We start from the raw sequence: 72,089 nt of genomic DNA, 5'->3' as shown, positions 1-72,089 counted from the left end.
CTGAAGGTCCCCGGTTAATCAAATAGGCTGCAGTGTTAACTGCATCAGCCCAAAAACATTCAGGCAATCCTGAATTCAGCCTCATGCTTCTGGCACGTTCGTTGAGAGTTCTGTTCATGCTTTCAGCTACGCCATTCTGCTGCGGTGTCCCGGGAATAGTCTTCTGAAATCTAATCCCATTTGCAGCACAGAATTCTTTGAACCCTCCGTCGATGTACTCTCCTCCATTGTCTGACCTCAGACATTTTAACTTCAAGCCTGCTTCATTTTCAACCATAGCTCTCCACTTCTTGAAAGTATCAAATGTGTCAGATTTATTTTTCAAAAAATAAACCCATACTTTCCTGCTTGAGTCATCAATAAAGGAAACATAGTACCGCGATCTTCCAAGAGAAGCGACTGGGGATGGCCCCCACAAATCTGTGTGCACCAACTCCAACTTTGTAGATTTTGGAGTTCTACCATTTTTTCGGAAACTAACTTTTTTCTGTTTTCCAAAAATGCAACCTTCACACATATCGAAATCAGTTGATTCCAACTTTGGTAACTTCCCTTTGGATAATAGTACTTTCATTCCTTTCTCACTCATGTGACCAAGCATTTGATGCCATAGGTTGGCATTTGCATCAGCAATTGCAATAGTATCTCTAATACTTGAAATCATGTATAGAGTACCTGTTTTTATGCCTCGAGCTACTACCATAGTTCCTTTTGTTATCTTCCACGTGCCACCGGTAAATAGTACCGAATGCCCATCAGCATCAAGTTGTCCTACAGAAATCAGGTTCCTCATGGGCTTGGGAACATGTCGCACCTTCTGTAGCAACCATGCACTTTCATTGGGCAGATTCATTGGTACATCTCCCATGCCTTCGATTTCCAACGCTTCACCATCTGCTAAGTACACCTTTCCGAAATCACCAGTGACATAATTCTGCATGATTTCTCGGTGTGCTGTAGTGTGGAATAAGGCTCCTGAATCTAACACCCAAGATTCAATTTGGTTGTCGACTGAAAGAAGTAAGGCATCTTGGAGATCTTCTGTTGTGGCATTAACAGAGTCATGCTCATTCTTCTTCTTAGCTTCCTTGCAATTATTTTTGAAGTGGCCAATCTTGCCATAATTCCAGCACTGTACTTGTTTTCCGGACCTAGATTTACTTCTGCCTCTTCGGGACTTTGACCTGCCCCGATTTGAACTTCTACTAGTTCCTCTACCTCTCGTCTCGAGGTTTAAGGCAGAACTGGAAGTTGATGCTTCTCCTGTATCTCTTCTGCGAACTTCCTTGCTAAGAATATGGTCCCGGATATCTTGATATTTCATCTTTGTTTTGCCATAAGAATTGCTAACAGCTGTTCTCATGGCCTCCCAGATTTTTGGCAATTGAGCTAGAGCTATCAATGCACGTACTTCATCATTAAATTCAATCCCCACTGAAGCTAATTGATTGATGATGGTGTTGAACTCATTCAGATGCTGAAAACTCGTACATGTTTGATAGAGCTTTCATCAAATTCGCTGTGGTCTTTTCCTTTCCCACATTGTGTGCAACTGATCTTGACAGTGTTAGTCGAATGACTCCCAACACTTGTCTATCAAGGAAACTCTAATTTTCATTGCTCATGTCATCTGGCTTTCTTCCTAAGAGTGGAAGATGTAGTTTCTTCCCATAGAGATAATTCTCTATCTGCATTCTCCAGTAGGCAAAGTCTGTATCGTCAAATTTCTCGATACCAACACCTTTAGCTTCTTCTCCAGCCATAACTTTACAAATGAGTTCAAATTTAAACAAACAAAGATCACCGTTACGTCCGAAACACTCGAATTAGCTAGAAACGAGTCCAGAATGATCCAAATAGTTTGTCAGCACTATTTGATCGTCGCGATGGAACTCCAACTGGCGTGATCTAGCCCAAAATGATCTACAACACGTGGATGGTTCAGATCCAATGTACTGATGACGAATCTCAAAATTTCAACCATACGGATGAGTCCGGAATGATCCAAATAGTTGGAAAGCACTATTTGATCGTTGAAATCGGACTCCGAATGGCTTAGATCTAGCCCAAAACATATCTGAAAAATGGAATCTGAAAAACGGACGGTTCTGATCTGTCTGGCGCGTGGGGTGCACGCACTGTACAGTGCGAGTGGCGGCGAGTTGGCGCGTGTATTACACACGCTACAGTACTATGTGCGCATGGGGGAGAGTGAGGCGCGTGTATTACACGCATCAAACCTCTGTAGGGCGCGTGGGGGCGCGTAGGAGCATGTCCGTCATGCGTCTTCAACCTCTGGAGCGCGTGAGAGCGCGTGGGCGCGTGTGGATCACGCGTCTTCAACCTCTGGAGCGCGTGGGGCGTGTGGGTTACAGCAGATGCAAGCGCTGATCTTCTAGGGGCGCATGTAGACTTGTCTGACCTCCGTTTTCGATTCCGTTTGCTGCAACGGATTCGTCTCGATGTGAGGAACACCGTGGAGTTGTCCAAAATTGATTTTGAGCAACTTGAATTTTTGGACAGTTCGAACCAGAGCTCTGATACCAGTTGTTGGAAGCTTTTCTGACACAGAGATGATTCTAAATAAAGGAGGGACGAAATTTAACGTGGTTCGGCAATTGTCTACGTCTACAGCTGCTGTAATTTCACTATGAAATTATTTTTACAAAAAACTCTCTCTGCTCACGCACTCTCTTTCTCTCTTGTAAACTCTCCCACACTTTGTCTGCACACACGCAGCACTCTCTGTTTTCTCTCTGTTGCACTATGTCCGGAGAGAGCAGTCTACAATATTTTTCGGTACAATTAGTGCCTAATATGACAAAGAGATAAACGGTGCATGACTCACCGTTTTCTCTCTTCATTTTTTTTTTTTTTTTTCTTTTGTCTCCATCCGCAACACTTGGACCATGCTAATGCACCTGATCGAAGATTTTTACATCGGGCATGGCTTAAAGAGGATAAGATTTGCAGATATATCACAGATCCTGCTGGGAATTCAACTTGATTTTTTGCTCTAGCTAGCAGCTACCAAATCTGACCCTCAATTCAAAAGTAGTTCATTAGTCACCAATACTGCATCAAAGGCAGTTTCAGATTTGAAACCCCACCACTGACATGATAAGATTTGAAAGTTTCAGCAATTAATATTATATTTCCATGTTAACAGTATATTTTTCAGACTGAATTATAAATATAATTTTTTTTTAGATTAATTTTATATTAAGGAACCTTAACTCTTTGCATAGCTATCCAAAGAAGGAAAAAAATGAATAGATTAACCAACCAGTATTGAATATATGCAGGCAGAGCTGGTAGTGATGGTAGGCAGGCCATCACTGAATTAAATTCAAGAATTTAATAATACGTGTTCAAATTAGTGTACGACTGTGTGCGGTTTTATTCTTGTTCATGTGATTGACATTTTGTTGCATCTGTGCTGTGCAGGGAGACAGTGGTGGGGGGAGCTTTCATTTCTATAATCGAAGTTATTCCAGCATCGATGATGGGACCCAGCTTTGATAACAATAAGCTGCACGTACGAGACCCATCATGTAGAATATATATAATAGTGATCTTAGCCATACAGTCACACATTAGGTTGTAAGATATACGAGTTTTTCAGCTGAACTTTTAAGGGTAAGGGAGAACTTGCATGGTGAGAAATTGTAGTTTAGGATTATAGGCATCGATTACAGCGTTTTCCTTTGTATGGAGAATAGAATTTTGATCTTTCAACCATATGCACAATGTTAGAAAAGAATTTACTGATTTTATAAATTGTGAGCAACCCGTTGCTTCTTTATGCAAGCCTAATTTTATGATATATGATTTTGATATGTCAAGTTTGGTTGGTTGACTAAAAAGGTTATCTGATTCAATCCACTGCATAAGCCGTAGAGCCGCTACCGCTTACTGTTTCTCTTATCTAAGTGCGAGATTTCATCAACATGGATCACTTGTTGTGTGACTCATTAAAATTTCGAATGAGAACCTCACCATTTGCATCCATCTTGCTTGCTCTCGTTTGCTCGAATTCTTCTCACGTTCCAATAAAGGCTTGATGTTAGAACTTAAGAATGTGATCTAGTAATTGGATGTTAAACCAAATTAATTAGAGGATTCACTAACAAAAACTTTGCTAAAACACCTGATCCAAATAAAATGATATAATCTTTATACTCATAACCATGTGAGTTAGAGCTATAGCTGCACAACAAAGCAACTAATTCCCATTGGGCTAAGAGGTAGCATGCAACCCATAAAAGGACGCGAAATCTGACTCTAAAAGCAAGCAGAAGACAAAACATTTTAGAAACAAAAAACGGTAACATGAAAGGATATATATCAAATTCAATAGTTTTAAGAAACCTTAACACGTGAAGACTCGCGAGTACGTTTGACCATTGGACTTCTCCCCATGCAATGACTCATTCGTAATACTTCTATTAGAAGGTATTTCTTTTGGACAATGTTAAGAAAGGTGACCCTGTATTGTATTAATAGTGTAAATTGTATTTTTATTTTATTTTTTTTAAACCCCTCTAAATATTTTGGAAAAAAAAATTACAAATACATTACAAATACTTCCTTAATCATTAAGTAAAAAACAAACAGAAAGAGAATCAATAGCTTATCTCGGTAGCTTCACTACAACAAATTTGTCCATTTCCCACAAGTTCTTTTTCAAGACATAAGTCAGGTGGAAAAAACAAGGTCCGTGAAAAGAAAAAAAAAAATTAACCTTTCGCCAAGAAATCACGTTCGAAGACCAAAAGGTTATAAGTAAAACTAACCTTTTGCAACGACTACATGTCACCTGCTGTACAAGACACTAAAGTAAGTGTTAGAGAGTATAAATGGAGAGTCCGGGATGAGAATATTTCTTTTTGGTGGGATAACTGGTTAAATGAAGTTCCTCTTGCTAATTCTTATCTAGTGATTGATGTGCCAAAGATGATGTTGGCTGATGTTAGAGTTGAAAATGGTTGGCATATTGAAGCATTGGAAAGACTTGTGGGAACACAAAAAACGGAGGAGATTTGTAATTTCTTGGGTGCTCATAAAGATGGACAGGATTTACTTGTTTGGATTCATAATAAAGATGGCAGCTTTACTACTAAAAGTGCATGGCAGTTTGTTCAGGTTAATGCACCAGCTGTACCTTGGGCTAAGTGGGTATGGCACGGCTAAGTGGGTATGGCACGAAGCTCTACTAAAAAAAATTTCTATTTTAATGTGTAAGGCTTTCCGTAACAGTTTAAGTGTTGATGATAGATTGAGGAGAGTGGGTATACCTATTACTTCCAAGTGTAATTGTTGTGACCAAGGAGACTATGAAGATTTAAATCACGTTCTTGCTGCAGGTGATGTGGCTTCCGGGATTTGGAAGAGGTTTTCTTTTATCTTGGGAATTCCTTATGATCCAAATAAACATTGGTTTGAATTGGTGTTAATGTGGTTTAGACGGGCCGTCTACCAAATCCCAAGTGGGTAATATTTTGGGCCTTATTCCTTCTATTATTATTTGGAAGTTGTGGCAATGCAGGTGTAAGGCAAGGATGGAAGGTAAATCCATATCGATAGAAGAGCTTTGGAGGTCTATTTGTGTGTGGCTAAGGAGAGTGCAAAATTCCTTAACAAAAGCTACAAAGATTGGTTTTGCTGATGAGGAGAGGTTGAGAAACTTGAACATACCGGTTTTACCAATTAAAAATGTGCAAGTTAAATTGGTTTGTTGGGAAAAGCCTAAAAATGGAAGATTTAACTTGAATATTGACGGTTGTAACCTCGGTAATCCAAGAAGTTTAGGTGCGGGGGGTATAATTCTGGATTTGCGTGGCAATATGGTGGTTTCCTTTTCGTGCTATCTTGGGGTGGGCTCTAATAATCATGCTGAACTGAAAGCATTGTTAATAGAGTTGAAATATTGTCGAGCGTTGGGTCTACATTAGGTGGACATTGAGTCTGATTCCTTGATTTGTATATCTTGGGTTCAAATGAAGTATTGTGGAGTTTGGTATTTGGAAGATTTCTGGGAGGAGGCTATGGGACTGTATGAAAGTGGGGATTTTGTTATTAAGCATGTTTATCAAGAAGGAAATGAACCGGCTGATTTTTTTAGCTAAAATGGGAGCTCAAAGTTCAACCTTGGTTTGGCGATCTTTGTTATATGTTCCAAAATTTCTAAAAGGTTTGATCCGCATAAATAAATTGTCCTTACCTTATGTGAGAGGTAATTAAGTTGTTTAGAGGTCATTAAATTGTTTTTATTGCTTAAAGGTTTGTTCTTGTTTGTGGGGAGGATTTCTTTTTAGGCATGTAATTTTGGTATTCCTCCGCTGTAAGTGAGGGTATTTCTTAATAAATCTGAAAAATGGTCACTCTTAGACATGTGGCCCTAACTCTTCTTAAAAAAAAAAAACAAAAAAAGTGTTAGAGAGTATAAACTTTTTGAGGCGCCTCAAATAAGTATTCCATATAATACGCTGAAAAAGAGTTATTTTGAATCTCCACCCTTGGACTAGAGTTAGAATGTAGGACTAGAGTTATCTCCTCTCTTCTCTCTCCCCCCTCCCTCCAGGCACCGTCACCCCCCCCCCCCCTCCCCCCGCGGGCGGGGGCCCCAAAAAAAAGCCAAAAACTTCCCCAACACCACTCCCTGCAGCCTCTTTGGCCACCACGAGGATGCCATCACAGGCCAACCACCCCCATCCTCTCCCTTGGCCCCTCACTCCCTCAATGTTGCCATCTCTCTCTCTCTCTCTCTCTCTCTCTCTCTCTCTCTCTCTCTCTCTCTCTCTCTCTCTCAACTGCTCCATGACGTGACGCCACCACCACCTTCTCTCATCCCTATCGATTTCACTCTCCCTCTCTCAGATCTCTCTCCCTTAAATTCTCTTCTCCATCTATCTCTCTAGACTAGGACTCCGCCACCGCCATACTCCACGGCATGACACCATGGTCGCAGATGGCTCCACTGTGTCCCTTTCTCACTTTCTCCTACATTGATTAACCCACATAAGCCCCAACGCCTCCCTCAACACTCTATTTGTCTTCCTCTCTCAGTAGTTGTCTGTGAGCCACTACAACCCGACAATGCCACCGTGGCCTCCTCTCCCTCAATGTGAGCCTTCCACCATGAGACCCAACTGAGGCCCCCGACCCCAACAACCCAATTCTTTCGTGCCTAGACTGAAACCTTAATTTATGGTATATTTTTTTTTTTATCCCTTACATTTAGAATTGTCATGTTTGTGAAGCTGCATTTGTGATTTTTGTATTTGAGAAATTATTGTGAATGTACTGTGTTGTAAACCCTCGATTTTGAATGATGTGTTTGTGGTGTGGTTATGTGTAGTATGAAGTGATAGGGACTAAGTGTGATGTTTGTAGTGTGGTTGTGATTGTGATAAGATCCACTATAATAAGCTTGATTTACAGTCTCTCAAAATATCTTATCCTCACTATATAATTGATTTCATAAATTTATCTTCCCACCTCAACTCCATAGCTAAAGTCATGTCTAGAGGTTGAAGAAGCCTTTCCAAGAAGCCTTGCCTCTAAAGCCTAGACAAAATTCATTTGAAAAAGTCCCCCCAAGTCGTTTGTCCCTCCTCTTTTATTTCTTTCCTTGCCCTCCTTTAAGTCACATCACCATTCTTTATGTCTTTTATCTTCTTTTCCTCCTGCCAGCCTGACATCACACTTTACCTCCCCTACTTTTCCCATCTTCATACCTTCTCCCCTCCTTTGTCCTCTAGTGAAGGCCCTTTGATAGGCGAGGCCTTGAGAATCACTTTGGTTCTTCTGACAAAGATCCCCCGAACAGATGCCCGCGATTCTTAAGGGTAATTTTGCTCAAAAGCTGATTTTGAGAATCTTAAAAAGTAAAATATGTATTCAAACTAATCTGTCTCAATCCATAAAGAATTAAATTCTGGAAGTTGGTCCTTATTCATCCTTCCATTACGTTAAGCAGTAAAGGTTTCCGAGCTAGGATTAGGCGGAATATGGAGTCGACTGCTCGAAGTGTGAGCGCACAGCTCATCTTGGCAAGATAAGCAGGAGATAGACATGACCGCATAACGTGCAAGCACAAAGCTCGGCTATACGGGAGATAAGCTTGACTACGTAACGTGCGAGTGCGGAGGTTGGCTATGCAAGAGATAGGCTCGACCGCATAACGTGCGAGTGGAGCTCAGCTATATGGGAGATTGGCTTGATAGTGTAAAGTGTGCATGAAGGATGGTTGGGTAGTGATGAGTGCGAAAAAGTGCACTCTAAATACCCATTATTTGATTAAAATGCTAAAATGGGAATAAAAATCATAGAAATTAATGTGTATTCTTGAATTGAGTTTCTATTTACGTTGCGATACTCCTAAATAGTTTTTTATGTTTAATTTTAGAGTTTATAAAAGAACAAGTCAAAGCCCAATCAAATTCAAAGGAAGAGCTTTATGAGATTTGAGAGCAATTTGGTTCAAGAAAAAAAAATTACAAAAGGAAACTACAAATCCAAAATTTGCTAGGAAACGGTTTGGACATAATTTAGTATTTTGACCGTAACTTTTTACTCACATATAGGATTAATGTGATTCTTGATACATTATAAAGATATCTTAAAGGTAAATAAATTTGTCTCTAATAAGAATTTTCAAATTCAAACTCCTGAAGCACATACGTGGCTGCCAATATAAGTAGGGGTGAGTTCGGTCCGGTCTGGAGAGGTTTTGTGGACCGGACCAGACCTATTCGGTCCAGGGTTTTCCCACCCTGGACCAGACCGAACTCCCTTAGGACTGGTTCAGTCCGGTCCGGTCCAGTCGGTCCACGGTTGACTTTTTTTATTTTTTTATTTTTTACCTAATGACATTTTGTTTAATACTTATGTAATTATATTGTGATATATTTAATATATATACATATAGTATACTATTATATATATATATATATTAGTAATATGCTAATACTATTAGTCTATTAGTAATAATACTATAACTAATAACTATATATATGTAACTATAAGTAATATTAATAACTAATACTATTAGTCTATTAGTACTAATAACTATACTAGTACTAATACTATAACTAATAACTATATGTAATGATAGTAATACTATATGTAATACTATATTAAATAATATTAATACTCTTATTACTAATACTCTATGTAGTTATAGTGATTTAATACTAACATATTACATATTAAGCTAATTATACTAATACTACTATAAATTTACAAATATATGATATATTATAATTTATACTATAACTTTTATAATATGTTAATACATTAATATATATACTAGTACTATATTTTTTTTTAATCAGTTATACTAGTACTATATATTATAGTTAATAGTTATACATTAAAGACTATAGTAATACATTGATACTAAATATATATAGTTATAGACTTATAATGATTTAGTTATTATGAGTTTATGATTAGTATAACTATATAATTGTATTAGTATTAGACTATTAGTAATTCAATTTGGCCATATTATATTAGTAATATTAGTTATGTTGAATCAGTTAGTTAGTATAACTATATTTTACATTATTAGTATTAATATAAATATTAATATTAGTTATAACTACATAGCCTATATTAGAATTGAGTCTTAGACTATATAATAGACTAATAGTATAAGTACAACTATATAAGTATATTGTATAGCTATATATTAGTTTTAATTATAGTGATTAGTATAACTATATAATAGTAGACTATTAGTATAACTATATATTAGTATTAGTTATACTGTTATGGTAATTTAGTATATTATATTTATACTATAACTCTTATAATATATTAATATATACTAGTATTATATATTATAGTTATATATTAAATAATATAATAATACATTCATACTAAATATATATAGTTATATTTCTAGTGATTTAGTTATTAACTTATTATGATTAGTATAACTATATAAATTATAATAGTATTAGACCATTAATATAGATATATATTAGTGATTGAGCTGAAATATTGCATATTTTAGCTATTTAAAACCAATATTTTTTAAATTCATCATGACATTATTATTGGTTTTAGATGGAAAAATAGTTAATAAGCATAAATACGAGTTATGATTTAAATTGATTAAAAGCATGAGTTTATGCTTAATTTTATAACTATGATGTAATGGGACAATATTTCCTCACATATATAGTTCATTTGTGATAATTTATTTTTCTTTTAATTTTGAGTGTTATTTCTTTCTTTCTTATTTTCAGTTTAAATAAAATTCAAAGAGAGAATTGTTAGGGTTAGTTAGTTTTTTTGTTTTGTTTTTGTCTACAGGTTCTGAGGAGACTTTCTCTTTATGGCAACTTGGCAAATGTGACTTGGCCCTTTCCGTGCAAAGAAAAAAGAAACTCACACTCGGTTGAGCACCAAAATGCAGCATCACGTGGGACAGCTACACACAAAGCAAACATGCCAAAACCACACACAAGCATTTCATCATTCGGACAAGGGACCCAGACACAAGGACAGCACATGCACAGCAGAAAGAGGATTCGGATCACACAAGCTTCGAACAGAACCTGCATGCAAACACCTCACACATGCACTCACATGACAGCACTCATGCTCCATTCGGACAGTTTCATTCCAGCACACAGCCACTCATTCTCACAAGCAGCAGACTCACTTTCACACACCCACTCACACGATGCAAGCAGAAAACACATGGACAGAAATTCACATGACAGCAGAATCACTCGGACAGATGGACAGAACATACAGCAGACAATTCATGCACATGCAAGCTAGACAAACAAACACATCATTGCAACACAGCCACTCACACGGAAAGGATATTAGCTGAAAGACATTGAAGAGCCGAAGGAGGAGTGATGTGTGGGGCAGCTAGCTGAATTCATTAAAGGAAAGAGCAGCCAGCCGAGAAGATGGAAAATGAGCTGAAAGTGAAAGAAGAAACATGGGCCCCTCATTAAAGAAATTGGAAGCAGCACACAAGCACGATGGACGGAAGAGAGTGGTGATATTGGAGCTGGTGAGTTGTGCTGGAAAGAGAGGCAGCAATCGGTTGAGAGGTGATTGAAGAGATCATCCGTGATGGAGGAGAACAATTGATGTGGGGCTGTTGTGTTTAGCCTTTATTAGTTAATTATCCTAAGATGAAGAGAGAGTGGAGTCGCTGAAAGTGAATGCATGAATATAGAAGTGACGTGTGGGGTTGGTTTGGTAGAGAAAGAAAGTGCCGAATGGTTTAAAGGAAAGAAAGGATCAAAGGCAGCAAGTGGAGTAGTTGGCTAGGATTAATTACTCAATGCATGATTGAAGAGTGGAACCGGTGGGTGCAAGATTAAACAACCAATTGATTGATTCTTCAAGAGGCAAGTGGAGAGGGACGACACATTGATTTTTCTGCTATAGAAAGAGGCAAGTTCTGAAGTAGAAAAAGGATAGAGATGACAAAGAGAGAGGGACCGGTTAGTGGAATAAAATTGGTGGAAGAGTGGAACCGGTGGGTGCAAGATTAAACAACCAATTAAATGATTTTCAAGAGGCAAGGGGAGTCATTCGGCCATTGAATCTTTTGCTATAAATTGAGACCGGTTGAGGAGTTTAAGGGGGGGGGAGAATCGAGTAGCTTAAGTTTGGAGTTTGAAGTTGTTTTTATTTTTTCTTTCATTTTGTAGAGTAGTTTAGTTTAAGTTTTTTTATGTTCTTTCAATTGTTTTCTTTTTTTGCTTAAGCTTAGAGTGTTTGGTTTTGAATTTTATTTTCTTAGAGTGTTTAAGCTTAGAGTGTTTGAATTTTATTTTATTGTCTTTCGTTTTATGTTATTGTGTGGTTTCATTGTATTTGATTTTAATTTTATCCGGAACAATATTTCTAGAGTATTTGTATTAAATATGTTTGAATTTTATTTTATTCTCTTTCGTTTTATGTTATTGTGTGGTTTAATTGCAACAGTTTTATTTTTATATCATTTTCGTTTCAGACAGTATCTTTATTTTCATTCGGCTATTTCTTCGTTTTATTTTTCATGATTACTCTTCATTCTATTTTCTGCAAATTACGTTTCAGTTCTTATTTAAGTATTTGTTCTCATTTGGATATTTTCTGCAATTTACGTTTCAGCTTTTATTTTTGTCATGACTCAACTTCGTTTTACTTTTATCGCTAGAAGCATCATATGTAATTAATTTTTAGCTTGGGATTCAATGAGTAGCTCATAACTATTTGGGGTTGGATTTTCTTCAAGATTATGGAACTTTAAAATGATTAACTTGATAGATTATATTTCATTTTACATTTGGGAAGGATTAAAATTCTATGTGCTTGAACTTGATCAGTCGTAGACGTGAAGGCACGATTGATGCTTGAACTTGTAACAAGATTTTGATAGCTTTCTTGCATTTTTACACTTGATATAAAATCTGTCGAGCACCTTCGAGGTAAAGCCAATTTCAAATTAGAAATGAGCGAAAATTGCATCCCGAGTATTTGTTCTATTGTTTTTCCAATTTCAACTTTTACGCATTTTCCTTGGGTTGTGGAATGAGATTTAATTTATTTTAGATTCTAGATCGTTGCAATATTTTGTGATTGATTGATGATTTCACTATATTACTAGTCGGATTTAAATTAAAAATAGATTACGGCTCTTGCTCTTGTTTTGTTGTTGACGTAAGGCACAGCAAAAGCTTGAACGGAACGTGATTTGTTTAGGATTCAAAAACAATAGATTGAAGCTCTTGCTCTTGTTTTGTTGTTGACGTAAGGCACATCAAAAGCTTGAAAATTATCAAGGCTTCTTTCGATTGTTTGTTAATGTGTGTTCGGCTAGTAAAATAGAAAATCCCTTAGGAAAATATTGCAACAAAAACTTGAGCTTAATCTTTTTATCTTCCGTTTATCAATGCCTTGACTGGATTGTTAATCGAGAAAATTATCTAGAATCCGAAATAAAGAGAGTCTCAAACCCAACCCAAGTTTTCGTTAATTTGTTTGTTTTTCCAATTTCAATTTCGATTATCTTGTTGCGTTGTTTTGAATTTTATTTTCATCACTTATAATCAACATCTTGTTACCAAAAATCAAAAATCACATTTTATTTTCATCTTTCAAAATAGTGACAACTGTTACCCAAATACTTCATATATGCTCTGATAACCCATTGTCCCTGTGGAATACGATCCTGGACTTATCCTTGATACAACTTGACGCTTCTGCACTTGGAAGTACACATTTCCGAACGTGTCAAGTTTTTGGCGCCGTTGCCGGGGACAACTGGCGTTTATCAGAGCATTCATCTACTGCTGAGAGGACGTTCGTGGAGCTGTGAATCTCTTCACAGCCTGGGTGATTTCTAAATTTTTTTTTTTCTTTCTTTCGCTTTGTTTATTTTTCATGGTCTTTGATTTTCTGCTCCTGTTTGTATGACTGGTTGGGTTAGAATCCATACATCTCGATTGTTTAGGACAGAATCATTGACATCTGTTAGCTCTGCATAATCTTCTAATCATCATCAGACACTGATAGCATCATGGCTGAAAATGAGAAACATGATAGAGAAATGAGGAATCCAAATAGGACACTTCGAGAATATCTTCAGCCTGTTAGAACTAGCACACCCTCATGCATAATTCAACCTTTGAATAAAACGGTGCGTTAGTAGACACTGTAGATAGTTGAAAATATAGTTGGGTCCGTCCGTGATCTGACAAGTGCGGCTGTGAAATTTGAAAGTGAAAAAATAGTTAGATCCGTCCGTGACCCGACAGGAGTGGCTGGAGATTTGAAAAAAAAAAAAAAAGATCACATGATGTTGTTGGAAAACGGGATTTGAGGCTCCGAGCTGTCATATCACCGAAATCACATTATCCTTGACGTGGATGACAGCTCGTCTGGTTCATTGTACTACCTCTATAAAATCAGTCGTGAACTCCATCAAATCCGCATCAAGTTTTCATTCTCGTCTCCAGAAACTCATCTGCATTTTTTTCAACATTCTCGTGTTTAAAACCTTCTATTTTTCTATCAATGGCTCATTCCTCAAACATTCCTCAAGATCAATCCATGAGGCCTTCTGCATCCCAACCGCCTGTTCTTTCTGCAGCCACCATTAGTGCCGTGCTGCAACTAGAAAACAATAGTATGGCTAATAGGTCGGACCAAGATGCTATCTACGACCTGGTGAGTCTTGGGACTCGCTATTCATCCTCCATTGTGGCTTTTTCCCAAAGGGTACAAGCCAAAAACAATGAGGTTGAAAGGCTGAAAGAACAAATCGTTGTACTTCAACGAATTGCTCAGGAGGCTCACATAAGGGAAGGAATAGAACGGCAGAAGAATAGACAGATGAAGTCTCTTTTAGATTCTTCATTCCGCTTGCCAGCTCCCATGGCTAAGGATGACCTGATGATATATGAAGAGCATGAGCGACTCAAACTTGAGGCTAAAAACCTCAAGTTTATGTAAAAATAAAAAATAAAAAAAAAATAAAAAAAATAAAAAAATAAAAAAATTCTTTCTTGCTTGTTTTGTATTTTGTTTATTTTGTTTTGTTTATTTTGTTTATTTTGTATTTTCTTGCGTATCAGAATTAATTTCTGATTCATCATTGTATATACCATATGTGTTGTTTTGTTTTTCCTTCTTTTGTTTTCTGTTATGTTTTTTTTTTTTTTTTTTTTTTTTTTTTTTTTTTTTTTTTTTTTTTTTTTTTTTTTAACTTCGACAGAAATCTACTCCCTTTTGTGCACTCGAATATCTCAAGTGAATTTGTTTCCTCTTTGTTTAATCATGATTGTATAACATACATCATCGGATATTCATTGCTGAACATTGAGGACAATGTCACATTTAGTTGGGGGGAGGGTTTTCTGTTAATTGTGTTAAATTCCTTTAAAAAAAAAAAAAAAATAAAGAAAATAAAGAAAAAAAATGAAAATAGAAAAAAAAAATTAAAATAAAATTTGTGAGGTGCACGATTAACACACACTTCTGGTATTTTTGTTAGATTTGAGTATCTTGGTGGAGTAGTTGAGCGGAATTATTTTGTGAAGATTTATTTTCAACCTTAAGCATAGAACATGACTTATGATGCATCATATTTTATTGAGGAGTGATTTGAAACACCGGGATGCGATATTTACAAAAATAAGAATTAATATGATTTATATAGAATGAATGGCAAGTTTTGAAAGAACAATCTGCACATGCTTACACTTGTAGTGTTCCTCATTAATGTTCATTGATTTAAAACAGGAGAAGTAAACTGCAGGACTACCGAGCCTTATAAAAAAAAAAAAAAAAAAAAAAAAAAAAAAAAAGGGAAAAGAAGAAAAGAAAAGAAAAGGAAAAAAAAATCGTGTAAGTTTTCTTAAATAAAGGGTTAGAAACAGTTACCCAAAACTTTGGGGGTTGAATGTTCAACCTTTAAACAGAGTTGGCGTGAAAACTGCTAGTCCCTTAGGCTTTGAGGTAGTTAGAATCAATAATGATTAATCTTAAGGTTGAAAAATCCTATGATAAATCATGTTTATTAGTGAGGAACACACAGAAGTTTAGCCACACACATATCCGAGTTTTGAAACATTTGCCCTAATTCTATGTGAACAATTGTTGAGACTTTCCTTGTGGATACAACTCCTGGTGTTGAATAATCACGAATCGATTTTTTGTGTGAGAATTCAGAATCATGTTTGATTGTTTTTGTTTGAATTTCGAGCTTTATGCAATATTCATCTCAATTGATTTTCACTATTTTGCTCAAGGATTAGCAAAAAGCTAGTTGGGGGGTGTGATTGAGCTGAAATATTGCATATTTTAGCTATTTAAAACCAATATTTTTTAAATTCATCATGACATTATTATTGGTTTTAGATGGAAAAATAGTTAATAAGCATAAATACGAGTTATGATTTAAATTGATTAAAAGCATGAGTTTATGCTTAATTTTATAACTATGATGTAATGGGACAATATTTCCTCACATATATAGTTCATTTGTGATAATTTATTTTTCTTTTAATTTTGAGTGTTATTTCTTTCTTTCTTATTTTCAGTTTAAATAAAATTCAAAGAGAGAATTGTTAGGGTTAGTTAGTTTTTTTGTTTTGTTTTTGTCTACAGGTTCTGAGGAGACTTTCTCTTTATGGCAACTTGGCAAATGTGACTTGGCCCTTTCCGTGCAAAGAAAAAAGAAACTCACACTCGGTTGAGCACCAAAATGCAGCATCACGTGGGACAGCTACACACAAAGCAAACATGCCAAAACCACACACAAGCATTTCATCATTCGGACAAGGGACCCAGACACAAGGACAGCACATGCACAGCAGAAAGAGGATTCGGATCACACAAGCTTCGAACAGAACCTGCATGCAAACACCTCACACATGCACTCACATGACAGCACTCATGCTCCATTCGGACAGTTTCATTCCAGCACACAGCCACTCATTCTCACAAGCAGCAGACTCACTTTCACACACCCACTCACACGATGCAAGCAGAAAACACATGGACAGAAATTCACATGACAGCAGAATCACTCGGACAGATGGACAGAACATACAGCAGACAATTCATGCACATGCAAGCTAGACAAACAAACACATCATTGCAACACAGCCACTCACACGGAAAGGATATTAGCTGAAAGACATTGAAGAGCCGAAGGAGGAGTGATGTGTGGGGCAGCTAGCTGAATTCATTAAAGGAAAGAGCAGCCAGCCGAGAAGATGGAAAATGAGCTGAAAGTGAAAGAAGAAACATGGGCCCCTCATTAAAGAAATTGGAAGCAGCACACAAGCACGATGGACGGAAGAGAGTGGTGATATTGGAGCTGGTGAGTTGTGCTGGAAAGAGAGGCAGCAATCGGTTGAGAGGTGATTGAAGAGATCATCCGTGATGGAGGAGAACAATTGATGTGGGGCTGTTGTGTTTAGCCTTTATTAGTTAATTATCCTAAGATGAAGAGAGAGTGGAGTCGCTGAAAGTGAATGCATGAATATAGAAGTGACGTGTGGGGTTGGTTTGGTAGAGAAAGAAAGTGCCGAATGGTTTAAAGGAAAGAAAGGATCAAAGGCAGCAAGTGGAGTAGTTGGCTAGGATTAATTACTCAATGCATGATTGAAGAGTGGAACCGGTGGGTGCAAGATTAAACAACCAATTGATTGATTCTTCAAGAGGCAAGTGGAGAGGGACGACACATTGATTTTTCTGCTATAGAAAGAGGCAAGTTCTGAAGTAGAAAAAGGATAGAGATGACAAAGAGAGAGGGACCGGTTAGTGGAATAAAATTGGTGGAAGAGTGGAACCGGTGGGTGCAAGATTAAACAACCAATTAAATGATTTTCAAGAGGCAAGGGGAGTCATTCGGCCATTGAATCTTTTGCTATAAATTGAGACCGGTTGAGGAGTTTAAGGGGGGGGGAGAATCGAGTAGCTTAAGTTTGGAGTTTGAAGTTGTTTTTATTTTTTCTTTCATTTTGTAGAGTAGTTTAGTTTAAGTTTTTTTATGTTCTTTCAATTGTTTTCTTTTTTTGCTTAAGCTTAGAGTGTTTGGTTTTGAATTTTATTTTCTTAGAGTGTTTAAGCTTAGAGTGTTTGAATTTTATTTTATTGTCTTTCGTTTTATGTTATTGTGTGGTTTCATTGTATTTGATTTTAATTTTATCCGGAACAATATTTCTAGAGTATTTGTATTAAATATGTTTGAATTTTATTTTATTCTCTTTCGTTTTATGTTATTGTGTGGTTTAATTGCAACAGTTTTATTTTTATATCATTTTCGTTTCAGACAGTATCTTTATTTTCATTCGGCTATTTCTTCGTTTTATTTTTCATGATTACTCTTCATTCTATTTTCTGCAAATTACGTTTCAGTTCTTATTTAAGTATTTGTTCTCATTTGGATATTTTCTGCAATTTACGTTTCAGCTTTTATTTTTGTCATGACTCAACTTCGTTTTACTTTTATCGCTAGAAGCATCATATGTAATTAATTTTTAGCTTGGGATTCAATGAGTAGCTCATAACTATTTGGGGTTGGATTTTCTTCAAGATTATGGAACTTTAAAATGATTAACTTGATAGATTATATTTCATTTTACATTTGGGAAGGATTAAAATTCTATGTGCTTGAACTTGATCAGTCGTAGACGTGAAGGCACGATTGATGCTTGAACTTGTAACAAGATTTTGATAGCTTTCTTGCATTTTTACACTTGATATAAAATCTGTCGAGCACCTTCGAGGTAAAGCCAATTTCAAATTAGAAATGAGCGAAAATTGCATCCCGAGTATTTGTTCTATTGTTTTTCCAATTTCAACTTTTACGCATTTTCCTTGGGTTGTGGAATGAGATTTAATTTATTTTAGATTCTAGATCGTTGCAATATTTTGTGATTGATTGATGATTTCACTATATTACTAGTCGGATTTAAATTAAAAATAGATTACGGCTCTTGCTCTTGTTTTGTTGTTGACGTAAGGCACAGCAAAAGCTTGAACGGAACGTGATTTGTTTAGGATTCAAAAACAATAGATTGAAGCTCTTGCTCTTGTTTTGTTGTTGACGTAAGGCACATCAAAAGCTTGAAAATTATCAAGGCTTCTTTCGATTGTTTGTTAATGTGTGTTCGGCTAGTAAAATAGAAAATCCCTTAGGAAAATATTGCAACAAAAACTTGAGCTTAATCTTTTTATCTTCCGTTTATCAATGCCTTGACTGGATTGTTAATCGAGAAAATTATCTAGAATCCGAAATAAAGAGAGTCTCAAACCCAACCCAAGTTTTCGTTAATTTGTTTGTTTTTCCAATTTCAATTTCGATTATCTTGTTGCGTTGTTTTGAATTTTATTTTCATCACTTATAATCAACATCTTGTTACCAAAAATCAAAAATCACATTTTATTTTCATCTTTCAAAATAGTGACAACTGTTACCCAAATACTTCATATATGCTCTGATAACCCATTGTCCCTGTGGAATACGATCCTGGACTTATCCTTGATACAACTTGACGCTTCTGCACTTGGAAGTACACATTTCCGAACGTGTCAATTAGTAATATTAGTTATGGTGATATTAGTAATATTAGTATTAATAGTAGACTATTAGTATAGGTCACTATAGCTATTGTTGAAGTATTAGTTATAGTGATTTAGTATAACTATATTAGTATAAGTATAACTATAGTCTACTATTAATATTTTTTTATACCATATATAATTATATAATTAATTATATACAACTATTATATAAATAATTTTTTTTTTAATTTTCTATTCGGTCCGGTCCGGGGTGAAAGAACCCTTTCGATCCCTTAGAAATTAGACCGGACCGGACCGGACCCAATTTGATCCGGTCCAAACAGGACCGGTCCGGTCGGTTTATCCAATTCAGACCGTCCGATTCTCAGCCCTAAATATAAATCTTAAAATTTAGGCGATTTTTTTATGCGAAAATTATGAAGACATTAGGGTTTATTTCCTACCATATATAAGCATATCATTAGCACGAAATAGAAAAAGAGAAGAGGCACAAGAGGCAAATCTAAAGAGATGAGAAAATCACTTCCATGGCCACCGTTTGCTTTATCTTTTTTTGGAGATTTTTGTTGCCTATTATATTTATGGGTAACTAAATTCTCAAGTAGGACTAGAGATGAATTTACACATTAGATGGTATTTTTAATTTATGTATTTGATTTTTAATTACTAAAACTCTTTTATTTTATCATTCTTAATTCATCGTTGATGTTTACTTCTTCAAATAATCATAGAATTTATTCTATTTATGGATTCAGTCATACTTTTTCTATTGAATAGATTAGTTCTTTGATTATGTTTGGATCAATTATTTATCTATATTTATTTAGTTCTTGGTTGCAATATCGCTCCTTGAGTATATTGTCATCGTTGAATTTTCTCAATAAAGATAGTAATTTACATATTTTAAAAGTAGTGAATTATTTTTCAAATGGTTATATTTGATTTAATTTTGTTTTATAAATCTATACATTCTGATTGGAAATTTCGGGAATTGAATTCCTAATTGAATTATCCAATGAATTAAGAATAATTAAAATACCAAATTTGTGCGAGGGATTCTCAACGTTCTACTGCTCATTAAATTTGAGTACTTTTTTCGTTAATCACTTTATTTCACTTTAATTTGTATTTAAAATTAATTTTTGTTCTTCATTACTTATTTAATATTTTTCTTTAGTTTCTTTGTTCCTTCTACTATTTTTTTAATTTGTCTCCCTATAAAATCGACACCCCAAAGCTATATTACAACTACCGCGTCATTATTTGACGTAATCAAATTTTGGCGCTGTTGCTGTGGAGACGGTTGAAAAATTGCTAGATAGTTTTCTTTTCAGCAGTTTGTAAAAGCGGTAACTTCGTTCCCTCTTTTAACTTTCTGCATTTTTATTTTATTTTATTTTTCTTTTGATAGTTTTGTTTTTTTTTTAGTGTTGCATTTTTCTCTACCTTGCATGCACAGATATAGAGACACATTGGGCCGGTTTGCTTGTAGATATGTGTTAGAGTCAAAGTCAGAGTCTAATCTTTCTAATCATTTGTTTGATAATTTTTTTAATTCTGAGGAAGTGAGTGAATATAGAGATCAACCCACTAGGACCCTTCAGGATTACCTCCACCCTACATGCACAGCCACACCTTCATGTATTATGTTTCCAGTTAATACTCGCCAATTGGATTTTAAAACAGGGATAATACAGTTAATCCCTACCTTTCATAGTTTAGAAAATGAAAATCCATATGTGCACATTAGGGAGTTTGAGGAAATAGTTGCAACTTTTCATAGTGAAAATGCAACTGATGACATTGTAAGACTTAAGTTCTTTCCTTTCTCTTTGAAGGATAGAGCTAAGAGTTGGCTATACTCACTGAGACCATGATCTATTGAGTCATAGAATGAGATGACTCAGGTCTTTTTTAATAAATACTTTCCTAACATAAGACCAATGTTTTAAAAAGACAAATCTTCACCTTTGCACAAATGGACAGTGAGATTTTGTATCAGTCTTGGGAAAGATTTAAGGAGCTATTGAGTATGTGTTCTCACCATGGGTATGAGAATTGGTGCTTAGTGAGCTATTTTTACGAGAGACTTACACCTAGAGAGCGCCAATTTGTGGAGATGATGTGTAATGATAAGTTCTTACAGAAAGATCCTGATGAGGCTATAGAATACCTCAATGGGCTTGCTGAAAAAGCTCACTCTTGGACTAGACCTAATGCTACTGAGAGCATGAATAGGTCACGACTTACAGGAAACCTAAATGGTGGTGGAATTTACCATATCAGGGAAGAGGATTATCTAAAGACTAAGGTTAAGATGCTCACTAGAGAGTTAGAGGTTTTAGAGACTAAAGACTTAAAGCTAACACATGTGGCTAATCATGCAGAGTCTTTTGGACCATATTTTGTGTGTGGCGATATAGATCACCTCGCTCAAGAGTGTCCCACATTTGTTGAGATGAGAGGGATGTATGAAGAACAATGTAATGCCTTAAGTATATACATGAAGCCTGTTCCACCTTTATCTGATACTTGCAATCCTGGGTGGTGTAATCACCCCAATTTTAGTTGGAAGTCTAAAAACCAGCAGTCTGCACAACTCCTAGATCATATCCTACACCTTTATCTTCTAAGAACTCCTTAGAAGATACTTTACATGCTTTTATTAAGACATAGGGTAAAACTAATCAAAAGTTTGAATCTTTAATTACGCAGGTTGTTGAAGAAAATAAGGAGATAAAGAGCCATGTATCCAAGATGATGAGCTACTTGAGTCTGAATGAGCGTGTCAAGTTCCCTTCTCAATCTTAATTCACACCCTAAGGTCAACATATGGCACAAGGAAATTTGAAAGAGGTCAATGCCATTGTGACAAAAAGTGATAAGTCCTTACACATCCCAATAACTGATAAGGCAGAGGATGTTGAAAAGAAACAAAGCAATGATAGTACCGAGTTGCCCAAGGAAGCTGAGGTAATCAAGAACTCAGTTAAAATCTGGTATGCGAACTTTGAATTCTAGTAATGAAATCTTGGAGAACCTCAGGCATGTAAAGATTAACCTTCATCTTTTGCATGTTATTTAACAAATTCCTACTCATGCAAAAGTTCTCAAATATTTGTATACAGTTAAGAGGAAGCACCATGTTAAGAAGACAGCATTTCTGATAGAGCAAGTTAGTGCTCTAATTGAGTAGCAAATTCCTTCTAAGTACAGGGATCCTGATTGTCCAACCATTACATGTAATATTGGGAATCATGAGTTTGGACAAACCTTGCTAGATTTAGGAGCTAGTGTTAATTTGATGCCTTATTCCATATATTTACAACTTGGTTTGAGTGAAATTAAGCCAATTTCTATTGTGCTTCAATTGGCTGACCGTTTAGTTAAAAAACCGAAAGGGATAGTTGAGAATGTTTTGATCCAAATTGACAAATTTTATTATCCTGTTAATTTCTTAATCCTTGACGCTAGCTTTGTTGTTGACTCTAATTCTAAAATCCCCTTAATTTTGGGTATACCTTTTCTTGCTACTTCTAACGCTCTTATTAATTACATGAATGGTCTAATGAAGCTCTCTTTTGGAAATATGACTCGAGTTGAATATTTTTCATATTGAAAAACAACCAATAGAGGATGACGAGTACCACCAAACTTACATGATTGACACACTCATAGATAAGGGAATTCACACAACTTATGATTTTGATTCCCTTGAATATTCCCTTGTTAATCTGAGATTGATACTATTAGTGATTCATCTAATATTGTTAATATTTGTGCTTATATATATATTTATATATATATATATATATATATATATATAAAACTCAAGATTATGGAACACGGGAATGGTAACCGAAATTTTAGGAGTTGCCTAAGAAAGGTGAAAGACAGATTCCTGTAAGTATGAGAGCACTAAGAGTTAAATTAAAACCTTTGCCTAAGTCAAAAATCTATAAGGTTAAAATGAAAACGTTTCATGGTAAAAATATTCTTAGGAATAGGTTTGTGCCTAATTACCGAGTATACTTATATGATTTTGGATTTCATAAGCACTAAGGAAAACTTCGGTTTATGTGGACTGACCCATTTGTAGTGAAAAATATTCTTGAAAATGGGGCGGTAGAAATAGAGGATTCTAAGGATGGTCGGATCTTTAAAGTAAATGGTCAGCGCCTTAAAGTATTAATTGATAAGCAAGTTCCGGAAGAAGAAGACATTCCACTTGTGGATCTGGTCTATCAACCTTGATCACACCAAGCAGGTATGTTTTTCTTTATTTGTTTTGTTTGTTTTGTTTTATTTTCATTTTCTCTTATTTTATTTCTTTTCCTTTTTATTTGCTGTTGTTTTCTTTGTTTTTGTTTGCAGGATAGTTTCATTTCATTATTTCAGATTACCATCTTTGGTGTTTAGCGAGCTACCATTATCACTCATCAGGTGTATTCTATCATTTTTAATTACTCCCCATTCAATTTTGATTCTTAATATTGAGGATAATGTTTTATTTAAGTTGAGGGGTGGTGGTGCAAATTCAGTATTTAAAATGCTTGTTAGAACTCTGTGGCATATTTTTATGTGTCAATTTTTTTATCACATGGACATTATTTTCACATGTGTACTTATTCTCATTCATAGCCATCTTCGTGAATTTACCAAATCCACCATAATCATTTTTTGCTAAAACATTCACAGAACTACACCTAATACACTTATCCAAGTTTTGTGGTAAGATGGTGGTTTGACACATGTAGTTAGAGAACTCTATTGCTTAAGTATTCATGTCAGTTTGGAGAGAATTGAGAGCATACAAATGCAGTAAATTGTAATAAGTGTTTATTGATCTGTTGAATTTGACAATTCTTTTGAGAATATCATTACATGGTTTGTGGTAAGATGGTAGATATACTTGAGATATGATGAATGTCAACTTAGGATCAACGTTTGAACCTTTCAAGCTAACCCTTTCCATCATAGATCCCTAGTAGCCAACTTTGAGCCAATAAACATATGTAGCTTTTTCTTTTCATATTCCCATATCATCCATACTTCTCCACATTGAAGTATAACCTATACACTAATTTTTCTACCCCTTTACATCTAAGTATATATTAGGTCTGAAATTTTCATTTTCTTTCTTTTATTTTATCATTTTCAATTAAAAAAAATAAAGAAAAAAAAATAAAGGTTGGGTAGAAATGGCAAGAATACCAAAGTGGCATGTGTTTGTCCATCAAATTGTTGAAAAAAACATAGAGAGAAGAGGAAGAAGAAGGAAAAGCATTATTATTTGATGATCTAAAAAGTTAGAAAGTACATCAAATGAGAAGTGTGATCTACTGAGATATTTAATAAGATTCCCTTTGTATGTACTTGAAAGTTTTTGAATCATTTTCATCTTTTTTTTTCATATAACCCCGAACCCAAGCCACGTTACAACCTTTTGTATTGACCGTTCTGATCTTAAGTAAGTTTTTAGAAAGATTGGTGGAAGTTTCATTTGTTAGTGTTCCTATCATAAGATTAATGTTTACTTGTTGCTTGTACATAATTGCTTAATTTCTTATAAGAGTGTGTGTACACCCATTGTCAATTCCATAAAGAGAGCCTTTACACGAAACACTATTACACCATTGAATTATGGAGTTAAACATTTTGCTTGAGACATTTTTTATGTTGCACATGTCAAAATTAGTGGTAAGATGATTATGGCTTGGAAAACACACACATATTCTGTGGATGGCTATAGGTGGATTGTTTGTGGTAGAGTTATTGGATTCCTTAAATTGCTTGGACACATGAAGCTGGAAAGTATGATTTGGTGGCCTTTGTGTGTGATTGTTTTGGTCTCTTTCGTTATTTTGACATGAAAACTAGTAGGGACTAGCAATGAGTAAATAGAAATCATTGGATTAAAATGCACTCTAAATACTCTATTATTTTCGCGCACTCTAAATACCCTATTATTGGATTAAAATACTAAAATGTGAATAGAAATCATAAGAATTAATGTGTATTCTTGAATTAAGTTTATATTTACGTTAGAATACTCCTAAATAGATTTTTATATTTAATTTCAGAGTTTATAAAAAAGCAAGTCAAAACCTAGTCAAATTCAAAGGAAGAGTTTCATGGGATTTGAAAGCAATTTGGTTCAAAGAAAAAAAATCACAAAGGAAACTGCAAGAAGTCTAAATCTGAAATTTGCTAGGAGACAGTCTGAACATACTTTAGTATTTTGACCGTAACTTTTTACTCACATATCGGATTAATACGATTCTTGATGCATTAGAAAGTTATCTTAAAGGGCTATAAATTTATCGCTAATAAGGATTTTCAAATTTGAAATTCTGAGACACGTACGATGCTGTCAAGATGAGTCCTAAATTTAGGCAATTTTTTTATGGAAAATTATGAAGACATTAGGTTTTCTTTCCTATCCTATATAAACATATCATTAGCATAAAATAGAAGAAGATGACAGGCATAAGAGGCAAATCTGAAGAGATGAGAAAATCACTTCCATGGCTACCGTTTCATTTATCTTTCTTTGGATTTTTTGTTGTCCATTATATTTATCGGTAACTAAATTCTCAAGTAGGGTTAAGGATAAAATTGCACATTAGATGGTATTTTTAATTTATGTATTTGATTTTCAATTACTAAAACTCTTTTGTTTTATCATTCTCAATTCATCGTTGATGTTTTCTTCTCTGAATAATCATAGAATTTATTATATTTTTGGATTCACTCATTCTTTTTCTACTGAATGGATTAGTTCTTTTGTTATATTTGGATTAATTATTTATCTATATATATTTAGTTCTTGGCTACAATATCTCTCTCTGAGTATATTGTCATCGTTGGATTTTCTCAATAGAAATAGTAATTTACGTATTTTAAAAATGATGAATGATTTTTCAAAAGGTTACATTTGATTTAATTTTGGTTTATAAATCTATACCTTCCGATTGAGAATTTCAGAAATTGAGTTCCTAATTGAGTTATCCAATGAATTAAGAATAATTAAAATACCGAATTTGTGTAAAGGATTCCTAACGCTCTACTATTGTCAAATTTGAATACTTTTTTCGTTAGTCACTTTGCATCACTTTAATTTGCATTTAAAATTAATTTTTATTCTCCATTACTTATTTAATATTTTTCTTTAATTTTTTTGTTCATTCTACTATTCTTTTAATTTGTCTCTCTGTGGAATCGATACCTCAAAACTGTACTACAACTACCGCATTATTCTTTGGGCGTAATCAAGTAGTCAAGCAATTCCTGACTATTTCGAAACAGGGTGCGAGCTTGGAGCATAGCTATGCGGGAGATAGAGCTTGACCGCGTAACGTGTGAGCACAGAGCTTCACTATGTGGGAGATAGGCTCAATCACGTAACATGCAAGCGCAAAGCTCAGCTGTGTGGGAGATAGGGTTGACCGCATAAAGTGACCTGCCTGCCTATTCAGGCGCATGGGAGGGCAGGTAGTCGCTGACCTTTCCCGCATGTTGACTTCTTCACATGTGGTTGGAAGCACGTTTAGGTTGAACTCTCTCCAAGTCTTTAGAAGAGGTCAAGCTGCAAGTGAATGTTGGGCTCGCACAGAATCTTTGGCAAAGGGTGAGTGGTGCGCAAGCCAAGCTCGCCTCATTTACCCTTGTTCTCGGCGAGAGGGGATCGAGTGGCATGTAAGGCCAGGCTCGTCCAAATAATTTGATGGAGGTTGAGCGGTGCATAAGTATAGCTTACCTTATTAACCCTCGCACTTGGAGAGAGAAGGCCGAGCGATATGTATGATCGAGCTCACCTTAATACTCTAATAGAGGTTGAGCAGTGGATAAGCCTAGCTTGCCTCGTTGACCCTCACGCTTTGCGAGAGGAGGCCAAGCGTTATGTATGATGCGACTCGCCCAAATACTTTGACTGAGGTCGAGAGGCGCGTAAGCCTAGCTCGCCTTGTTGACCCTCGTGTCTGGCGAGAGGGGTCGAGCGGTATGTATGACCAGGCTCGCCCAAATGCTTTGACAGATGTCAAGTCGTATGTATGACTGGGCTCCCCTCGTTGACTCTCATGCTCGGAGAAAGGGGTTAAGCGGTATGTATGACCGAACTCGCCCAAATACTCTGACAGAGGTCGAACAGTGAGTATGAGCGAGCTCACCTCGTTGACCCTCATGCTTGGCAAGAAGGGCCGAGCAGTATGTATGACTAGGATCGCCCAAATACTCTAATGGAGGTCAAACAGTAAGCATGATTGGGCTTGCCTTGTACCCTCGCACTTGGCGAGAGAGGGCCACTTTGTCGATGCTATGAAAGTCAAACCAGTGTAAATAATCACTAAAATTTGCAAACCTGAGCTGTTTGGCAGATGTGCATTAAAGATGCTTGTCTGGCTGAAGTGTTATCTGTCATTGGAGATGTCGTCCTCTAAGTAGTCTCAGGTAGTCAAGGGACTAGACCTGTACTCCGTTGGGGGAGGGGGAGGGGTAGGGGTGCCTCAAACTACACCCTCCCCTTTAGGACCCCATGGGAGGTAATCAGTTGATAACTTCGGAGCTAGACTACTCTTTGTTGTGACAAGATGGGGTAATTTGTTCGGGTAGCCTCAGGACTGATCTTACTCTCCTTTGTAGGGGAGGTCAAGCTAAACCGCGATTAGTCCCACATGTTGACCCTCACATGGAGGTAGTCTATTCGTGCAGTATGTCTGACTGGACCCACTCTCATCCATTGATACCACAAGAAAGGTAGGTGAGCATCAGGCCAATGTCATGCCCACTCTTCGTCATGGCAGCACGGGGTAATATTCGGGTAGCCTCAGGGCTGGACTAGCTTTCCTTCGGGAGAGTCAAGATGGCATCTAGCTCATCTGGCCCTTTGGCACCCCACGAGGAGGTAATCTGTTCAAGTAGTCTCAGACTAGACTCGCTCCCTCGGTCGATGTCCACAAGGAAGATAAGGTGTGTCGGGCTGTTAAGGATAGGTCCGCACTTTGCAATTAGAGGGATTAAGCAACCCTTTTGAAATTACACACATCCCTTTGGTGTCTCACAAGGGAGGTAAGGATCAAAGGGCCAAGGGGCCATATGCTCTTCCCCATTATGGGGACGAGGTAATGTTTGAGCAGCCTTAAGGCTTGACTCACTCTCCCCGCGAGGGCAGACGAGTTATCCCTGGGCCAGACCCGCCTGTTGTGCTAGACATGCTCTCCCCCACAAGAGGGTTAAGATCGCCTCTGGTTCATCTCACCCTTTGGTGCCCCAAGGGTAGGTAATTTGTTCAGTCTATCCCTGACAAGACTTGCTCCGTCGAAATGCCCAATTGGGGCTGGCCTACTTCTTGCCCCGAGAGGGATAAAGCAGCCATTTGACATTACACCCATCCATTTGGTACTCCGCAGAGAGGTAAATATTGGAGAGCCGAGGGGTCATCTGCTTCTTTGCCGTGACAGAGGAGGGGTAATGTTAGATCAGGCTCAAGGCTGGACTTGCTCTCCCCCGTGGAGGAGGTCGGGATAGCCCAGGACTAGTCCTGCCTATTGACAAGCACAAGGAGGTAGTCTGTTCGGACAGTTTACGACTGTTCCCGCTCCTGCCATTAACGTCAATGGGAAGGTAAGTTGGTGGTGTCCGAGTAAGACTGTATAGATGGTGTTTCGCACCACAAAAAACAATTATGTTAGTAAAAATAGAATTCAAACAAGCTTGGAGGAAGACAACCCGAAGTAATTTAACTGTTGTAGCCAATTTTTGCTTGACTACAATTGCTCGCTACTGAACACCATTTGTCCTCTTCTTTACTTTGCTTTGCTTTTAGCTTCTTCTTTCTTCTCTTTGTGTGTGTGTGTGTGTGTGCGCGCTCGCACGCGCAATGCATGCTTGTCCTTGGTCCAAGTATGGCGGCTGATGCGGTTGCCCACTTGCACCTGGTAGGGACTGAGCTTGTCCGATGTGACATGGTGGTGGGGTTACGTGCATGTGTCATTTGAAGTGGCTGGGGCAATGCTTGGGGCAGCCACTCAAGCTAGATAGCTGGTTGTGGGCTGTAACGCACATTGCATGGGCCTTGCAACATGACCTAGAGGCAGCTCGCCCCAAGTCAATGCAGTCTATGGACAAAGTGGCTGGGTGAGGTGCACATGCTTTTTGATGATGTGATGGATGAGCTTGTGGTGGTGGAGTGTTCTGGCTGGCGAGTCCTTCTCGATGGTGCTGCTGCCCACAAGTCTTTTCATGATGGTCGTGCTTGCGCTGCCAACAAGCTCTTCACGGTGGTGCTCTCACGCGAGCACTTTACAACAGTCATGCTTGCACTACCAGCAAGTCTTCTCGGTAGTCCTGTGTTGCCCGTGAGCTTCTTCCTATGGTCTTCATGTTGTCTGTGAGCTCTTATCCATGGTGGTCTTCCTGTTGTCCATGATGGTCTTAATGTCCTTGAGCTTCTTCTAGAAGTGCCCTACTTGTGGGTACCTCATGGTAGCCGAAGACTTCTCTCAAGCCAGTTAAAGATGCCAATGCTCCTGATGAGGGCTGTCAACTGGGAAAAGGGCTGATGGCAGTCTGCTGTGGGCTTCCCACATGAGGTGCACATGTTGTAGGCCAACGTGGCTGCTAGACTATTTGCTCCCTCTGTGGTGGCCAGAGATCTCTCTGGCGGAGACAGACAACCCTAATGGCAACGAGGTGGCCACCACTGCCCCTACCGCACCACCTAGGCCAGGGGGCGCTTACCTCATGTTGTGTCTTGCACGTTGCTAGCGCAGGGAGTGTCTCCACTAGAGATGGGTGGCCAAGGGTTACTCCTACTACATTAGATGACGCCAGTAGTCAGCTTAGTTGTCGCTAGTGAGTCCACATCACTCACAGTGAGCTCCTGCATGCCTCCGAGTGTCCTTCTCTTCGTTGTGGGCACGGTTGACGTGTGGGGAGCCTTCGCAAGAGATAAGTGGTTGAGGACCACTCCCGCAGTGTCAGACGATGCTGACGATCAACTAGGTTGCCGCCGATAAGCCCACGTTGCTCATGGCGTGCTCCTGGTGTGTGTCATGTTTTCTTCTTCATGGAAAGGTCGTACTTCGACCACGGAAGTGGTTAGTGACTACACCTACACAGACAAAGTGTGCCAGCAGACCAAGGTGCAGTCGTTGGTGTTCCTTGTCGACCCCATGACTGTTGGTCGAGGGCCACTAAGCACACGTTGCTTGGCAACGTGGTCCCACAGTTCATGGCCATGAGCAGGGGCCACCGCCTGCTGGTTAGAAACCTTTGGTGACCCATGAGGGGCCATCAACAGGTTTACGGAGCTCGCAGTAGGCTACCGCGAGCTCTCGTTGTGGTGTGGCGGCATGCCCGCACTGTGCATGCCATGCCATGCACTATGCACATAAATGCACAATATTTTCCCATAGTGCCTGTGCATGCCCAATACACGCTTGAAATTGTTTTTTTGCATACTTAAAAGTAGTCAGAATAGTGGGTGCTTTTTAAGCTCGTAGATGGTGAGTTTGGGCTCCCAACTTACACATTGTGCATACAAAGTGCAATATGCTCACCTGACTGGGCAAGGGGAAGGCTCACGCAATCTCTTTCTACAATAATATTTTTCATAAAAATATAAGTGAGAAAGCCAAAAATGCTTATCTAGAGAGCTTCATCTAATCTTTTTGGTTAAGTTATTTCCATGGTCTCCATTCCCACGCTTATCTATGCTACTGCTTCATCTTACTCCCAAACTATCTAAGAATGGATTCCTGTGAGCATACGAAGGGCACGTAAAAGTTTTTTTCGGATCTCACAGATGGCACCACTATTGATGACGTGTTTCGTACACTCTTGGACCAAGCCCTCAGCAGCTCAGGCCTTTGACCTAGAGCCAGTCAGGGCGAAGGATTTGTCCCCGATCGGGGCTGAGGTGGCATTGGGCCTAGAAGGATGCTACGTGGGCCCCCAGTATGCTAGGCCTGGATTAGTGTTGCGTGGGCCCCCAACTAATTTGATGCGGTTGTACCAAGTCTTTGCATATGCCCATGGTGGTGAACCGTAGATAAATGCAGGAAAAATAGAAAGAGATAGACACACAGATTTATGTAGTTCGGCACTAAGCCTACGTCCACAGGGGCTCGGAGAAGAGAGAATTCATTATAATAAGCTTGATTTACAATTTCTCATGATCTCTCATTCTCACTATACAATAAATTTCATATATTTATCTTCCTGATCTCGACTCCATAGCTAAACTCGTGTCTGGAGGTTGAAGAAGCCTTCCCAAAAAGCCTTGCCTCTAAAGCCTAGCCAAAAGTCATCTGAAAAAGTCTCCCCAAGTCATTAGTCCCTCCCTCTTTTATTTCTTCCCTTGCCTTCCCTTTCTAGTCTTCACACCTTCTCCCCTCCATTGTCCTCTAGCAAAGGCCCTTTGATGAGCTAGGCCTTGATAACCCATTTGGGTCTTGTAACATTGAATAAGCCTTTATTAGTATGGTCATCCAATAAAGGCTTATTAAATGTCTATTCAGTGTCAAGAGTGCTTACTACTTGGAACAAGAAAGATCAAAGGCTGTACAAGAGGAATCTTCTAGAGGGGCAGAGTAAAATAGCAAATGGAAGTATATATGAAACTTAAATTTACTTGGAAAGTTGGAAGTATTTATGTGAAAGGCAGGTAATGAGTTGCTAGCTACAAGGAGAAATTTATTTGTAAGGAAAGTAGTTGATGAACCAAAGTGCCCAATTTGTCTTCAAGATGATGCATTTGTAATACATGTTCTATGGCATTGTCCTGCTGTAAATGATGTATAGCCATTGCATTTAAAAACTTTGCAAAAATGGAGGACAGCAGAAGAAGATCTACTGAGCTTATGGGAGAAGTTGTCAAATAAGCTAATTAAGCCTGAGATGGAAGAAATTGTAGCTATCATGAGGAACTTGTGGATCAAAATAAATATGTTCATATTCGAAAAGAAATTTCTTAGTCCAAGCTGTGTCATCAAATCAGCAATGGAAGCTTTGAGTGAATTTCAACTAGCTCAGTCTTTACCAGAGGGGCAGGAGGGGATTAAAAATGCAATAGGAGGTGAGAAACAGTGGAGACCACCAAAGCAAAGTTTTGTTAAGACCAATTGGGATGCAGCTTTAGATGGTAAAGTAAGGAAGATGGGTTTAGGAGTGATAATCAGAAATGAAAAGGGAGAGGTTATGGTAACTTGCTATAATCAGAGACCAAATATAGAACAACCAAATATAGTAGTGTTATGCTTTGAGAAAAGCAATGGATTTATGCAAGGATCTCAAATTTGACAAAGTAATATACGAGGGATATGCACAGGTCATTATCAACGGAGTGATTGATATAGATGAAGTTTTATCTTATTTTGGCAGCATCATTGAAGAGATGAAGATGGTCCTTCAAGGCTGGAATGGATGGAATGTTCAATATGCACATAGAAGTACTAATGCAGTAGCCCACAAACTAACAAAGGCTGCTTTACATTCAGAGGAGGAGAAGGTGTGGATTGAAGAGGCACCAGTTTTTGTTTTAGCTAGTTAACAAAAAGACAAAAATTGTATTGAACGCACAAATATATGAATGAATGAGGAAAGTTTCATTTTCAACACAAAAAAAAAAAAAATTGTATTGAACGCACAAATATATGAATGAATGAGGAAAGTTTCATTTTCAACACAAAAAAAAAAAAAAAAAAGAGAGGCTCTTTACACCTTCCCCGCAAGTTTACCCTAAATCCATCTATACAGCCTTGATATCCTAAAACTTCCTGCAATACCAAGCAAAGGGCTCTTAATTTTAGGACTTGGACCATGATACGGGGGCTCTTACAATCAAATCAAAGGTGGGGGGAAATGGACAGCATGGAGCTATATTGTCATTACACCTCTGAATTATACTTTTGAAATTGTATTGTGACTGTTTACATTACACGAGAGGGCAAAAGAAGGAAACAAGAAACAGCAACTTGTATCAATGCACAATCGAACTGTGTAACACAACTCGTTTATAACTTATAAGCTCTTGACGGAATCAAATAAATGAATAAACCAAATAGTCAGAGATCAAGACTACAAAATGAACAGCATCACATAGACTCAATCATAAGATACAAGAAAAGGAATGACCATGGACATGAATGCGTCATAAGAAAATGTCGCTAAACCACTATGCTTGGGATCCTTCTCTTTAAACTTGTCTGTCAAACCCTGAAATCACAATAACATAGACAGACATCAGACAAAAAAACATATGAAATATTGAGGAAGCACAAATATCAGACACCGCCACCATGACGAGAATGACATATAACAAGAGGAAGAAAGTTTCTCTCCTTTCGCCTCAAAAGAAACTTGCAGACTCACCTTCAGAATCATTCCGCACCTGAATATCGAACAAATACATATGATCAGAAATACAATCCCATCAAAATTTCCACACAAAACAATAAAAATGTAAATGATGGTGATGGTGATGACGATGGTGATGCAGGTTATACATTACAATAGTTAGAAGCCTTACTCGACAAAACTGTCAAAATTAAGTTCCACCCTGCCGCCACCTCCATTTTCGTACTTGGAAATCAGAAGTTGGAGAATAGAAGCTGGGATAGCATAGCCAATACCATAGAGAGCATCCCTCAGTTCAAATAAGTCGATTTTGCCACTCCTATCTTTATCGTATCTGTCAAATATGCCCTGCAAGTGGGAGTAGAATACTTCAATTAGACAATCACACAGTAATTAAATCTTTTGAATTTTGTAACATCAGAAAAAATTTCAGCTTTCATAACTATAATCAGCGTTGCAGTATTCAATTTCTAATGGGGATGTTTCTTACAATTGTATTGTAAAAGCAGAGAGGTCAGTGTCAATGAAATTGGACACAGGATCACATCTATGCTTAGAACCCACTACCCAGTACAACCCATCAATATAAAACATCATGTTGTTATTGCAACATACAAGAAGACAAATCAATTACTACACATGCTGAAAATTTTATTAGCACGTAGCATCTATGATCTTCAGATCATAGGATCCAGAAGAACAAGTTCACGATGATAGTTATGTTACTGTAGCAATGCATTACTTGGAGTTTGATGTGGAATCTAGCTCCCATTAAGGAAAAGAAATTGATTTGCTTCTCTGTCAGATCTTTTATATTGTCAACTTTTACTGATATCTAGCTTCCACTGGCTTGTGATCGGGGAATTATTATTAGTTAATAAGCATATAAGATCATTGGATGAGCAGTCATATTACAAGGTGAGAACCAACTAATATGATATAATAATGTGTTGATGCATTACACGAGCTGGATGAGGAATCTAGCCAATCAGTGACTCCGTATCACATGCCATAAACGTGAAGAATTAGTATTTTTTTAATGGGCGAATATGGTAATTACATTAAAATAAAAAACAGTACAAATAATGGGAGGGATAACGTGGAGGAAGCAAATCATTTTCTTCACGTTAATGAATCAATTTCTCCATAAACGTGAAGAAATTGATTTGCTTACCTGCCACATCTTTTAGATTGTTGAAAAGAGGAGGATGGAAAAGAGAGAGAACAAAAAAAAAAAAAAAGGCTAAAAGTGCTATAGAGATCAGCTGAGGTCTTTTCCCCACTAATTCCACGAACCAAGCAGGAAATCATAGATGATTGGTAAAAGTCCTATACTAATCTCTCTTAAACTGCAGCATAAATTGAAATAAATGGGATAAGAATACTTACGCGCCATTGACCAAGACAACTCCACAGTGCAGCAAACTCTTTAGGTCCTGTCACAGCATATGTGCTCCACGTCAAATAAGGACAATCATTAATGAAAAATAGGAAAGAATGCAAAAGAAGCAAGCCGCCATCAAACTCGTCAAAAGGAAAAGGAGAAAGCCATTTTGATAAAGCAAAATACAGATGCAAGACAAACGTTTACAGGTGGAAACAGTAAGATTACATTCAATTTCACAAGAACTTCACATCTGTATTTGGAATTACACAAACTCATTTGGAAATCCAATTAACACCCAAAAAAACCGAAAAAGAAATTGGAACAAACGCAAATATATCGTGCTCATACAAAGCTCAATGACCTTAGAATTTCCTAGACTGAAAATCAAATCCAGCAAAGAAATTCTAGATATTAATCAAAGACCGTCCTTTCATCTTCTAGCGTTTTCTAATCCTGCCTAAGGCCATTCAGACACCAATGAAATTGAAGAAAAACACTCACCAATTCTTAGTGGGTCATTGGGATTCTTGAAGAGAAAAATGAGCAGCCGGATGGTCCTGAGACTAAACCTCTGGTAAGCAGAAGAAAGAGCTTGCTGCAACTCAGCATCATCAATAAAACCACTCCTATCCCTATCCACCATCTGAAAGCTTCTTATAACATCCACGTGCGTTCCTGGTGGGAAACCCCATTGCTCATATGACTCACCGTACCCATGAGGAGCAGAAGGCTGAGTTTTGAATATTCTATTGAAGTAAGCCATCGATACGAACAAATACTCCCAAAATGCCCTTTTTTGGTTGCAGAAAAAGGATGTCAAAGCGAGAGCTAGAAACTTAGTGAAGAAAAAGGAACACCTGAAGTCGGGGGCCGGTCTTGCATACACAAAAAATCTCAAAGGTTCTGGATTTTGAGAAAGCTTCCGATAAAACGTATATGGGAGTTGATTCCGAATCCGGGAACTCTTTATTAATATTTATATTGGTGACGCAAAGGACCGCTCAAGCGCGATGGTCTCACGTGGTGGCTCTGATTATAAATAGTATTTCAACTTTGCAACGTTCAATATTTGACCAGCACAGCAGACGGCATATTTTTCATAAAAAAACACAGCAGACAGCACAGCTCAATAGCTCTCCGCGTCACGTTTTAGATTGGGTGAATAAAACCATACTCTAAAATAATATGCAAATTCTCTTTTTATAAAATAATAATTATGTTAAGTTATAGAAGGATGGCATAAAGGACGAGAAGGGAATCCCAACTACTCCACGCAAGTTAATAGTGCTTAAAAATTAAGAAATAATAAATTGAAAATGGCTCAGAAAAGTGGGTCCTATGTTTCTTGGTCTGTTGTCAACGCGGTGTCGTTATCCGATCCAGGCAATCTTCTAAGAAATGGATTGCTATGAGGTGCGTTATTGAGATTCTAGATGAGGTTGTCGCTGTAGAACGCCAAATCTATACTGTCAGAGGGAGAAGCTGGAAGTCCTTAAAAGCAGGAAGGACACAAAGGCATGTGTTGCCAAGTAATAGCCCCATGCATGCTGGTCAAAATAAGAGTTTGGGGAGCAGAGTGATGATGATGTCGGGTACCATTGTTCTCCTTGAAGGGTTGCATGGGTAGTATTCGGTAGTGGGCTAGTGCATATTTAAGGTCAAAATGAATTTTATTACGTATAACTAAAATTGCATATTAATCTTTATATTAATATTAATTTTTTAATATTTAAAATTTAAGTTAGCATTATTTTTAATAAAATTTATTTTTTGATCAATCATATTAGATTGATATATATATTAATACGCAATTATGTTTACAATTAGATTTTTCTGCTCAAAATTTCAGAAAAAGTAAAATATTTATAGAAACAAAAGAAAAAAATTGATTGAAAAGGGTAACTTTAAGAGATGATGGTGAAAAGTGATGGTAATGGAGCAGAAATGGAGCCAATTTTATTAGTCTTCTAGTGCAAATGAGATCACATTTTTACCCTATTATAAAAATTCATATTGTCAAAGATGTCTATATAACTATATCTTCTTGCGGGTCACACCGGTCTTCCTTCAAAAAAGGTATCCAATAGAAATTTGACACATAGACACCTCATTTACCAACAATGTGACCGCACTGCATAAGATTGAGAATCCAATTTTTCCTCCCTCCTGCTCTCTCTCGATCCTCTCCCTTAGGAACCCATCCAGCCTCTCCCTCGAGCCTTAGCCCCCCCACCCGTCATTCCCTCACGTCGAGCCAGAGATTCACCCCCCTTCCCTCCCATCGAACCAAAGCCCCACCCCTTCCTTCCCTTGCGTCGAGCCCGAGACCCACCCTCTCCTTTCCTCCCATTGAACCAGAGCCCCACCCCCTCCCTCGAGCCCGATGAGGAAGCTAGGTGAAGATGAATTAGAAGCGTTGTCTTCTTTTTTCTCCCCAATTGTTTCTTGTTGTTGGGTTTTTGGGGGTAAGCTTGATTACCAAATACCAATTGTTTCTCGTTGTTGGGTTTGTGGATACTTCTGATTGCAAGCTCTTTTCCTTTCTATTATTTTTTTTTTCATTATTTGGTTTTCTCTTTTATTGATGCCATGAATGTTGAATAGCAATGTTCGTCCTTGTAGTTGTAGATTTTATATTTAGGTTTATGAATTTTGTTTTTAAGAGCCCAAAAAATTATTTTATATTTAGGTTCAATATGTGGATGGAATAGATGGTTCTAGCAATCTTTATCCCGAAAGGATTTCCCTCTTTTGGTGGTAATTGTTGAACATAATTTTCGTTGTTTTTTTGTTCTTTTTCTGGTCCATGGATGTGGGTTATCTACATGCTCTATTCACTGCCTTCCAAAACTCACGTCCAAACACATTTATTTGTATATGATATACGAATCCATTTATCTATTTCTGGAAAAGAAAGAATCATGCACCATGGCAAAAGAGATAAAATGTGATTTTTTGAGTAATTAATTAATGAGAAATGTGTAGGGGAGTTAAGCTTGCAATCTCATACATCTTATCTTTGTTTGTAGCCGCTGAGAGGTTGGTATACAATAGTTTAAGATTGCATTCCAACCATTTGGCCTGATTTTTGTGAAAGGTCTTAGAACTTGTTCTTCTATTTTGAGTCTGAATCTTCTTCTTCTTCTTTTTAAATCACTCATTCTGTGTTGATTTTTCTCACACTTTCAATTAGCAAGGGATAGATTGCAGTCATGTATTGAGATAGAATATTGTGGTTGTTATGAAGGGACCACGTTAGGTACTTTTTGTATGGCTTATTTATCCTCAAATTTGGTCATGTTCTTTGAATTTTATGTGTTTTGGTCGGTAACTTGTGCTTTATGACATTGCTATGATCTTATTTCTTCTACTATTCTTCAGATTGAGTGAGTGTACTTTATTTTTTATCAAGTCCTATGCCATAATCTGGTTATGCTAAAAGGATCGACTAATAATATTGTTTTAGCACTACCGTGATCTAGAATCAAGCAATATAAAATACGATGACAGTAGTGTCAGTTTTGAGAGTCCATTTTGCCACTGTCCAAATTATAATATCAACAAGCAATGTGGATTTTTTCAATAGATAGATCTTGAAATGGAACTAAATACATGTTGCAAGATGACGTTGGAGCTAGCTCAAAGAATGAACAACATAATAATGAAAGAACGTGTAATGACTGAAAAAACCAAATTTACCGCTATAGAGAAGAAGTATGAGGGAACCTTAAAAGCTTTATTATTGTCATGGTCTTATTTTGTTCTGATTTTGGATATAATCATTTTGTATCCTATCAACAATTATGTACCTCAGCCTCTTATTTTAACCTATGGGCATTAGGCTGTTTGTAAATTATCTTTGTAATGTTGTTGAACTAGTACTTCTAAAATGTAATTATACTTATTTTGGAAATGTAATAATACTTAACTTTGTGTATTCTAGAATCTGAAAATACATGTGAAACTAATCTGAAAATACATGCCCTTTTTGAATCTGTAGTCCAGAATCTGAAAATCATTTCCATTACAGAATCTGAAAATACATACTCTTTCTTAATCTGTATTCCAGAATCTGTATCTGAAAATCATTTCCATTACACCATGAACATAGCATTAACATCTCCAAAATCTGAAAATACACATACATAACATTTCCAAAATCATTTCTATTACATGATGAACATAATATTAACATCTCTAAAATCTGAATACACATGCATAACAATTCAAAAATCATTTCCATTACATCATGAACATAACATTTAACATCTCAAAAATTTGAAAATACACATACATAACATTTCCAAAATCATTTCCATTACATGATGAACATAATATTAACATCTCCAAAATCTGAATACACATGCATAACAATTCCAAAATCATTTCCATTACATCGTGAACATAATATTAACACTCCATTGGCATGCTCCATTAATTGCATCATCACCACAATCCTCCAACTTCATCATCTAAGGCAACCAAGGCAATTTTTCACTTTTAATAACTATAACATTAAAAAAAAAAAAGCAATTATATCCAAGAAGAATATTTTAAACAACAGCACCATCACCTTCGATTCTTAAAATATTTTAAAACACCAACCTCATGTTTGAACTGACGGCTCCAAGCTTTTAGATATGTTACCAGTTGTATTTCCAAGATCCCTTCATAAAAGATAATAAACCATAAAAAATAATGATGTACTAATTAAAACACAAAAAAATTTAGAACACAAATTTTTAAACTTTAAACCAATCTCACTGAAGAACAGTTATTCTTAGCATGACCCTCAGTCTTGCAAATGTTACGATGTCTTTTCTTCATGGCTTGAGTCTCTTTCGGATTTTTTGCTCTCAACGATTTTGGTCGACCTTTAGTTGTCACCCATGGAGGATCTTGTAAAACTTGTGAAAAATTTAATACAACTTGTGATTTGAACATTTGTGAATCATTCATTGACATGTTTCCATCTTCTAAATTTTTTTCTCCTTCACGTTGTTCCATCAAGACTAACTCCATGTGGACCTTGTCTAAGACAAGAGAGAGTTGGTGACATTTTTGTATTGATTGTGAGCCAAGTTCGGCAATATCATATAATTGCATCATCAATTTATTTGTTTTCAACATTGGATCATCCTGTGTCAGTACATGCCCATCAGAATTTTGTATGTCAAGAATAACCCGGCTCTTAGCATTGATGCTCCATCTCTCTAGAAGATTATGATGTGGCAACATATCTAATTTCGATTTCTTACCAAGGACACATAGGATGACAAAGAATCTCCACAAACTCAAACATATGACATGTACATATTGCATTCGTTTCTCCACTCTCCAAGGTCACATGATAAATAGGTTTTTCTTTGTCATTCGGTATGACTCCATATATCTTGCTTTCACCATCTTTTCCAACTTTGGTTGGAATGTACCGTTGGCTATTAAATAGTTCATCCTGGAAAATCATGAAAGACTTTCTTGTATAGACTAGGCCCGTATTTTTTTCAATTTTCCATAACGTTTTCATAATCGCTCGTGTCGATTTTGTTCGCACGTCCTTCTCTTTTTCCATGAAAGAACGTGTATCTAAGGCTTTCTCGTATTGATGTACAAAATCACTCACCATTGTGCTCGAACAAACATAATCTTTAAAAAAATTATTCATGCTTTCGCTCCTTTTAGTTGTTTACATACCGGCACAAAATGCGGTTCACCAGTAAGCTGAAACCCACTTATCGCGTCAGTTGTAAAGATTTTACAGCCTATCATTATCTATTAGACCATACTTCCCTAGTATTAAACTTCATTCCTGCTCAAACTCATTAGTCATTATTGTCTCATGGATATAATGATAGAACTCTTTTTGAAAGTTTGGAAACTTGTTATAGACATGTGCTAAATATTCTGGAGATTTTTGTAAAATATGCCACAAACACAACTTATGAATTATATTTGGGAGTACCTCACTAATGGCCTTCGTCATTGTCTTGTCATAATCAGTAATTATGGTTGAAGGGGCACGCCCAAGCATTGCCTCTTGCCATGTTATTAATAGACAAATATAGGATTTGGTTGTTTCATTAACTAACAACGCACAATCGAACAATATAGTTTGGTGATGATGATTAACTCCTGAAAATGGCACAAACGGTATCTTATAAATATTTTTCAAGTACGTTACATCAAAGATGACAACATCTCCAAAATATTGATATGCATCCCTTGATCTTACATTTGCCTAAAAATAACTTTCCATATGCTCATTCTCATCAACTTGCATGGAATACACAAACTCAGGTTTTTTACACTACCTCAAGAAAGTAGAAATACAACATTTGTGTATCTCCCTCTTCAAACAATTTCCTTCTTTTATTTCCCAAATAATTCTCGACGTCCTTACTAATACATCCAATGTTAAAATCACCACCTGATTTTTTGCTCAACACTGACATTATCTTTCTTGTTGGTACACTGGACTCATTCAAAGTGAGAATGAGTTTTTTTCTTTTTTGCGTTACGCCTCTATGTCCACAAAGCAAACTAGTGCTTCTCGGTGTACATAGCTGATAGTTGTGTTTACGGATGAACTTGCATACTGTCCACTTTTCACAATCTTTTTTTATACACATCGTTACTTTACACCCAATCTTTGTTTCAACAGGTTCATGAATTTTTCGTTCTATTTGCTTCCAACTTTCATGCCGAAATCTTTCCCTTGAGCAAACATACTCTACTAGAATTAGTTCTCTGTCCTCTTTTGATAATTGAGTATAGTTGGTCCTCATTGCAAAACCCGTTCGTCTTACATACGCCTTATAAAATGCCTGAACATCTTCTACCTTATCAAACTCTTTCCCAACGAATGGTTCTAGAAGACTACTACTCGAGCTGGAAATCTTATTGATTTCATCTCCATCTTCCACATTAACTCTATCTTTCACATTCACTTCATCTCCCACATTCACACAGTCTCCCACATCCACATTCATATCATATTGTTGTATTTCAATTTCAGCATCACTACTAACATCTTTAACTTTGGGACAATTTCTACTCATTATTATCTCAACTTCATCACTATCCGAACTCGATAGAAAATCCTACAAAAAAATATAAAAGCATAACAATTCTTGTAAAAAAAAATTCTGTATATGTAAAAAGAGATTACATCATTTGTAATCTGTAGGTAAAAAAAGATAAACTTAATAATTCTTGTAAAAAAAATTTATGTAATCTGTATGTTAAAAAAGATCATCTTAAAATTTCATGTAGATTTAATGCAATTTATTGTTAACTAAGCTCTACATTTATACCAACAGAAACATGACCAGATGAGTTTTAACTCTTTAACATGCGAGTCCAAGGGTCTATTTTTGAAAATTTGAAAGCCAAACTAACTTTTCGACAAGATGAAAAGTTCCAAAAATCTTGTTTTTCACATGCACCAATCTACCAAATTAGGACATGTTTTAGATGGCCGACTCATTTTTCATTTTTAACAGCGATTCACAACCATGAAACAACATCCAAGAAAAAATAGTATTTATTTTCACCTTAACAATGATTCACAACCATGAAATAAAATCCATCAAAATGTAAAGATCTAAGAGCACCTTCCCCTAAAACATATGGAACAACTTTGAATTAAAATGAAAACTGGAAACTAGATTATTAAGTGTTAAATTTAAAAATCTAGCAGCACCTTCCCCATCTCACAAATTTTCTGTTTTGCAAACTCCATATCATGAAAAAAAATGTCTTTGGCAAATCGAGTGAAAGTGATACGAAATAAAACCCAAAACTTCAAATTACTCAGAACAATAATTTAATAGATCTCCTACTAAAAACAAGAGGTTCACAATCTGAAAACAAGAATTTATTGGATAGTAAACCAACCATGTGTGATGGGCTGAAGTGTGTGACGGGCTGAAGGCGCAGAAGTGAAAGCTGCGATGGGCTGAAGTGGAGGTTGTGACGGGCTGAAGAGGCAGGAGTGAAGGTTGCGACAAGCTGAAACAAAGGCTACGCGGGTTGAGTGAAGGCTGCGACGGGATTGAGAGAACCATGTAGTGTGGTATATGATTTTCCCTCTGTTTTACAAATATAATTTTGTTATCTCCTGTAGTGTGGTTCACGGAATTTAGATGAGAATCTCTGATGTGTCAGGCTCTTATTTGTTGCCACTGAAGTGGTGAGAACGGCATGACCGCCTAGAAGAGGAACTGTAATTTTAACTAGCACGATCTCTAGTAAATGCGCCAACACACATAATTGGTCCAAACTCAATTTCAATAAGACTCAATCTCTCATCTCGTTCCTGTCCTAACCTAACCCTAATGTAGCTCCCACTCCCACTCTAAGCTAGAAGCTAGCTCATGTCACATTGACATTACTCACTCCTCTCACTCCATGCTTTGCTCTTACAGTTGTGAATGAATTAGTTTGATCCATAGTCTGCTTAATACTTGCTCAATTAAATTCGAATTGAACTTGACTTGTAAAAAAAATAAAAATAAAAAACTCGCCCATAATAGCGAATATCAGGTCAATTAGTAAATGACACATACCCAACTAAACTTAGCTCAATTCGACTAAGGCTTGCTTGTTTATGCTTGAGTCAACTTGTTAGCTTGACTCGATTAAAATTCATTCTTGCATTGATAAATGTTTATATTTATACATATATATTGGTTAATAATATAAACATAGCAGCTTTTTATAATTAAATATATAGTGCATAATCTAATTACTTATGTTTATTCACTTGTGTCTATATATTGAATATAAAGTGCATAATTTGTACAATAATGAACCAATAAAATTTAATAATTTCATATACTAGTAGTCTAGTAAGTTGATATATATATATGTATATACTAGCATATTATCTAAAAGTATTAGTAATTTATGTAGGTATATAATATATGGTTATTATGGATAAATATCATCTAATTAAATATTAATTATTTATTAATTTTTACAATTTTTCAATTCAATAAAAGGTCTATTTGTTAGTGGTAAAAATTCCATTAAAAATTTCTTGAACAAATATTATATAAAAATTTCTCGAACTCGAGCTCGAGCCAAATTCGGCAATCCAAAAACCTGCTGTTTTAAGCTCGATTAGAGCCCCATTTGCACTATTTATCTCTGTCCATTTCATTGCTTCATTGTTTTTCTCCTCGTCATGAATGAGACATTAGTCATCTCTCTCTCTCTCTCTCTCTCTCTCAAAGGAATTTTTGTTTCCACTGTACTTTTCCTATCTAGCTTTCTAGAAATGACTGAGACTTGTCCGTTTGATATATATATATATTTTTTTTTTATTTACAAATATGTGGTCTTTAATTGGGTTGTGAATCCAGGAATCCTGTGCCTGTGACTTATGAATCGAGATTTTTTTTTCTACTTTTGACTTTTTTACCATGGTAGATAAGTCTAAGCCCGTAGGATGGGGATGGCATGGGGACGAGGGCGAGTACAACCCAAGCCCTGTCCATAGGTTGCGAGTAGCCTGCGGCCTAGAGAATGAGATTTGAGCACTTCTAGTTCTACAACGATCACAACAGTTGAGAAAGCAGATAGTGTCAGCAGCTTTATTTTCCACACTAGGCATGCTTGCACACGTGAGCGTATCACGAAATTTTTGTAAATGAAACTTCTTTAATAGGTTAAAGGGTACCAAAGTATCTCAAGCAATAGTTTGATACCACATTACAAAACAGGCAGTGCGAATTTGCAGTACAAATTGTAATTTCTCAAAACAACTGAAATTCCTAGAGTAATAAAGACTGACCAAAGTATAAGAATACCATAACAATCTTCAATAATTAAGATAACTGCACAATTCAGATATATAACAACATTTAGGCTTGGGATTAAAACAAACGCTTCCAGTTCCTGATGTATAATTTTTCACTCTAAAAGGGGCCACTAATATGGGCGATACCTGCGCCCACGGCCACCATCGTCGTTGTGCCTTCCCCTGCTTGTACTGACACTACTCTTACTGCCATTTCCACCACCACCCCTGATGACACTTCTTTGATGTGAAGGAATATGTGGTTGTGCTCCTGGCTGCTGCCTGCAATGATTAAAAGAAAAAAGGGCCTTCACTCCCCAGGCATGTAAAGCAACATAAATTATTCCCTATATTCCCCCCATCTTGAATCTGCCGTTGGAAGTCCGTTTATCAAATATACCATCATCAAAAACTTAAAGTGCACCAGCCATCAGCCATGGAACAAACTAACAAAGCGATTCAGCCAATATGTCAAGTTCTGTTCAAAACCATATATACAATGGCATAGGCAATAAATAATCAAAGCAATGCAAAAAGTACTCAATATCAAAGCAACCTCAATAATGCTCTCACTGTTCAAAATCATATATTCAAAGACCCTAGGCAAAAAAGCATCAAAGCAATGCCAAAAATAGACCTAAACTTTATACTTCAGGAACTTCCAAACGAGTCCAATAACAAAAGATTAACAGAATCTTTCTTAACCATTATAACATGCACAAAATAACTAGTACTAAGAAATTGTGGCTAACAGGGACATAATTATATTTCAATGGTACAGAAGTCTGAAGGGGAATGTTAAAACACACTTAGACAACACTCACTTAGGATTCACAATGTAGGAAAAGGTTCCCAGGCAATGCCTTCTGCTTAGAATACATCTCCATTACATCTATCTGTTACAGTCATTGCCATGGGGGTCCAGATCCTCCACTTAACAACTAGTATCTCCATTGTCTCAGATTATTGATCATCTTCCTCTAATGATTGGAGGAGCTGTAGTTTAAGTTCCTTTTAAGGAACATCAGAAGTTTATGCTATTAAGGCTTTCAGCAGAAGTTCTATGGTCTGTTGATGCGAATTAGTACAGGTATGCATCTGCGTAGGGATTCTTACCAGTTGTAGCTTTTCAGGGAGCAATTCTGATGAAGATTGTAACTGAAAACTGTCATACAATTTTAGGCGTAGAAGACACAGATAAGTTAAGTCCAAATCTGTCAAATGCCATGAGTTAAAAAAAGATCGGCATATCATTGAGTTTGCATTGCTTGGAAATTGGAGGCTTGTAGGAGTCTTAAACGTGTAGTGCATTTATTTTATGGAGCAAGTTTCTTCATTACATACTTTTGTTTTATTAGATTAAGAGGCTTTTAGTGGAACAAAGATTTAGAATTATAATAGAATTTGTTATAGAGTTTTATTTTATTTTTGAAGTCTTAAAGAAGTCTATATAAAGGCAATCTATGATCATTATTGAGAAGTTGCTGATTAGTATTTGGTATTTATAATAAAAATACCCTATGATCGAGTTTTCCCCGATTCCTTGTTATCTGAGCGCGAAATGTTTAAGATTACTGAGGGGTGTGATCTAAGTGGGGTAAATCTCATTCCTACAACATTCTGCCACACTTGCAATGTCAGATCCAGACTCTGTATGCTGCATCAGATGGTATCAGAGCCAAAAACAAAGAACTAACTGCATCAATTGGCATCAGTGTTGTAGGTTCAATTTCTACCATGGTAGGTAGAGAAGTATTGGGTGTGTCAATGATATCTATATCTGGCAGTAAATATTTATGTAAATAGCAGTAGTTGTATATATGTGTATGGGCGCTAGTAGTATTTCCTCTCATGTATTGCTTTATTCTTTCCTATTTTACAGATAATTTCTAGACTCTAATTAAGGCTCAGTTTATATAATATACGGGGAAAACTCTCATTTGAGGGTATTGAAGCAAGTTTGACAGGGTGGAGGTGGACAACATGCACGGACTAACAATGCCTGTGAATGTGTTGGAACAACACTAGGGGAGCAACTACAGGCCTTTTTACAGTACATGAAGGAGTGTTTTGGAAGACTGATCAATTTGATGCTCTAGATGTCACTCACAGCTTTTTCCATCAACCAAATCTGCCTTTTGCGGATGAGAATAGCAAGGATAGTATCAAAGGAGAAGTTATCAATTGGATTGAAGAGGTGGAGGAAAAAGACTCCATGGATGACTACGCATAGCAAGATGACCTTGAGGAGGAACATTCTTCCATAGACTACGCATCCACACCAATCAAAAATACCTATCCAAACGACAACGACCTAGTGCAAATAAAGATGATGGTGAAATTAGGAATTTCAATTAGGTGTTGAGAAAATTAAGTTATGCTGATTTTCTTGGAGTTGAGGATTTTTTTTTTTTCCAAATTTAACTAAACAAAATATTACTTTTGGATTTTGTGAAGAAAAGTTCATTTTTGGTGAAAAATTGTTGAATGCTATTCTATTTCAAGCCAGGCCAAGCAATTTCAACTTTATTATGGCCAAGAGATGCTCATAAAAAAACTATAGCCATGAAATGAGATTACAAAAGAACAGGAAGATGGGTACGATCAGCCATCCCAAGGATTAAGGCAAAGAAATTCAGAATTAGTGGCATTCTCTCCAACCGAAGAGAAGGTTGGAGGGAATAATGCAGATTGTAACTCAAAACTATCATACAATTGTATGAGTAGAAGACACATATTAGTTCAAGTCCAAATCTATAAAATGCGGCAAGTTCAAAAAAGATTGGCATATCATGGAGTTTGCACACCATTTGCAAATGGTAAAGTTTGAGGGAGTCTCTGACATGTAGTGGATTTATTTTAGGGAGCAGGTTTCTTGATTAATTACTTTTGTTTTATTAGATTACGAGTCTTTTAGTGCAACAGTGACTTTAGATTCTTTTTTTTTTTAATGAATACCAATGATTTTAGAATTATAATAGGATTTCTCAGTTATATTTTATTTTAAAGTATTTTTTTATTGCCACCGGATATCTGAGATCAAAGTCCCAACTACTCCTGGGGTACATAGGCTCTTGGCAAGAAGTTTTATGCAAGTGCACCTCAAGTAATTCAAGGGGACTAGAATAAACCCTGATTTGGGAATCTTCATTTGCTCAGATCTGGGAATCGGAACTCTGAGGAGGCCCAGAATAAAGCCTCGACGGCACAAGAGGTTGCAATTTCTTCACAAAAAGGGATGAAGGTGATAGTCGATCCCTTTAAGGGTACTCAGGTGGTGAGTTCAACTCCAGCAAAGGGGAGTTTGTAGCCCCCCTTTGAGGCCGAGGTTCTGATGGGAGATACTCATCTTGGGATTGGGAGGTTCTCTTCTCAGCCGTTAATGGCTCCTACTGAGCTATGTTTTGGAGGCACCAAGAGGACAGAGGGGTGGAAGTGGTGGAGGGAGATGTGGAGTTGAGTGGTAATGTCACTGTGTCCTTTGAGGAGTTTGTTTTTGGGGTCACTTGCACCCAGAGGTTTAACTCTGAGCTGCAGATGGTTCTTGGAGGGGGAGGAGGAAGCAGAGGCAAGTGAGTTAGGAGAGCTGAGGGAGTCTAATGAAGAAATGGACCCTGATCCGTTGTGTTCTATCCTTCTTGAAATTGATTGGCCCAATTCTTCATCTGATTGGGTGTGATGAGGAAAGTGGATGAAATCAAGGATTGTGTGGCAATCTTGTGTCGGATTTGAGAAAAAATTTAGAGCACTTCTAATAGCCATATAGGCTAGTTAACCTCCATTGGTTAGATCCGCTCTAAAGAAGGAGAGGGAATTAAAGAGGTTATCGTGCTCCATTAATTATAACTGAAAGGGAGGAAGCGTCGTTAGAGATAAAGGTAAGGAGAGGGTTGTTCATAGTCATCAATGAAACCAACAACCATCTCTTGGAATGTGAGGGGTCTGAACGACTATAGCAAACATCTTAGGGTGAAGAATATGATTTGAAAGTGGAGTGCTGATGTTAATTGCTTCCAAGAAACCAAGCTGAAGTTGGTTAAATCAAACAATTGTGAATAGTTTATGGAAATGTCAATGTGTGGGATGGGTTGAATTAGTTTCAAATGGGGCTTCAGGCGGTGGTATTATTGTTATGTGGGATGGAAGGTTAGTGGAGATGGTAGATCATTATGTGGGAGAGTTTATGGTTGCTTGCTGATTCAAAAGCGTGGATGATGGATTTGAATGAGCTTTCGCGGGGGTTTATGGTCCTAACATGGATAATAGTAGGAGTATTTTATGGGATTAAATGGCAGGTCTTTGATGCTGTTGGGATGTTCCTTGGTGTTTTGGAGGAGATTTCAACATTACACGGTATCCTAGAGAGAGAGTGGAGGATAATTATTCATCTCATGCCATGAATGCTTTTTCAGATCTGATTTTTGAGCTTGGTTTGATCAATCTACCGATGGTTGGTGGGGATTTTATGTGGTCCAATGGAAGGGCAAGGTCAAGGCTGGACAGATTTCTGGTTTCAGCTTCTTGGGAGGTTTGTTTTCCTGATTTGAGGCAGAAAAGGTTACAGAGAATGTGTTCTGACCATTATCGTATTAAGCTGGAGAGTGGTGGCACTTTTAGAGGGCTAAGGTATTTTAAATTTGACAATATGTGGTTGGAGGCTGAGGGTTTTGTGGATAGGGTGAGGTCTTGGTGGTCTTCGTACTCTTTTTCTGGTACTTCGAGCTTTGTATTGCTGGTAAACTCAAAGAACTAGAGACAGATTTGAAGAAGTGGAATGTTGAGGAACAAGGTAAATAGAAGGAAACTTTTGATGCAGCAGTTGCAGAATTTGGAGGAAAGGGAGCTGCTGGGGGTCATATCTGGACAGGAATTGGAGAGAAAAAAAAGTGGTGGTGGATGAATTAGAGAAGATCATTTTAATGGAGGAAATCTCTTGGAGGCAGAAATCCCGGGTCCTTTGACTGAAGGAAGGTGACAAGTGCACGAAATTTTTTCAACGTATGGCGAACTTTCATTTAAGAAATAATGCTATCGAGGTTCTTCAAGATGGTGAAAACACCATTTCAGATCAAGAGGTCATAAAAGATCACATTGTCAATTTCTATGAGAAGTTGTTCAGCGAAGAATACTCTTGGAGACCAAAGCTTGATGGACTGTTTTTTGACTCCATTGATCCAGCAAGTGCAGAATGGTTAGAGAGAGCTTTTGAAGAGGATGGAGTTCCTAATGTGGTTAGAGGAATGGCAAGGGATAAGGCTCCAGGTTCGGGTAGTTTCTCAATGGCTTTCTTTCAATTTTGTTGGGATATAGTGCGGGATGATATTATGAAGGCTTTCCTTGAATTGTATACATTTATGAAATTTGAGAAAAGTTTCAATGCTACATTTATCACACTTATTCCCAAAAAGTTAGGGGCTGTGGAGATGCGGGATTTTCGGCCTATTAGTTTGGTGAATGGGGTATACTAGATAATCTCTATGGTGTTATCTAATTGTATGAGTGTGGTGTTGGGATATATTATATCGAAATCTCAAAATGCCTTTGAAAGAGGGTGACATATTCTTGACTCGGTCTTAGTTGCTAATGAGTATGTGGACAGCATAATTAAATCAAATGAATATGGAATTCCAATTAAACTGGACATGGAAAAAACATATGACCATGTTAGTTGGGATTTTCTCTTGTATTTGCTTGGGAGATATGGTTTTGGAAAGAAATGGTGTATGTGGATCAAACATTGCATTTCGACATCGAGATTTTCCATTTTGGTGAATGGCAACTCGGTTGGGTTTTTTAATAGTACATGTGCCTTAAGACAAGGAGATCCGCTCTCTCTTTTTCTTTTTGTTCTTGTCATGGATGCGTTGAGTAGAACATTGGAAGCGGCAGTTGAAGGAAGGTACTTATCAGGATTTGAGGTGGGAAATGAGGAACAGAGTAATAGCATAAATTATCTCAACTTCTTTTTGCTGATGACACTTTGATTTTCAGTGAGCCCAACCAAGAACATATTAGTACTTTGAGAGTCTTGTTATGTTTTGAAGCTGTTTCGGGTCTCAGGATTAACCTAAACAAGTCTGAAATTGTACCAGTGGGTGCAGTAGGCAATATTTCAGATTTGGCTATATTTTGGAGTCTAAGATTTCTTCAATGCCACTGAAGTATCTTGGTCTTCCCTTGGGGGCTTCTCATAAATCTGTTTTGATATAGGATGGGGTGATTGAGAAAATCGAGAGAAGTTTGGCTGGATGGAAAAAGTTATATTTGTTTAAAGGGGGAAGAATTACTTTGATCAAGAGTACGTTGTCTAATCTTTCTACTTATTTTCTTTCACTTTTTCCCTTTGCCGGCTGGGGTTGCTAGAAGAATTAAGAAAATTTATTGTAATTTCTTATGGGGAGGAATAGGAGAGGAAAAGAAGTTTCATTTGGTTAGTTGGAACAAGGTTTCTCAACCGGTTTTTTGTGGAGGATTGGGGGTGAGAAATTTGAGGTTTTTTAATGAAGCACTCCTTGGAAAATGGCTTTGGATATATCATGAAGAGAGAGATGCTTTATGGAAGAATGTTGTTGCTGTTAAATATGGGAGTGGGTGGGGGAATTGGTGTTCTAATGAAGTTAGAGGAGCATATGGGGTGAGTTTGTAAAAGTTTATTAGGAAAGGTTGGGGGGAGTTTTCTGAACACATTAAGTTTAAGGTGGGCGAAGGGAAGAGGATTCTCTTTTGGCATGACATTTGGTGTGGAGAATTAGCTCTTAAATCAGATTTTCCATCTCTTTATAGAATTGCAAGGGATCAAAACGTTGTTGTGGCAGATTACCTTCAATGTACAAATAATAATATTCTATGGAATGTTGACTTTATTGGAGATGCAAATGACTGGGAGGTGAATGTTGTTTCAGATTGTTTGGGAGGAATTTATAACCCAAAAGTGATGCAGCTACTGTGGGACCATGCTGGAAATTTCAGGTTTTCAGTCAATTCTTTTTATAAGGTGCTTAATTGTTATTCTGGCTGTGTATTCCCCTGGAAAAGCATTTGGAGGGTAAAGATTCCTACAAAGGTGGCGTTCTTCAATTGGGTGGTTGCTCTAGGGAAAGTATTGACCACGGATAACCTTAGAAAACGTGGTTTGTGTATAGCTGATTGGTGTATCATGTGCAAGATGGACAGTGAATCTGTAAATCATCTCTTTTTACATTGTGAGGTGGCAAAGTCTTTGTGGAATGAGGTTATTGGTCGGACAGGTTTATATTGGGTGATGCAAGCAAGTTTTGGATCTTCTTGCATGTTGGCGTGGTTTTGAGGCAGGGACATGCATAGCTGCCAAATGGAGAATGATTCCTTTGTGTTTAATGTGGCATCTATGGTTGGAAAGAAATGGGAGATGTTTTGAAGATAGAGCATTCTTTTGAAGATCTTCGGAATTTTTTCTTTTCTAATTGGAGTTTGTGGGCTAAGGGAATGATGATGATGTACTGAATCTGTTTCTGTTTTAGTTTCTTCTTTCTAGAGTGTAGTAGGTATTTCCTTTGTATACATCTTGTGTACTTGGGTTGTGCCTATTCTTGGTAATAAAATTTCTTATTAATTATTCTTTTATATTTATAATGAAAGTACTGGGAGAGAACTTTTCTATACCCCATGTTATCTTAGAGTGGATTATTTAAGATTACGTAAGAGTTGTATGATCTGAGTAGGGCAAATTTGTAATGCCCCAAGGGAGGCCCAAGACACATCTGAGCTTATATTCCAAAAAGACTAGTCAATGATACAATTGGAGCCCTATTAGAACCATTATAAAGAGCAAGAACTTATCCTTCCCAAGCAATGTAAGATTTCTACCCTTGTTGGTCAAGTATGGGGGTATCACAATCTCCACCCTTAAATTCCCAACGCTCTTGTCGGGCCAGTCTGTAGTAAGTGGCATGGCTCAAGTCTCACATTTCTGGTTTGGATAGGCTTCAATACCATTTGTAACGCCCTAAGGGAGGCTCGAGCCACATTGGGCCTATTCTCCAAAAGGACATATCAATTATACAATTGGAACCCCATTGGAACCATTATAAAGAGCAAGAACTTCTCCTTCCTAAACAATGTGGGATCCCCTACACCAGCTACCCTTATCACTTGGGGTATCACAAATTCCATTCCAACAACATTCCACTATGTTCACGACGTTGGATCTCAATTCTAAATGAAAAACGCTATGTACAACCGTGAGATGCCCCCGCCGCGGCCTCGTGTCCTACATGGCATAAAAAACACAACAACATCATTTTATTTTGAGATAAGATTCCTTTGCCTTTTGTTTTTCTCGTCATTTCTTTCTATCTCATTCTTTACCTCTTCTTCCCTTCAATTTCCCTCCGCGTTCTCATCCCATCAAGACCTCGAGAAGCAAAAACAATTTCCCTCCAGTTTTGGTGTCCCTTTGTGTTCTCTCTTTTCCATGAAATCTACGAAGCCACTCTGTGTTCTCTCTTCTCCACAAAGCTCCATTCCCATCGTCCTCCCTCTCCCCCAAACCTACATCCCCGTTGTCTTCACCCCCGTACCAAAGCCTACAAACCCACACCAACCCACATCAACCTGCAGTTATCCTCAAAAAACAAAGACAAGCTCGAAGCCTGGCAAAAGAACCTTGAGGAAAACAGAGGAAAGTAGAGGAAAATCAGTTTGGTTGCCGAGAAAACAGAGGAAAATCTAAAAATAGTCCGTGCCAACCTATTTGGTTGCCGAGAAAATAGAAGAAAATCACGCAATAGTCTGCAATAGTCCGTAACAGTCTGTTTTGGTTGCTAAGAAAATAGAGAAAAATCACGCTTGGGTTTGATGACAAACAGAAAGGAAAAAAAATGAGACCCGAAGAAGCATTATGGCATAGCAGACTCCTTGTTCATTTCACAAGAAGTTTTTTTAGAAACCAGAAGATGGGTGATTTGGTGGGGAGGAGTTGAAGGTAGGTGAAGAGAACGACAAAGATAGTGGGTTTTGAAGTTGGGTGAAGAGACTAAGAAGGGGAGAATATGAAGTGGGTGGCTCGGTTCATTTTGTTGTTCAAATTCAACAACATCGTCTAGAGTGTGCGCCACGTAGGAGCCGAGTCCACGGTAGGGACAGGCCGGTTGTCCCTAGCATTTCTAATACTGAATATCCAAATCTGTCACACTGTCAAGTCTAGATTGCCCTTTCTAATGAAGGGCACATAGTCCCATGCATCATCTTCATCTAGAGTGATCCGATAATTCCTTTACAAGATGCACAAAAAATTCTAATTAGCAAGAGAATACAAGCAATGTCTTCTCTCTGCACTATAAATCTTAGGTCCCATTTCGTTTCACATATGGTCTCGTCCCATCTCATCTTATCTCATTTCAACATCCAAACACCATTCAAACACAAACACTTTTTCCATGGAAACATTGTATTATAGTTATGGACTAGTGCTATATGTACAAGAAGAGCGGAGAGTCCATTGACCACCTACTACTACATTGTGAGATTGTCATGACCTTGTGAAATGAAGTATTTACTCGAATGGGGTTAGCTTGGGTGATGCTAGAAAGAGTATGTGACCTTCTAGCTTCTTAGAGAGGTATTCGAGACAACTCTAAAATTGCATCCATACCGAAGATGATACCTTTATGTCTATTGTGGTGCATTTGGAGGGAGCAGAATCCAAGAAGCTTTGAAAACTAAGAGCGATCAATGGATGAGCTTAGATATTTGTTTTTCAATACTTACTCCATTGGTCGATTGTAATTGATTTCCATGACATGACTTTTCATGAATTGCTTGTATCTCTAAACTAGCACGCCCAGGCATTGCTCTTGTATATATCCCGTATACTTGGGCTTATGCCTACTCTTTTGATCGATAAAAATTTGTTTATCGATAAAAAAAAATAAAAAAAATAAAAAAAAAAATCACATTTTCAACTTTTCAACTTTTTCATTTAATCATTACCTAATTATTACAACTTTTCTAAATTTTCAAACAAAACAGAAAAAATAATTCGACTTTTTCAAATCCTATAACAAAAATTATATGAAAAATTTATATTCTAATAATATTTTAACTTTATAATATTTTTATTCAACTTTTTCTTTCTCATTTCCCAAAACTCCATAAAACATCTTAATTCAAATCATTTTACTACTATTCATAAACTATCTCACTATTATTCACATATTTCTCATCTCATCTTATCTGTGTAATCAAATGAGGTCTTAATGTTAGGGTATGAGCTTTTTAGATCATTTGGGAATATTTCTTCAGTTGTCCCAACCTAGGTACCAACTATTTCACTACTAGATACAAACTATCGCACTACTATTCACATTTTTCTCATCTCATCCAATTTGTGTAACCAAATGAGACCTTACTATTATGGTATGAGCTTTTTAGATCATTTAAGAATATTTCTTCAGTTGTCCCGACGTAGGTACTAGGTACCAACTAACAAACCAATTCAGGAATACCTATTAGGTGTCCACTCTAAATCTGATAGGGGCTATGTAAAAACTATCAATCCAACTTCATTTAAATCTCAACTCTACAAGTCCAACTCTGATCAGAATCGGACTCTGAGTTTATGATGGCCCAATGAACAAAGAAGGCATTAAGGAAGGTCCACGAGTTTCAGTAACAACACAGAAGTCCGCAGCACTGATGATGGTGAGACGACAAAAGAACATTATACCAAGTATTGGATCTTATGCAACCTAGAGATCCTTTAAGGACCTGAGCTAATAGGATTTTGTTGCTTCACAGCGACCGAGAATGAAAACCTAGTGCTCTACTACATCAAGGGTCTTGTTGGGGAAGGAGGATGAACAATACCTGACCCAAATCCAACATCCTCATTAATTGTTGCAGCCAACATGATCCAAGTCCTAGAGTTTTTATTGGGATTAACTCTAATACCATTTATAAATGCCTGAAAAAAACTCAAGTCACATCAGAGCTATTCTCCAAAAAGGCTAGTCAATGTCACAATTAGTCCCTTGGAGTCATTGTAATTTTTTTTTTTTTTTTAATGGAACTTATAGTATTTCATAAGCCACTAGAACAAAGTTTGTCAAAAGAAATGAGAAGTGCGACCACACACGGCACTTCCTCCAACCAAATAGTTTCATTTACAAAAGAAAAGGCTAGCTTTGCTAATTCATGGGCTACTTTGTTGCCCACTCTGTTAACATGGGAAAGTTTCCAACATGGATGGGTCCCTAGTGCATGCTTAAGGTCTTCAATAAGTTGTCCATGCCATGAATTGTCTGGAGTAGAATCCTTGACTGCATCTATGACCATCTTTGCATCTCCTTCAAATTCGGCCATCGTTATTCACATTTCAGCATATAGAGTGAAGGCTCTCAGCAGAGCAAAACCTTTGGCTAGGAAGACAGAGGAGACTGATTCTTTGTGGGCAGCCAACATAATAATTGGATCACCATTTGAATCTCAGATTACAATACCCATTTCCATCAACAACTCAGATTTATGGAGACTAGCATCAAAGTTTACCTTGAGCCATGTAGAAGGAGGAGGTTGCCAGCGTGTCTCAACAGCTTGATGCATCTCGGGCCCTTGCCTTGCCAAATAATCTTCCTGTGCCGTGGATAAGTCCTCAATATCAGAAATTTCAGTTCTTATTAGAGCTTTCAGGCCATAGAAATTGTTCCTGAAAATTAAGTTGTTCATCCTTTGCCAAATTCTATAGCAGACTACAGCTACTAAGTCATGGTTTCTAACTTCAAGTCTGCAACAGAGATCAGCCCACAAGTCAGCAAAATTATCAAAAATGTTCCCCCATTTTGAGACGGGGGAATCCCTCTCCCCCCAAACATCCCTTACAGCAGGGCACTCCCATAAACCATGGAGAAGCGTTTCATTTTCCACGTTGCATACAGGGCAAAGAGGACTATCCAATATCTTCTTTTTGAACAGATTTTCCTTTGTGGGTAGGAGATTTGAAACTGATTTCCAAAGGAACTGTTTTACCTTCCCCATCACTCCAAGCTTCCAGATTTCTTTCTAGTAACTCTCGGCCTGGTTGCTTCCCGAAGATTCCCCAAACTTCTGATGTTTTGAGTCCAAGTCGACAAAATAGGCACCTCTGACCATGAAGGATCCTTTTTTTGAGTAGCCCCATATTGATGCATCCACAGCACCTCTGAGACTAATGGGCAGGCTGCATATAAGTTCCACTTCATCTGGGTTGAAGACAGTTTCAATTAACTCTTTTTTCCAACTGAGGCTATTGGAATCAATGAGGCAAGAGACAGTAGATTCTGGTGGGAGGGTGTTGGGAATGGTTTGTACCTCAAAAGTGTTTGCTTTTGGGATCCATTTTTCCTTCCATATTCGTATAGAGTTACCATTGCCTACTCGCCAAACTAAACCCTTCTTGACTAGGTCCATAACTGAGCATAGCCCTTGCCAAATGTAAGAGGAGCCAGGTTTAAGTTGGGCTTCAAGAACCTGAGAATGCTTGAAGTACTTTTCTTTGTAGAGCTGGGACACTAGGGAGAATGGGTGTTTGTAGACTCTCCAGACTTGTTTTGCCAAAAGCGCTCTGTTGAAACAATGCATATCTCGGAATCCAAGACCCCCAACTTGTTTGGACATTCCTAGTCTCTCCCATCTCCGCCAATTTTAAGAACTACTCCCTCCTAGGCAATGTGGAATCCCTCCCACTACCCTCCTATACTCAATATCGGTATTACTAGAACTCTATGGATTCAGCTTATTAAACACATTCCTTTTTTCCATTCAATTTAACATTAGTCATTGGGGGCATTTCATGCAGACCAAAATCTCGCTAACTCGGTTTTGGAGCCGTTATAAGTTGCAGAAAACAAAAAAAATCCAACCAACAATTATGCAAGCTTCCACTTAACCAGGCAACAAGACCAATGCAAAACAAGTGGGTCAATCCAAGAGCAACCAGCAAGTAATTGAGGGTAAACCAAAGTTGAACTGCACAAAATCAACAAAAACAACAGAACCACTAAAGAATCAGATAACCAACCAGTGTTAAAGCAACTGAATCTCCATAAATAAGATTGATCTACTAAACCTTGAAGAGATCGGAAAAGATGACAAAGCTGCTGCAAGGAAAAATCAACCAAAACCAGCCTAGAAGAGCCAAAACCGAGTTAAATAAGATTCGAACCAACCAAAAATTGGTTCAACTGACAGCATTAATCCAGAACCAGCAGAAAGATAACCAAACTGGCAGAAAAGGAGGAACGGGAAAAACAGGAATCTGAACCAGAAATCATAGGAATGAACTGACCAAAAAGACCTTCAAAACCAACCTAGAAATACTGACCTGAACTGACTCAAGTCAGAACCAAACCAAACTGTGTCTGAACAGGCCAAAATGCCTAGACCAACAGTGCTTAATGGATATGGGTTGACCTGCCTTGATGGAACCCAAGTAAAAATTCTACCTTGATGGATCTAGATGAACCCAACTTGATGGATTTCAGTTGACCTAGCATGTATGGCGCGAACAATATTTTTTTGATACACAACTGAGAAGTTTTAATAATAAAATAAGAGGAATAACCCAAGTACACAGGACATAACATGATTAATATCTAACTAGGATTTACAATAGAAATAAGAAACTCATGGACATTTAGCCCATTAAAACCTATCACCAAAGCCCAAAGAAACAAGGTTTTAAAAAAGAAAGCTTTCGGTTCATCCAACGTTTGCTTCAAAGTTTCTATTCTATCATTTATTTCCCTTCAAATGCACCAACACATACATATAGGAGCCGTCTTCAAAATTGCCGCTACTGGTGGTTGCCTTGGAGGCCTCTCCAGGCATGACCCATGACATTCCCACCCTCACAAAACAGCCCCGTCACACAAAGTCCTATCCACCTTGTTGTGTAGAAGCCAATGATCCACTGCTTCACCATCCTTCTAGCACATGTAACACCAATCCAACACCACGATCTGACTTTCCCTTAGGTTGTTTATCTTTCCTAAGGAAGCAGTCCAGACCAAAAAAAAAAAAAAAAAAAGCTACTTTTAGGGGAGCTTTAGTCATATATTCCTCCATAGATAGGCATCCATGCCTTGCTAGCAAGGAGAACATTGAATCTACTTTTCTTTGAGGGACTCCAAATGATCTTGTCTATAGTTCACACTGTCACTCTTGTAGAGAGTACAATAAATCAAAAAACTCAGAAGGCCTCCCAATTCTTCTTATATGCTTCCACAAACCCAACCCTTGTGGTCCATGTACCTCATTTCAGCACCAGCCACCCCATGCTTCACAAAACTTCAAATCTACAACAACCTTCCATAAAACCTCCTTTTCTTACTGGTATCGCCACATCCATTTCCCCAAAAGAGCTTGGTTCAACACCATCAAGTTACGAATACCCAATCCACCCTCGGAGATTGGTACACATACTGTTTTCCAATTCACAAGATGGAATTTAAAATCGTCCCATCCCATTCCACAAGAAATCTAGTTGTAGCTCGTCAATACCGTTGGCAACCTTTGTGGAAAGTGGAAACAAAGACAAGAAGGATGTGGGCACATTAGAGAAAGTTCTTTTCGTTAATGTAAGCCTATTTGATAGGTTACCTCTTCCAGCTAGCCAATCTAAACTCCGCCTTTTCAATCACAACATCACAAATGCAGGCCATCTTAAAAGGAGCACCCTAAGGTAGACCAGGGTATTTCATGGCTAAGGAACATACCATGCATCCCAAAAGACTGGCCAGATTCACTACATTAGGAACATTTTCCACCTCCAAACCAGAGACAGCTTCAAAGCATAAGGGAAGTGCCCTCAAAGATTGAATGTAACCTTGGTGCCCCAACAAAAGATGAGGGTATCATCGGCAAATAAAAGGTGAGAGATATCAAGAGAGCCATAGTTGGTATTCCCCATCAAGACGCTCGAGAGAAAGCCACCATCCACAAGAGCTAAGATCATCTCACAAAGAGCTTCCATGGAGATAATAAAAAGCAGCAAAGAAAGCGAGTCCCCCTATCTCAGACCACGGGAGTTGTTGAAGAAACCCAACTAAAAAACCATTTCTCCCCAAAGCCACTTCTTGCAAGCAAACAAAGCAAGAAATTCCAAATGACAGGGCGTTATGCTTTCTCCATGTCCAACTTGCAAAGTATCCCACAACCTCTAGACTCGAGCATGCTATCCAAGCATTCATTTGCAAATAATCCCAAGACTAGAATCTATCTACCTTTGGTAAACGCCTTTTTTAGGTTTCAATCTTATCTTCTCCATCACCATACTCAATATGTTTCCCAAAACTTTAGATAAGCTCCTATAGACCCCATTCACAAGACTAATTAGGCAATAATCTTTTACATCCACTGTCCCTGCCTTTTTTAGGAATAAGGGCTGTGAAAGTAGCGTTAAGACTTTTTTCAAACCTTTCATTGCATGTAACTCTTGAAACACATTCATTAGGTCATCTTAACCACTTCCCAACAAACTTGGAAGAAAGCCATGGTGAATATCAGGCCTGAAGCCTTGTCACTAGCCATGCTTTGGACCACTTTGTAAATGTCATCTTATTCAAAAATCCTGTCAATCTACTGTCTCGAATATTAAGCCATCCAATTTTAGTCTCCATGCAAACTGTTCAAAGGGTTGGTGCTCGTAATATTGTACAATGTGATTCTTGATGGCAGCTTGGTCAAAGGAAATTGCCCTGTCCACCATCATCATCTCAATGGGATTGTTCCTCCTATGCGAGTTAGCCAATCCGTGGAAGAACCTTGTGCATTTATCTCCCTCAACCATAGTGCCCTTGATTTCTGTCTCCAAGAGATCTCCACCATTAAAGAAACCCTATCAAGTTCTATGAACACCTAACACGAGTTCTCTCAACTTTGAAGAGGGCTTGGGCTTGCCTTCTCCTCACCCTCCAAACCATATAAAATCTATAAGAGAGAGCACTCCTGCTACACCACATTACCAAAAGCCTATTCATTCCATTGTGTCAAAATCATTCTTTAGTGCCTTTTACTTGCAAGCAATTATGATACTTGAGAGTACCTTGAAAGAAGTAAGAAGTCCACAAATGTCTAATTTCGTCTATAATTCCAGAGTACCTTTAAGCCACGTGTTCTCAAACTTAATATACCTCCATCCCCCTCAAATGCCTCAACAATCTAAGGTAAATGAACAAAACCAAGGAAGTCTTTTTTGAATTACATCTGGAAAATGCAATTCCAATCTGAAGATACAGGAAATCTATCAATCTTGGACCAAGATGGATGTTTATGGCTGTTGGACCATGTGAAGGTGTCCCCGATTAATGGAATATCCATAAGGTCTTGCTGAGAAATGAAGAACAAGTGACATTAAAGTCTACTCCTATGTAACACGGTATTTCCCACCAACTATAAAGCCCCGCCAATTCTGCCCATAATAACCTTCTTTATATGTCAAGATCTGGGCCATATACACCTGCAATGGCCCATGGGAATCCATCTTCCACAAGAAAAATGCCCGCCATTTCATCCTATATGGTAGATAGCTTAAAGAACCAACTGGCCAATAAATTCAGTTTGTCTTCACCACAGTATTATATGGGTAACGTGCATCAGAGAGGATCACAGCAAGGGCAAAGGATCCATAGACTGAAGAAAATTTTTAGTAGAATTTTCTGATACTATGATGGTAAAATCCGTATTTAAGCTTCTTAAGATATTTTTCATATAAGGATGCCAACGAGCTCTGCCTCGAATGGTACTTCCTCCCCTAGAAGAATCAGATGAAAGGCACTATCATGAATTCAATATCAATCTGGTGCATTACTAACTTACCAATCAATTTTAGGGTGTTGGGTGCTAGTCCTTAATTATGCATACATCATTTTTAACATTGGTAATTAATCTCACTAGAAATCAAATGCTAGTCAGATAGCCTTTTAAATAGACCAAAAACACGGGTATAAGTATAAAATTAAACAGTAAACAATCAAACTACTAACAAGTCTATAATAACAAATTCCAAGTTACTGCAAAAAAACTCATTGTAATTCTTAATTGACATTACTTACTTATTTTGTTATGGTTACTTATAAACAAAAAATTCCACTGCTGGATTAAATTTTCTCTTCATGCCTAACATGAAAGCCAAAATTCATATCGATCAGATGTCATTTACTATGCAATTAATATACTGAAGTACTTAGTGTGTTTAAAAGCAATTAAAATTAAACTCGTACTAACTATTAACTAAATCCAATTAACCAGAGGGGCTCATTTGGTTAGATGGTCCTGCATCACTATAGACTGATTACTTGCCAAGCCAGTAGCCATGACAGAAACTAAAGCTGTCCAGAGTGGAAATGAGAGGAGGAATTAAGAAGGAAACATGATGCATAATTAAAATCTAACATCCATTCCAATAAGCCTGTTTAAAGAAAAAGATGAATGAATGTACTCACAAAACATATCCAATCCGTCCATCTGGCAGAAGCATTGGCATCATTGACAAGCCAGGAGTTGGTCTCCTTCGATAGATCATTGGCTGAAAGGCATGTATGTCTAAATATCAGAGAAAATCTAGAAATTATTACTCGCAAGTGTAAAAACTGAGAGTGAAATTATCTACAGTGGCTTATAGTAAGGTATATACACTATGTATTAGCACCAATTTGAAAACTCTAACACGTGGCACTGGCCCATAGATGGCGGCACCAAAGCACCTAATTTACACCCAAGTGCATTCTCACATAGCCATTCTATTAACGAAAAAATTTAAAGTTCAAGATTGCATTTTTCATATTTTTCACAACAAACTAGCACATTAGGGTGGCATGAAAGCCTTTTAGTTCTGTATTATTTTTTGTTAAAGTTTCCAGGCATCCTACAAAGAGATTCAAGTTTAAGGGAAAACATGAAAAGAAGGATTACCTAAAAATATCAAGTTCAGAAAATCAGACAACCCTATCATCAGAAAATAAATAAATATATAGACAACACGATAAAGATGAGGCCATGGTTAGGGGTCAGTTCATATTCAAGTACAAGAGGCAAAATCATGAGAGTTCAAGAAAAGGCTCCAGAGGAATCAATGCAGATTTCTCTCGATGAAAAATGAACAGACAAATGAGTAGAGTGACACATTTGAACATTACTCACCGGTGCAAAGCCTGCAGCATCATATCGTGCACCAAGACCACCATAGGCACCATCGACCAAACCATAACCAACACGAGGGGGATAATTTGGAAGCAATCCAGATTTCTGTGAATTTGACCCTCCAGCCTTTTCATCTGCTTGTGGTTTTGCAAGAGAACACTCCAAAACTTGGCCTGAAATCAAAACAATCCCAAGCATCAGGAGTCACTAATTCGATTGTGTTTGGTTTGGTAAAAACCAAAACTGTAGCTATGATCACCATCTAGTTTGTATTTTTCTGTATTCTTCAGTGCCTTCATAGCAATTGACCTCTCTGCAAAATGTACGAAACCTATTCTACTTTTTTCCTTTCCAGATTTTGGCAGGTGGCAGAACCACTTTTGTGATTTTCCCATGATGTTCAAAAAGCTTCTTTAACTGGTGTTGTGTTATATTCTTTGGCAAATTCTTCACGTATATTGCCTTCACCTGTAAGAGACGAGCTAAAACTTTTAAACAGCAAGGCCAAACAGAAAACAACAATGAAATCTGAGAACTACCAGATCCTGAAAACGAAATAAGTTTAATAGAGGAGAAGCCCTGATACACTTGAAGAAAAAAAAAAGAGAGAAGAATGGCCACCTGAACCAGGCATGGATTATGGGCACTATAACACAATATGTGTACAAGATCCTCTAAAAGCCAACCCGTCAAATTAATCAGGCTATCAAAATCATCAGAGGGAAATAACCAGTTGACTGACTAGTCTAATTTAATGGGTAACACCTCAATTTTCTTTTTTAAGTAGTGTGCTTTACAGAAGCAGCAATGTCACGTAACTCCTACATGTCCTACAAACTATAGGTGCACACCAATATAAACCACTTGCAGAGCATTATCTAAAAGAGAATTTAGCTTTCTTCACCAGTCACAAAAAACAGTTGTTGACAACAGCACCCTACATTCTTGTAACATAAACTGAAATAGTTGCTCCTCAAATTTGGAGAAAACAGGAAGCTATAAGCACTCATAAGTAAATAAATAAAAAGAAGAGAACAAAATAACAAAAGCAACTTAATGAGACCTGTGAAGCAGCAGAAGAATCAGCATTTTTTGGGTCAGCCCAGCTCACGGTTGGGGCATTATCACCTAGCTTAAATTGTGGGATTATCATCTTTTGCCTTGAATACTCGGCACATGCATGATTATAATAGTCAACAAAAGCAAAGCCTCTGTTATTGCTGGTGTTCTTTACATCCTGTGACACAGTTTTATAACATCAGCACACGACGCTCGATACACAAATAAATTTCCAAACCACTGGCTGTTTTTTTACCATAATGCTTTTCAAAGCAATGAGAATTCAGATAATAAACAAACAAAAAGAAGCAAAAATTAAAAAATAAATTGAAAAGAAAACAGATAACGCCAACAATTAATAAAAATTACCATAATTATTCAGAACTACTACATACTGACCTTAACCAGTTCCACAGCAGTAACTCCGGGCCCAATCTCAGTGACAATGTTCCTCAAATCCTCCTCTCCCCAGCTTCTAGGAACATTACCAATGAATAAACGGTGCTTTGCTTTTGACGTTGAACATTTTATTTTTTTACCCTGAGAGAGAGAGAGAGAGAGAGAGAGAGAGAGAGAGAGAGAGAGAGAGAGAGAGAGATTTAACAATTTCAGCATACGAAAGTAATAGCAAACGGCCATAATAAGATGTTCGCCAAAAAACAAAACAAAACAACAAACAACAAAAAGGGTTTAAGAAAGACTTGTCTTAATATCTTAACAATCAATTATACTTGACATTAAGTTCAAAATCCAACTTTTCATCAAGTCATTCAGCCTATGCAGGGAAAAACAACAAAGAAATGAGGGAAAAATAGGTTATGTTACCTTAAATTCATTGTTACACAGCTCATCAATAGCTTTAGATGCTAATTCTGTACTTTTAAAGGTCACAAATGCAAAGCCCTTGTTCTCACCTGAATCTTTGCCTTTCATAATTCGAACCTGTTGCCATAGAACACTATGGTATTTGTATAAATCTTTAGAAAAAGCACATAAGAGGTTACTTTATAAATAGAAATGCATCTAACCTCCCCCACTTCTCCAATAGATTCACAAAAAACTCTCAAATCCTCATCCGAAGTATCACAGGGAATGCCGCCTATGTATACTTCAGAACCATGCGGAGGAAGGGCAAGAAGTTCAGCATGTTTTTTCTTCTCGTCCCCATCTTCAACCTTCATCTCACCACCACTATTGTTTTTCTGTGCATCAGCTCCAATAGCATTATTAGTATCCTCCTCTTCAGCTTCTTCCAGTTCCTCCTCTTCTTCAATTTCTTCAACTTCCTCTTCCTCCTCTACCTCTTCATACTCAACCTCTTCCTCCTCCTCCTCCTCCTCCTCCTCCTCCTCCTCAGGATCATCATCTTCATCAAGATCAACCTTCTCTTCAGATTCAACTGCCTTTTCTGGCTCACTTAACTTTTGAGGTTCAACTGGCTTACCAGCAGATAATGCATTTGCCTTTGTCTGTGGCATCTTATGTGTCTAACAAAACACGTTTGCAAGGCAACTGTGAAGAAGGCACAGAGGCCAGAAGAATTCATCGAAGAAGTATACACATATCGAGAGGAGGAAACAAAATAAAAGGCCAAAGGGAGTTGTAGTGTATGAATTTATTGTTTTTTGTCAACAAAGTATGAATTTCAGCTGAACCCATCTGATGAGATAAGACTAGAGGGGGTTGCAATGTGAAAGACTTTTCTCAAGGGATGAAGATAATATTAGCAGTAGTACTAACAAAGACCGGTAAAATAATTTTCTGAATGATAAAAGGATCGCGAAGGTGGTGCAAAACATCAAATATTGCATTTCTTGAATCAGAAGATGAATGCTGTAAGAAAAACATACAGAGCAAAAAACAAAGCATTTCACCATCTTCATTTCAAATGGTGTATGGAACCCCATAAAATCTAAGAATATCAGAGCAGCAAATAAAAATTGTGAAGCTAAACCATGGATAATAGATTTAAATATGGTTATCATATTAATTGTTCGTTGTAATCCAAAGTGACACGACAAATTTTAAAAGAAGTCTCCAGGGTGTTTGGCTCAAATCATTGAGATACAAAAGGAGTGAGACTGCTGAAACAAAAAGGGCAACAGAGCCACAAAAATTGTCCACTCTCAGAAAACAATACCAGTTCCAAATAAGCGTGCCAATTTGTGCACCTTCCTGCAATAGATTTACATATAAAAGCTGAGCTCAGATATTTAGGATGGAAATTATAGTTTTGCATAAGCAGTACAGAAAAATAAAAACAAAAATTAAATAAACAGAAACACCGTCTTGCAAATTCTCCAAGGATAGGTTTAAAGAAACCCATTATTTAGACTACTCAAATATAGCACGCCATCTTCATAGATGCACTCTAATCAAATTATAGTGATGCAGGTATGTGTACAAGAAATAATAATAAAGGCAACTATCTCAAATAGCTTACACAATGTGGGTTGAAATAAGTTGACAAGCAGAAGACTTTCAAGGCGATATTCATTTGTGGGTCTCTTGAGCATTATTATTACGAGGAAATCAATAGATTTAGCGAAAGAACGTAGTTTTTGGGTTTGATGGTAATATTTTTATTAATTTAAAAAAAAAAATGATTTTCTAAATTTTCCTGTTTTATTAATTATTAGTTATAAAAAAATTTATAAAAAATGTTTTTCTAAATTTTCCTGTTTACACTTATTGAACGACCTGTAGAAACGAGTTTACCTATCCCAAAAGCTAAGCAAACTATATGTCGATAAAAGCACACAGGCAGTCAATTCTTAGAATCAAACAATTACAAATTCAATCAAGTCCGTAGCTCCAGAGGGCAAAAGTTTTAGCCTTCACCAAGTTCATGCAGTAACACACCACACGCCCAAAATCGCAGATTAAAAAAAAAAAAAAAAATGTAACAAACTTTGGAAACCCCAAAACCCCAGTTTATACGCATAAAAACCCAACTCGTCTGAATTGAAAATATGCTCATTTAGCCATCAATTTAAACAAACACGGTCACATTATGCCACCAATTCTAGAGGGAGAAGTGAGAACTCTGGAAGAGAAAGTACCGAGAGGCTAACTGCGGAGAATTTTTTATTTTTTCAGTTTTTGCTGTAAAGATTCGAACCGCGAAGAAAGCAAAACTCGGAGGTCGCGTGATGGAGTAATTTTTATTCCTAGTATGATTAAAGAAGCCGAGCGGAGTAGACACTGTTCTTACTTCTGAGAGCACTAACATTGATTTTTTTATATATATCTTCAAAATCACAATTTTTAAAGATTAATTTTGCATATAAAGAAAAATTTTCACATTAAATTATACATTTTTGAACCAAATAACAATAAAATATTTTTATATTTTTATTTTTTTAAATTATTATTTTTATATATTTTACAATTAACACAATGTACTTAAAAATACAAATTTCATATATCTAAATGTTACCAATTTTATATATCAAAATGATTAATTTTATCAATAAATATTAATATATATTAAAAAAATACTTTGTATCATCAACTTAATATAAACTTAATATATCAAAATCATATTAATACAAATTTCACAAAATTGATTTTAATGGGTAGGAAAGAGAAAAAATAGTAAAATAGTATTTGAAGAGTGAATTGTGGTTCTTTAAACTTGAATAAATACTATTCATAATTTTTCAAAATTTTAAAGATACATAATCTAATATAGACTAATTTAGTGGGATATTATTCAAATATGAAGATGAATATGAAGATGCATAGGCCATTGCCAATGCTCGTAGATGCAGATTCGATAGGTGTTGAGTTGAGATAAAATATGAGTTAAAAATTAAATAAAAAAATTTATATAGAAAAAAAAATGTTCATTAATATATTCAGAACATTACAAATACTTATAAGTCCAAGTGACTTGTTGAATACAAATAAGAACACAGTCCCACCAAATATCGATATGATCTACATTCCATGCATTTCTAACAAATTTATGAACCAAGAGTAGTTGTAATCCTCTAAGGATAGCAATAAGCTCAGTCTCAAAGGAATCATTAACTGCAATTTCCTGTTTGCTAGCTGCCATATGTACTTCTTATTGCCTATTTCAAAGAATCAGCCCCACACCTGCACATCCTTGATCATGGAATATAGTCTCATTATTAAGTTTGACAACATCCTAAGGTGGAGGTTGCCAATGAGTGATTTTCTTAATACAACTCTTAGGTGCTCCTTTTATTGTCTTGAAAGTCTTCTACATTAAAAGGGCATGATTAATCATAGTCTCAGTAGACATGTATTTGCCTTCAAATATCTATTGATTCCTTCTGAACTAGCAGTCCCATGTAGTTAGGAATAATAACTCCAAATCTTCCTTCTTGATTCTCTCCTGCACTTGTTGAGAAATATCCACAAACTGTAGATTAGGATCAGAAATTTGTAAATCAAGTAATTGCTTATTCCAACTTTCTCTCAAAAGTGAACAATATAGAGCTTGAGTTGTGTCCTTTATAGTTTTGGAGCAAAACTGACATAGATCCTCTTCCACTACATTCCTCCTTTTCAGGTTTAACTTTGTTGGTAACCCCATCATACATTCCCACCAAGCAAAGATCTTCACTTTATTAAGAATGCTTAGTTTCCAAAGATCTTTCTAAATACGCATTTGCCTACTAGCATTTGAAGTTTCACCATCTCCATTATTTACGTGCATATCACTGAATAACCGATAGGCATTTTTAACATACTAGAATATTACTTTTTAATATTATTATTATTTTGAAATTTGAAAAAGTTGAATTGTTTATTATATTTTATTTGAAAATTTGAGAAAGTTGTAATAATGAAATGAAATGAGATAAGATAAGATGAAATGAAACACTTCTTACATCCAAACCAGGTCTTAATTGCATTTTTACTTAGGCTTGTGTGAAAAAAGTTGTCATCTTAAAATTCTATTCTCATCTCATTACCTCTCATTTTCTTTTCAAATATCATTCAAATATAAAATATTTTTAAACTAATCATTACATCTCATTTTATTTTTGTTATTAACATATGACACATTTTTATTGGCATTGACATGGCTTAAATGATGTAGCTTATAAGCCACGTGATAAGATCCTGTTAACAATTCTAATTAATACATAAGATCAAAACAACTCGAATTAAGAGCATAAAAATGAAAAGTTCAACTTAATGGCCGGATATCATCCAAATTACATAGACCATTGTAACATATAACCATTTTATTTATTGAAATAGTTTTTTGTTTTGTTTGTCTGCTTAAAGCTAGTATCTTTCTATTGGAAGGGATTACGTTTTAAAGCAAGCAAGTTTTACTTTCGTCTACTACATTTCCTATCCTATGCGGGCAGGCATCCAGTCACCCAATCCTTTGCACTTATTTGGGAAAGGGACCCCTTTTGATTTGGCCTCCGGCCTCATCTCGCATGGCAGGGTGGCCCCACCCAATTGCCAGGTAGGTGAATTGGCTATTTTACAGTCATGTGGGATTGAAACATAATTTCCTAGCCATATCTAGCAAAATAAATACAATTTTTCAATCTAAAATATATATGTATATATATAAAGTTTATATCTAAGTTTAAGTTAATCCAAAACTACTTACAACCCCTTGCTTAATAGAGTTTATAAGTAAAAAATTTAAAATATTACAAATTAATCTAAAACTAATACAAATAGTTTGAGTAATTTAATAATAACAAATCTACATCACAAACAAAATAAATGAAATCCACGTTATAATTCCAACTTAGTCCTTCAAATAGTTCAAGGAAACCTAAAAAAACAAAAAACAAAAACAAAAGAAAAAGATAAAAATTAGAATACGATATCTCAAAATTGAAAGAAGGAGATGAGTACAAAGAATGAATTAAAAAACCATTTGTATATTAATGTGCGGCCAAAGTAGATTGAATTTGAGCCTCTTTTACCAAATCCCTGTCCCCACAGCAATTGAAACCAAAATTATTTTTTTAATAAATATAAAATAATTTAGAACAATGAATTAATTCAGAGCAATTACTGCTTCAGTTTGGTCCATTCACCCCCCTTCTCATCACCCACCTACAGTTGTCCCAATAAAAAAATACAAAAATAATTCAAACACACGATGGAAATGAACATATTACAAAATACTACAACAAAATACCATTGAATCGAAAACAATGAACAAACCAACAAAGTTACAAAGTACAAAATACCATAATACGACAATGAAATGTGTTACAAAACACAAATAAAATCCACAACAATACACATCGAATCAGAACGATAAAAACAACAAGGAAAAAAAACCTAGACTAGTAAAAAAAATAAAAACTTAGACAATAAACAACAGGTTATGTTGAGGAGGAGGATAAGAAGAAGAGGACAATGGTTGTGCAGCTGTGGCGACTACGAGAGAGAGAGTAAAAAGAGAAGAGACTGTGGGGAGAGGAGAGGGAATTAGGGTTAACTTAACCCCTCCCAAAATGACGCAGTTTTGGCATTTATTTTAATTTTTTAATATTTTTTATCAAAAAGAAATTTTTTTTATAACATATATATATTGGGCTTACGGAGAGTGGAGGTAGGCTGGCCCGGGCTTAGCCTATCCCACTACCCACGCCTATCTTTCTCCTCGTAACTCTCTGTAAAGCTAACCACCTCTCAAAATTTAATTGTTGTATGTTTAATCTAATCTCAAATGCAAATCAAAACCTCCACAGTGTTAGAAAACAATAAACTTCTAAATGGATCCACTACATCTCTAATATTAAGTTTCGTCTGGATGTTAAAATGAAATGAGAAATATATAAATATTAATAAAATGATTTGAGTTAATATATTTGAGTTGGTTTATAAAAGTGTGTGGGTCCCACCAATTATTGAAAAGTATTTTTAATGATTGAATAATATTTATGAATATATTTTTCATTAACTAAAATTAATTATTAAATGAAAAATCCATAAAAATATTAAAAATTTTATTTTTTCAAAATTTATATAATTCAATAATTTCCAAAAATATCAATTTTCAATGTAAAATACACAATCTAATTAGCAACTATAAATTAGAAAATTTCCTACGTTATTTTTTCCCAAATTTATTAAATTTAAAAATTTCAAATTATTTTCACCACCCTAATTAAATTCAAAAGATCCAAACTTGGGACAAAGTCCACTGTATAGTCAATGAAGGGTCCTCTCAATGAATAGTATTGAAAAAAGTTTAAGAGGAAGTTGAGATGAGATGGAAGATGCTTGTAAGTGCGTTTGGATGTTTGAGAAGGTTTGATCGAACTAGAGCATTTCATCTCATTCGTGTTTCATATGTAGAACCAGATGAGGCCTAAATGCAATTCTGAATCTACTCAACAATAGGAATGACCAAAATACTATGAACTAATAAACTATCTCTCAGAGGACAAGATATTTGTTCGCATTTATTTTCCACCAACCTAAAATATCAAAACCCTCCACATATGTGTGTAACTCCCTAACAAATATATTTTCAAGTTCAATTAGCCATCTAAACTCTTCTTTAGCACATGGATATCGCCAAACCTCATACCACACTTATGCTTCCTCCACTTACCAGTTTCAGTAAGAGGCAATATGGTGGGTGGTGGAATCTTGGTATTAACCCCTTGAATGTGACAAACTCATCATGCAACCTACTGAAGGCATCCTTAACCCCTAACACAAGTTGATTTGTCCATCCATTCATTCTTGTATTTTTCAAGCCATACATCATTCTATCAATTTGTAGCATGAGTCATGAACAAGATAAACATATAGCGAAATGTTGATTCTTTTCAAATCTCTCCAATATTTCACATACTTAAGCTTCATATTCAATGTCATAATACATAGAGTAGGATTAACATAATCGCACATTTCATCTAATTACTTATTTACTTGGCAAACTTGTTGACAATATTCATTTGATGTTGCATATAAAGAACTAGAATTGGTGCTTGTGACAACATAAAAAAACCTAAAAAATTCAACATAGACTTAGACAATTATGAAATTTGCATATTTGGGCTACCTCGATCTCACAAATCTCACTACATTTCTTATTTCTACAACTGAATTATGAACATCTTTTAAGCTATTGGTCACAATAAGATAAAAAAATGCATGTACAATAGAGCACATGTAAGAACTCACCACTTAAGATGGACATATTTTCCTCTTTAGCTTTATTTATCAAATCTTCATTGCGATATTATTAGAAGAGACATTATCCACCATAATTGTCACAACCACTCCCTAGCC

At 36.8% G+C, this 72,089-nt stretch overlaps 1 protein-coding gene, 1 long non-coding RNA gene and 1 pseudogene across 2 annotated transcripts in view; 1 reads left to right on the top strand and 2 right to left on the bottom strand.

The window, feature by feature from the left end:
* Positions 1-3,771, top strand: part of LOC122292863 — an 8,736-nt gene extending 4,965 nt beyond the window's left edge. Inside the window, exon 2 of the long non-coding RNA XR_006237048.1 lies at positions 3,448-3,771. This is a non-coding gene — a long non-coding RNA (uncharacterized LOC122292863). The remainder of the gene's footprint in view (positions 1-3,447) is intronic.
* Positions 3,772-32,948: 29,177 nt separating this feature from the next.
* On the bottom strand, positions 32,949-35,900 carry LOC122291228 (probable calcium-binding protein CML48). Its single transcript, XM_043098874.1, has 5 exons — positions 35,312-35,900; positions 34,813-34,859; positions 33,596-33,771; positions 33,439-33,457; positions 32,949-33,282 (listed from the first exon to the last, which is right to left on the bottom strand). The coding sequence occupies exons 1-5, from the start codon at positions 35,571-35,573 to the stop codon at positions 33,172-33,174; spliced, it is 615 nt and encodes a 204-aa protein (XP_042954808.1). The 5' UTR covers positions 35,574-35,900; the 3' UTR covers positions 32,949-33,171.
* An 8,553-nt stretch (positions 35,901-44,453) lies between these two features.
* LOC122292018 lies at positions 44,454-67,048 on the bottom strand (annotated as a pseudogene).
* Between the last annotated feature and the right edge of the window lie 5,041 nt (positions 67,049-72,089).

This window comes from Carya illinoinensis, chromosome 13, assembly GCF_018687715.1.
Source record: "Carya illinoinensis cultivar Pawnee chromosome 13, C.illinoinensisPawnee_v1, whole genome shotgun sequence".
Classification (NCBI taxonomy): domain Eukaryota; kingdom Viridiplantae; phylum Streptophyta; class Magnoliopsida; order Fagales; family Juglandaceae; genus Carya; species Carya illinoinensis.
The sequence above is the reverse complement of the archived record's forward strand: the minus strand, read 5'-3'. Positions and strand labels throughout refer to the sequence as shown.

What these genes read in the sequence shown, in the direction of transcription:
- LOC122291228 (XM_043098874.1), bottom strand. Translation starts at nt 35,573, where the DNA reads ATGGCTTACTTCAATAGAATATTCAAAACTCAGCCTTCTGCTCCTCAT. An exon ending in CAATGACCCACTAAGAATTG is followed by an intron (nt 34,860 to 35,311) that starts GTGAGTGTTTTT and finishes ATGCTGTGACAG; the next exon opens with GACCTAAAGAGTTTGCTGCA. An exon ending in GTTGTCTTGGTCAATGGCGC is followed by an intron (nt 33,772 to 34,812) that starts GTAAGTATTCTT and finishes TCCCACTTGCAG; the next exon opens with GGCATATTTGACAGATACGA.